The 66,133-nt window shown below is 34.7% G+C and overlaps 1 protein-coding gene and 1 long non-coding RNA gene across 3 annotated transcripts; both read right to left on the reverse strand.

The window, feature by feature from the left end:
- Positions 1–1,794: 1,794 nt before the first annotated feature.
- On the reverse strand, positions 1,795–36,327 carry LOC118190475 (uncharacterized). 2 transcript variants are annotated; one of them, XM_035361186.2, is made up of 4 exons: positions 36,221–36,327; positions 16,263–16,932; positions 3,488–3,636; positions 1,795–2,265 (listed from the first exon to the last, which is right to left on the reverse strand). In XM_035361186.2, exons 2-4 carry the CDS (start codon positions 16,907–16,909, stop codon positions 2,120–2,122), a joined length of 942 nt encoding a protein of 313 aa, XP_035217077.1. In that variant the 5' UTR covers positions 16,910–16,932; positions 36,221–36,327; the 3' UTR covers positions 1,795–2,119. The 2 variants fall into 2 exon arrangements, with proteins under 2 accessions (XP_035217077.1, XP_035217078.1); XM_035361187.2 differs by lacking the exon at positions 36,221–36,327 and adding an exon at positions 24,383–24,530.
- A 16,856-nt stretch (positions 36,328–53,183) lies between these two features.
- On the reverse strand, positions 53,184–57,872 carry LOC146992878 (uncharacterized). Its single transcript, XR_015039003.1, has 3 exons — positions 57,786–57,872; positions 54,348–54,439; positions 53,184–53,474 (listed from the first exon to the last, which is right to left on the reverse strand). It is a non-coding gene; the product is annotated as an uncharacterized LOC146992878 (long non-coding RNA).
- Positions 57,873–66,133: the final 8,261 nt, after the last annotated feature.

The raw sequence follows: 66,133 nt of genomic DNA on the forward strand, positions 1-66,133 counted from the left end.
GTCTGAGCCGTCCGAAAAAGCGGTGACCAAGCAAACGAGGTTCTCTCAACCGTGCTCCGCCATGCATACGGATCCAACTGAGCATGGCCATACTCTGCAGCCGCAACTACAGCTCATCAATACGCCAAGCTCACAACCACGACCACAAAGCGGGCTTAACCAAAACGACCAATCGTATTTCTCCATATCAGATCAGAAGTGTTTGGGAAGGGAGTGTATAGCGATCTCGAGAGACACTCAACATTCGCAAATTTGGAAGGGTGAGAATTCTTGAACCTAGCGCAAGGAAGCGCTTTTGCGCTAGTTGTAGAGAATTCCAGTCACTCTGGGATTGAATCTCAAGGTCATTATGATCATCGGGATAAGAAATGCTTCTTTGATCAATGCAACTGTCATCAAACAACTGATTGAAAAAGAAAGCCATAATTATTTTTAATAATTTACTCGTTATAATTATTTACTCGTCAGATTAGGCAATTGCGGACTGGTTTCTGTTACATAAAGTTAAAATCTATATTTAAAGGTTGCGTATTGCGGGAATTTCAGAATCTTAAAAAAGAGCAATTGAATGGAAAAAATTCCAAGAGCTAATTTTTTCGAATAAGCCGAGAAATGTAATGAACATTTCGAGTTATACAGAATAGCATACGAAGTAATGTATCTAAGGAAGATTAAGCGATGATAAAAATGCTTTCTTTAGATCTCTATTTCTTATGAATTCCGGCTAGTAAGCTCACTGTGTCCATAATTTTCCAGTGGCCCAGCCTGATTTCAGATCATCTATACTAAAAGGGCATGCTTCTTAAATTAGTAGGTTTGCTAAACTTAAACTAATATTTTCATAAAAATATTATTTCATCGAATAAATTGAGTATTTTATGTTACTTAAAATTTAAATAATATTTTTTTGCTATTTATAAAACAATTTATACAAATTTAAAAGTAAACACAGAATCTTTTTTCCCTTATTTTTAAATGTTACATTGGCATGTTCTTCTTTCAGTTCAAATGTTCATAAAGATTTGGATATTTCTATCGCGTGATAGATTACATTTAGCTTTTGCTTTTTGACAAAGAACCGTAAGAAATAACATAATAAACATGGTGGTCATATAAAAGTAATTAATTTTACAAAAAGAAAAATTTAATCCAGTATTTACATTACTTTCCTTTTGGTAAAATATTTTAATGTTTCCAAAAATATCTTTGTTTTAGAGAAGTAAATTCTACTAAGCATTTATGCCAGAGCTTCCTGACTGTAGTTGTTTAGCACACGATTCCTGTGTGGATAAATTTGTAAAGGAAACTCTTTTGTACATTTTCCACGCAGATAAGATAAATTTCTCCATCCATAAATAGTATAATAAAGCATTGTTCTCTTGTTTTGCTACTGACAGAAGAGATGAACACAACAAGCACGAACTTAAAAACAGGCGATGTAGGAGATTAAATTATACAATATTTAACATTAACTTGGCGTTTATTTTAGAGAAAAGCTTTCTGCTTTTTTGAAAAAAATTCGTCCCAGATGCCTCTTCATCACAGGGCGTAATTGTTTCACTTCTTGATGAAGAAAGGCCTGTGTGGGGTTTTTTCGAAAAAGTAAATAGCTTTTATTTAAAAGTAAATTTAAATTGGTTAAAGACTTACTAAATGAATAAAAAAATCGAACCTTAACTAATTCTTAAAAATGATTTTAAACAGACGATGCTTTAAGAATATTTAGATCATTAAAGTGATCATTCTTTAGATGACGTATTTTCCTACAGCAATGCACTAATTTTCTCTACGTAATATTCTTTAATATCAGTGAATGGCTTTATTTATTTTAAATTATTTCAGTTTCTTTAAAAATAATCATTACTATAACATAAACTTGATTTCTCATTCAATCAATTGTGTTCCATGATTGATTGATATGCAACGATGACTACGGTGATCTACATCCTGACCTACGTTACGTGTACTCCTGCAAAGAAATGTCGTACTCTCATTTTATTAGCATCAGGTGAGATGGAGACGTTAGGACAAATATTAATCCTCCAGGTTCCTCTATTAATGATTCAAATGACTTCTACCCTCCTTTTCTCTTAATATTTATGACCATATTATTCTTTGATCATTCTGAACTTAGAGTATATGGACAACTTTCAAGATAAAAGCCGAAAGGTATAGGTTTGTCCTGGAATTTGCATTTGAAGTAACGAGACCAAGGCTCATCTAAATTTCCTTCCCAACATAAAGGACTGCATATTGCGTTGATACCTGAAGAAAGAAAAAATAATACATAGTATTGTACATAGTCATACTACCCTTAAATTTAAAGAAAAATATCAGACATATTGCAAAAATGATTTCAAGTTATAAGGTTATTATTGAAGTTAACCAGTTATTTATAATTTCATTCTTTAGTATAATTTCTCCTTTCCGTTTCCTTACCAGAATATAAATGAGGTTAGTTAGTATTTAATCTGAAGTTTCTGGGTTTCAAGACAGAACATGTTTCTGGCCTGCGCGTGCACGTTACGTTTAGTTCCTGCCTGTTCTTATAAGTTGTGAAAATGTATTGCTTTTATTCAAAATAGTGTAAAAACATGGTTGGATTTAAAATTAATCAATTGCTACTAACATTTTTGAAGCCCTTTCCAGAGCTAAGCATGAGTGTGAATAACGGCAGTAAAAAAGGCATTGGGATATTAAGACCCGACAAAAGTAGTAGCTTATTTAACCATGTAAAAAATAGAAACACTATTTTGTGCAGATATGAGTTTAATTACAAGAATCTGCAGCATAAATAGCATTTTCATGATGATGAAATATCTTGAAATTCTTCTAATGAAATGAACCCTCAGATTCAAAATTTCGAACAACATTTTCAAATACGAAATGGAGAATTCCTGTTTATAAGGTGTTCTAACTCGTGTAATACTAAATTAAAAGTTATTTAGAACCTACTAGACCACTGAGCGAGTTATTACTCCGTCTGTAAAAATACGACGAAGTTCTATGAAGACTTTAAATACACCATTTAAACTTGAATTTAACAAAAGACACAACTTGTTCGTACCATGAAATTTCGTCACTTGCATATGTTAAGTAACATAGTATTCGTAAACCGAAACTACATAAAATTTTCCTAAGTGTTGACTCAAAGCTTATAACTGACCTGATTAACTTCGGCTAGTGAAATATGTAATATAGGAAGACTGACTTTCAGTGTTGAGGAAGACAAAGTTGCAAGTGTCGCTTCCAAAAGTTCTATCTCTAAAACATTAAAAAAATCTCGTTTTAAATAGTCCTTACTCATTTGCGTCCTGGTGAGGGATAACAAAAAGAAGTACAGATCCTAATCATAAAAATGTGTTAATTAGCATAAAATATCTTATAAGTATATCATTTTCTAAAATAATAAATAAAGCTGCTAAACTAGTTATAAGGAAAGATTTAAAAAAAGTGATACAATGCAAAAGAAAATAATCATCCTTACCGTCTAACCATAAGTTATTTAACGTGTTCCATACAGGAATGAAAAGGGATACAGAGACATCTTTAAAGTGATTATTGTCTAATTTGAGTTCACGAAGAGAAAACATTGAGTTGAACAAATCTTCTGGAAGCCAGTTTAACCTATTGTAACTAAAATAAAACAGTTATTATCAAATAAAATTATTTTAACTGTTACGAACGATAAAAGTATCAAAAAAGACATGCAATACTTTTGCAAAATAATATGAAACACTTTTTCCTACATTCAGATATAAAGCTAGAATAAACATAACTTTAATAGTAATTTAAATACAGATCAGCAAGAACTAATATATAAATGTGTAATCCAACTTAATAGTACACCAGCCTGACCAAACTAAATATGTAATAGATTCAGAAGTGCAAGAATTTTTTTCCAGATTTGCAAACACTAATCAAAATTTTTTTCAGATATTCAGCGTGGTTTATTTCATATTGAAGACGACAACAAAATAGCTTCTATGAAGGATTTCAAGCTGGAGGAAAAGAATAGAGTGAAGAATGTGGCCGACGCGTTCACAATGTTGCCCCTAGTATCATATATCCTTTATCAGAAACGTTCCAGGACAAAGGTCGTAAAAATAAAAAATTGCATTTACTAAGTAATGATCCTAGCTGCTATCAAAGTAGTCCCCTCGGCTATCTATACACAGCTGCCAACGTTCTGGAGGTCTTGGAAGCAAGCAGAGAAATCCTTCAACTGCGATGAAATCAACTGAGAGAAATCCTTCAAGCTCATTCATCACAGCCCGTTGGATGTCTACAATAATCTTGATGAAGATTTCCTTTCAGTTACCTTTTCACTCACAGAAACAAGAAAAATCGCAATAATCTTTGATACAAATGTGGGACGTGTCAAAGATTATTCTAGTTTTCAATAGATTAGCAGAAATTCTTCGTTTTTCCTCTTTCCGTTCATCTGTTAGTGAATGAGTTACGATTCTTGCATTCAGAACCCGTTTCCATAAATCTTAGCGTAAAATCTTATGACAGACATCACGATTCAAATTCAATTCTTCTAATATTATACCCACAGTTACATGACGTACTTCTTGCAATAACTGCCTTACACGTTCCACGTTTGCATCGGCATGTGCTATAGACGTACGACCAGCTCTGGGATTGTTTTGCACTGAATCGCTGTACCTTCACGAAACCTTTCGTACCACTCGAAAATAGTCCTTCGCCTGCTTATTCTTGTTTAATCATGTTCCGCGTTTCACTAGGGGTTTTCCCGACGCAGAACTTAATGTTCATTCCTGCTCACATCCATTGTGCGACCTTAACGAATGCGACAACAATTTGAACAGTGTGTTGCTAAGCACAACTCTACCACCTAGTAAGTTTGCGTGGAAACATGGCCAAGGTCACTTCAAGTAAGAATATATACCAGGTAACATAAAAACAACATTTGTTACATTCTAGTACTGCAAACTCAGAAATTTAAAAAAAAAACTCTCCTGGAACTTTTCAGACAAAGGATGTATTTGTGCGGGTGGACGGCTTTTAGAACTATATGTTTGAGTTCGAAAGATTGGGGTTTGGTCGCCCGTGAAGAACAACACTCAACGATGATCGCTTTATAATCTTATAAGCGAAGAAAGATCGGTATCAAACAGAGGAATCCATTTCAAATTAACTTCAGAGAAACACTGGGCGGTGAGCTGGCGAATAATACTCTGCGTCCATTTAAAAATTTTCCTTTAGTATCACAGCTTACGTTCGTGAAAAGAACACAAAAACCGGACAAAGCGCTAGAGGGTCTAATATATTGTTTACTGAGAAGAATAAATTCAGCTTCACAGTTATTCTGAATAGCAACGATTTTGGAATCTAATAAGTTAGTACACGACATCACCTCACGAACATTAATAAAATTAATCGATTTACCAGGAGACTTGTTGTCGTTTGTGTTCACCTTATGCAGAATAGACATATAGAGCTGCAAATATTAGCAAACAGTTCATATAAATGATGAATGCTATTACTGTGAGATAATCTTGCTCCATATGCGTCTGTTGCTATAGGCGCCAAGGCCTGGCTTATGTTGAAGGAAAATAACGGCATTTCGACTGCTTATATGCTGCTAGAAAGTGATGGCATTTGTAAAGTTTACTCACACTCCAAAATTAAATATCATTGAACACGCCGATAATCCGCTGGGCAGAGGCCTTGCGGTACTTCTGCATTCACCAGCAACTCTGCAACAACTGAAAATGGGACCTTGTAAGATCTGTCTTTTGTATTCCACATTAACTAACTAGATCCTGCAATAAACCTGGCGAATTCTCGCATAGGCGTAAATTAATTACCAGCACAGAAAAAGGGTGAAAATAACCTTTTTTTTTTTTTTTAATTCAAATGAGAAAGGCACGGTCTTCGTGCTTTACAAAAACACCGTCAACTAGCCGTGAAACTTAAACGTAGAATATAAATCAATATAAATCTAAAACAGAATAGTGCTGGATTAGCATGTTAAGTTATCGTCTAACAGGTTGACTTAACAAAAACCTAACAGGCGTGACAATAATCCGAAATGGCAAAGAGGCTTACTAGCGTAACAACGAGATAGCAACGAAACGAGCTCTGGCTAGCGAAAACATGCTCTGAATAAACTCAGAGATTCACCTGTTTAAATACTCACTTCACTTAACTTTAAAATTTATATCCTGACGAGAAAATGCGAGGGAAAGTTGAGGAGTTCAAGAAAGGTATCAAACTTAAAATAAATGTATTATGCAAAATAAGGGAAAGCCTACAACCTACAGTAATGGAAACTGCTGCATGAAGAAATTAACAACTATATCATTCGAGATATTCCCATTTAGTACAGACGTCTTGTTTTTATTTAGACCTGTGTGCCAGTAACTGATGCACCACGGCAGATTTTCTCGTATTTTAAGCTTTCTCGTGCGCAGTTATTGGTGAAAACCTGATTATTTAATTCTATCTACCTAATGCTTTTTTTTTTTTTTTTTTTTGTCCTACATATAAATATGCTAATTTTTTATTTTACGGTTTTGTCCTATATTATGGAAATATAACAATATTTTAATAGTTTTGTTTAGTTGTTTACTCTTAAACCAAACAACTGACTTCTGTTTTATAATGCTGAAAAGTTGTTTAAGCACTGGAGAAGATCGAAGAGATTAAAAAAAAAAAAAAAAAATAAGAAGATATGCTTTCTGCGGAAGGTATATTTGAATTGCAGGCATTCATAGATTCGCTTCGTAGAAAATTGGAATGCTGATTGATCCATTTATCTATATTTATTTTATCTTCAACTATTATCATAATTAATTCCTTTTTTTGAAATGCATTTAAACAAAAGCAGAATATTTTGTGCAAAATAAAAAATAGGAAATTATTTACTTTTTCATTGAAATACGAAGGTACAAGTGAACAAAATACCCTAAATATAATATAAAAATACACTTCGAAGATCTACAGTTATTTTCATAAACAAGTACAACAACAATCAAGAAATAATCTTCTAAATGAAAATGAGACTCAAAGTTGATTGATAGGTGTTATTTACAGATGATATGTATTATTTATTTTAAATGTATTACATCGAAAGAATGTAATCTGTTACTACAGTTATTTATGAGTACCTTTAAATTAAATATACTGAAAATTCAGTCATCACTTTCAGGGCATCATGCTTCTTCATCTTGTTTATATCGGTTCCAGTAAATTAAAAGCAGTGATCTCTAGTAGTTTTTCCCAGCGAGTAATAGACTGATTTAGGGTTTGAGTGTTTCCCCTTGTATATTGTGAACCCTAACCTGTTTCCCTTAGACATCCACGATCTTTCAAATATTTTGCTGTGCTAAAAGTAATTAAAATGATGCTGATGCCTTGCTATCAAATTTTAACCTATATAACATCCGATTTTGCACAATAATCCTTTTATTATATTTATGATAAGCAGAGATATGAGAAATATCATTTAATATTTTTGTCATATTTATCGGCAATATCATTGCAAATCTCTACAAAATAATGCAGTGTATCATCGTAAAATAGACCACTGAAATCTCTTCTACCCTTAATATCTATAGGCACTAAACATCATATCTATTTACTTCTCATATCTATGAATCTATGCCTTCTAAAACATTTTGTTCATATTCTTGAATTCCTGCTTTACAAATGTTTTATTCTTTGTTAGCATTTTCGTCATTTTTAACGCTTCATATAAATTCTTCAAATTGAGGCTAATAAATACATTTTCTGAAAATTTCTAGCCGTAAGTCTTAGAATTTGGCAGCATAAATTTATTAGCATTTTGCCCAGATCTTAGCCATCGCTTTTGATAGTAACGAGACGCACTTGTTCCTTACAGTTTTTCAACGTTGATTACTACTCGCATGATAATTTTACTCGTAAAACAGTAGGCTGAACAACACATTTGCACCCTTATTACTATAGTAAAGAATTTTTTAATCGCCTGCACTTGCGTTCATACAATTTGTAGCTACTATAGCTGAGTATAGTTTGGAACCAAACGAATTAAACTTACGCCATGCATAACGACCAGAAGACGTACAGAAAACATATTTTTCATAATTTTAATTTTGAAATCTCACATATAGTAATTATTAAAATATTAATAACAATACCGGTGTTTTAATAAATAGCATAGGAGAATAATATATACAATAATTAGTGTTAAACTTCAGAAAAAGTTATTTTAAAAGAACAAAAACCCTATCAGGTTCAATGTTCCTTCTAACCTTCTTCGGGAACATACAAGGACCTGACTCGGAACAGAGAGCTTACTAAAGCTATGTTCACTAATTGTGGTAAGTAGACAGGATACAGACGAAGGGTATACAAAACCCTTTATTTTTCTCTATATACAATAACTTCCGTACTTCGGAATACACTGACCCGCCACTTGGGGTCTAACGTAAAAGTATAAAAATAAAACTAAGCTCTAATTTAACTTTAGAATAATACAAGTGGAAGACTGGCCTTATAATAACAGGAAGCGTATGTAGCACAGAGACTGTGAACACTACAATACGTTTAATTTATCAAGAGGATTAAAACCTCTGGCCTGGAAGGCAAACAGCAACTGCGTAACTTCTAAGGTAAGCGGCCTGCGTTGACTCACTGCTTCCTCTCTCTCGCTTGGCAAAAGGCCACAACTTAAATACTTGGCGTTCGCAAGACAAACTTTGCATAAAAACCTTAACGCTTATAATTCTGGCCGGAAGTAGAAAATAAGAAGTGATAGTAAAGATTTAAAATAAAATAAACGTTAGTAAAACTTAAGATCCTTACATACTTCCCGCCAGAGTTAATTAGTTTGAAACTGAGGTCTAAAACGACCTTGTTGAAAACTTTTAGCTCTAGAATCTAACGCGAGGCCAATCTTTTACAAACCTACTTCGCTAGAAACTAGAAATTTAAAAGAAAGAAATTTGTTACAATAGCAGCTCCCAGGATATACAACATAAATTTTTTTTCATCTGTACTGCATCTAAACAGGAGCTTTTATTCAATTCTGGTTCCTTCCAGAGATCTGGAAGGAAAACTAGTTTAATGAAATGTTACACAATGAAATGGCAAGTAACATATACAATTATACTGCTCTTAACATTCTTATTTCATTCATGACTATTTTAATTATCTCTCCCCGTGCTCTCTGACATGTGTTGTAAAAGAACACCAAACACGAATGTGTTTCTGTCTACGTGTGCCACACTTCCTCCTACAATCAAAACACTAACGTGTTAAAATTCAACATAACGAGACCTCTTAACACACCCTAATTTCAACTCTAAACCCTGAGGTACTATTCTAAAAGTGGCTAACTCTAAAGTGTAGCGTCAGAGAGCCTAACTACATCATTCAACCTTTACCACATATTCGCCATGATTTAGTCTTTACAGTCACACGAATAACAAATTTTTAACATTACTTTCACTTTTACCATATCACGGTATTTCTTAACATTTAAAATAACAGTTCACATTGTATATAAGAACATATCAACATGCCGTTAATTTTACACATTTGAAAACATACATTAGTAGTACCTTGTTAACTTCTATTCTTTTCAAAGCAAGTGCCAATTCTTCCTACATTGAAATAATACATTTCAAAAAGTCTTTCAGACTAAAACTTCTTTCTTGCTAGAATGTTTTAAATAAAATTTATACAATAACTTTTTACAGTATTTAAGTCTTTACACAACGCTATTATACATCAACTTTAGTTTTACGCGCGAGTAATTGAAAAACATAATAAGAAAATCGGTCACAACTCATTCCTCGCCCTTTTGGCGATAAAGGTAGACCTCGCATGAGGTAAAACTTCTTGAAATCTGCCACTTGCAGTAAGAATGAAAGATTAACTTAAGTTTGCAAAGTAACATAAAATGTTACTTATCTTTGTAATATTCGGACATCCTTTTCTGGGCCCAGTCTTTAAAGGTACTGCAGATAGTAGTTTGATTTATCCTCCTTCTTGTACGGGCTCGCCCTTCAGTGCTTTCCTCTGGAAGTTTCCGTTTTTCACCAGTACGGCCACCCTTGAACACCTTCCTTTTCTCCTCTGCTTGTGGTCTTGGCCGTTTGATGGCAGCTGGTCTTGGCCGTTTGATGGCAGCTGGTCTTGGCGGAACCGGGAAACTTCTGTCGTGTTCCTGCTTGGACCTCGTTGTTGGCCGTTCAAATTTTCCTTGTAACTTTTCCTCCGCCGCTGATGGCCCTTCCGCAGTTCGGCGACTTTTGCTGCGGAGAGTTCTGTCGGATGAGTAGATCTTCCGTTTTAAAGCCGGGTTATAGTTGCCGTCATTTCTCCTGGTTCTCTTCACATACGTCGTCCTTCTCCCTTCTTCATTCTGGGGGTGTTCGTGAACTCTCTTTTCTGGACGGTGGAACGACTTCTTTTTCTTGTTACCTTTAATTTTTCCGCGGGGAAATTTTCTTTTCACTTGCTCCTGCCTTTTATTGGCTTGCCCTTGTACTTGTCGTTTTTACACCTCTGGAGCTTGTTCCCGCGGTGTCTGCCGTGCCGGATCCTGCAAAAGATCTGAAAAGATTTGCATTTTATTACGATCGAAGTAGGGCTTGATTTGATCAATGTTTGCGGAACAGGTTTCACCATTTCTGGCTTTTAACACTACAACAGCGTGAGTTATTTTTTCTATAACATATGGTCCTTCAAATCGTGGAAAAAATTTGGGAGTTTTATCTTCTGGTGCTGAAGAAAGTGAATGCTTAATTTTTAAAACTTCATCCCCTACTTTATAAGTTACTCCCCGTCGTTTCAAATCATAATATAGCTTCTGTTTTCTTTGTGCTACTTCCGTATTCTTTTTTGCTTCTTTTATTAGTTTTTCTATATCTCCCATTTTAAATTCTGGGGCTCTTTGTTGCACATAAAATAATTTATCTAACGGTGTTATAATCTTTCTGCCTAGAAATAACTCAACAGGAGTTTTGCCCGTTGTATCATGTTTTGCGGTCCTAAGGGCGAAAGCAAATTCATTGACATGGTTATCCCAGCTTTTATGAAAATTTTTAACATAACTACGGATAATTTTCAATATATTTCTATTGACCCGTTCCGCTATATTTGATTGCGGCCGATACGGGACCATTTTTAAATGACGTATGCCCAGTTTTTGGCACATGTCTTCAAATATATTACTTACAAATTGAGGACCATTATCCGATATAACTTTTAGGGGCGCCCCGTATTTTAAAATATATTTATTTAAAATAGAATCAGTAACTAATTTCGCGGAGGCTCGTTTTAAGGGAACAATTTCGGTCCATTTACTAAAATGATCAACCATAACAAGGAGATAGCGACTTTTATTTAACTGACTTTTTGGGAAAGGGCCCAATAAATCGATGCCAATTATTTCATTTGGAAATTCGGATTTAATACTATTTAGAGACCCGGCCGGGCGGAAATTAATATAATTAACTGCTTGACATGTTGGGCAGGACTGGACATACGCCCTTGTTAACTTTTGCAGTTCAGGAAAGTAGACTGCCTCGCGTACGCGTTGGATAGTTTTTCGAATACCAGCATGAGAAGCTAAAGGGCTGTCATGGAGCTCCTGCAGGATATTTAATCTAAGACTAGCTGGGATAACAGGTCGAAATTCGTTGTTGGAATTCGTAGTTTTTGCATAAAATAATAGACCATCTATTAGTTCGTAATGGGCCGCCCTATTTTTTATCGCCACAATATCTTGGTGGCTAAAATTTTCAGGATCCTTCAAATACTCATAAATGCTTCCAAACTCAGGATCCTTACCCAGTTCGGTTATTACAGTTTCTCGAGAATTTATTGTACATGCTGTAAGCATTGCCACTTTTGAGGTATTACCTTGTTCGTCTATTTTAATTCTTGATAAGGCATCTGCTACGATATTTTCCTTTCCGGGGGTATGCTTGATTACCAGATTATATTCTTGCAGCTTGAGTGCCCATCTTATTAACCTTGGGGATAAATTTTTTCTAGAGTACAATCTAGTTACCGCCGCATGATCAGAGTACACTGTTATCGGCGCCTTTCCAAAATAGACTCGGAACTTTTGCTCTGCTAACAGAACTGCAAGTGCCTCTTTCTCGGTCGCGGAATAGTTTCTTTGTGTTTGATTTAAAGTTCGGCTAAAAAATGCCACGGGCTGCTGATTTTGCGAAAGTACCGCTCCTACCGCATAATCCGAAGCATCCGCTGAAATTTCTAAATTCTCATCCTTTTCAGGAAATTTCAACACAGGGGCTTGCGTTAATGCTTGTTTTAATTTTTCGAAAGCACTATTCGCTTCGGCCGTCCACGAGAATCTTGCCTTTTTCCTTTTTAATTTTAACAATGGCTCAGCGATAGCCGCAAAATCTTTTATAAAGGACCTATAATATGAACAAAGTCCTAGAAAAGAAGAGAGCTTCTTTGCCGTGTTTGGAGTCGGATACTTTTGTACAGCGATTATTTTTGATTCATCTGTCTCGATCCCTTTTTGAGATATTTTGTAACCTAAATATTTTAATTCAAATTTGCACTTTTTGACATTAACTTTTAGACCGGCCTCATTTAATAAAGAAAACACCTGTCTTAAATCCTGTACATGTTGGTCGAGATTATCACTAGTAATAATGATATCGTCTAAATAGATAAATGTGGACTTTCCAAGAACAGGTCTTAATACAATGTCCATGCATCGCTGAAATGTTGCCGGGCCCCCTGAAAGGCCAAACGGCATACGCAAAAATGCATAAGTGCCAGACTTGGTTATAAAAGCAGTCTTAGGCACGTCCTCAGGTCTAAGCCCTATTTGAAAATAACCAGTCGTTAAGTCTAAAGTCGTCATAAATTTGGTTGATTTTATGTTCCTTAAAATTTCTTCTATGATCGGTAACGGATATACCGGATATTTCGTTATGGAATTTAGTTTACGGTAATCAATAGCGAATCTCCACCTTTTTGGATGCTCCAAAGGATAGTCATTATTTTTCTTACATAAAACCACCGGGCTAGCATAACTACTTGAGATGGGTGTTATGATCTTTTTACGTAGCATATCGGTAATATGCCATTCTATAATTTTTTCCTTATTCTTATCATACCGGTATGGTTTTTGGCGAACTGGCATTGCATCTCCGGTGTCAATACTATGGTTAGTAACCTGAGTAAATCCTGGAATATCACTAAATAACGAAGCAAATTCACTTACCACTTGTCGGATTCTATCTTGCTCGTCATTAGGCAGGTGGTCAAGTTTTAACATCGGCGGTTCAGCGTTTTCAGTACGAACTGGTTTCATTGTCAGCTTAAGGGACGCTTCATTAAAATCCAGTGTAGCTTGGGCTTCTGAAAGAAAATCTATTCCTAAAATTAAATGTGCTTGCAGATTCTTTACTATAAAAAACATCACCTTTACTTGTTCGTCCTTGATACGGATATACAAAGGTACTTTACCTACGCACTTACATTTTTCTCCTTGCGCCGCTAACACTGTATTATTATCCGCATTATATATGCGGTATTTGCGAAAATACTTCCTAAAAAACTCTTCTGCCACACAGGGACACTGCGCGCCGGTATCCAGGAGTGCGGTGGCTGGGATATTATTCACCAAGAGTTCAATCTTCGGAAGAGTCAAATTTTTCACCATTACTGTATTTAACTTGTAGGAAGAGGGGTTTTCGTGGCCTTCGGATTTCCGCACCCTCTCATCAGCAGAAATCCGTTTTAGTTTAAATTATTTTTCCTTTCCGTGCTTTCCTTCTTTCTCCACTGGCCTTGAGACTTTTTTCCTGGGTTGCTATTGAACTGTCGACGTTCGCCGGCTGTTTTTGAATGCTCGGGTTTCCTTGCCCACTGATTCGCTTTTTCTCCGTAGCCATGTGCTTGAGTTTGCTGTAGTCTTGGCGTACCAAATTGGTTTCGCTGTTGATACTGGCGTCTTCTTTCGACGTCCGCCGTTCTTCTACTTTCAAACTGGATTGCTAGCTCAAATAACTTTTCCAGTGTAGTCGGGTTTCTTAATTCAATAAAGTCTTGCACTTGGGGTAGTAACCTCGGCAAAATCACTTGAATTATTTCAGGATCCGGACGGTTTCCATACAAGAGTTTGAAAACGTGAATTTTTCTTAAAATAAAGCTCGAGAGGTTTTCGATTCTTTGTTGATATATACTGAAAAGTTCCGTTTCTAATTTCGCACGATCCCTTACAACAGGGAAGGCTTTTAGTAGGGCAGTCTTGAAATTTTCGTAAGTATAGGTGGGACTTCCTGCTTGACCCAAGAAACTTCTGCCTATACATTTGAACCAGTTAAGCGCTTGGCCCCTCAAAGCGCTGGTAGCTAAGGTAACTTTTTGAAACTCGTGCACGGGGTAGAGCATGAAGTGGTCATCCAATTTTTCCAAAAAACTGGTTACCGGTGAGTTTCCATTAAACGTTGCTTCTGGTTTCATCGAAGCGCGCATGGTCTGGACGATGTAACCGAATCCTTCCAGGGTGGCAGCTGGCATTTCTGGATTCTGAGCCGTTTCTGCAGGCAGCACAGGTTCTTCTTGAAACTCGGCCATGGTTATTCTTCTTCGTTGGGCGCCACTATCAGGTTCAATGTTCCTTCTAACCTTCTTCGGGAACATACAAGGATCTGACTCGGAACAGAGAGCTTACTAAAGCTATGTTCACTAATTGTGGTAAGTAGACAGGATACAGACGAAGGGTATAGAAAACCCTTTATTTTTCTCTATATACAATAACTTCCGTACTTCGGAATACACTGACTCGCCACTTGGGGTCTAACGTAAAAGTATAAAAATAAAACTAAACTCTAATTTAAATTTAGAATAATACAAGTGGAAGATTGGCCTTATAATAACAGGAAGCGTATGTAGCACAGAGTCTGTGAACACTACAATACGTTTAATTTATCAAGAGGATTAAAACCTCTGGCCTGGAAGGCAAACAGCAACTGCGTAACTTCTAAGGTAAGCGGCCTGCGTTGACTCACTGCTTCCTCTCTCTCGCTTGGCAAAAGGCCACAACTTAAATACTTGGTGTTCGCCAGACAAACTTTGCATAAAAACCTTAACGCTTATAATTCTGGCCGGAAGTAGAAAATAAGAAGTGATAGTAAAGATTTAAAATAAAATAAACGTTAGTAAAACTTAAGATCCTTGCAACCCTACATGCCAATATTTCGAAATTGATGAATGACTTACATAAATGCTATTATATGCGTTATATTGTGTAGAATAATTTTAATATATTAAAAATTCTGGAAAATCTCTTTCACACAAATATGATTTTTTGCATCTTCTAATCACCTTAACTTTATTACAAAATATACTGTATAGAGTTCTTCACTTTTATTCTGTCAAATTAAGCGTCGAGGAGCCTAGTGAACTGCTATGCGAATAATCACTTAAGTCCAAGAACAGAAACGTAAACTCAAGAAGAGTTAATTACCTTTCATTCATTCAAAATAAGATTAACAGTCGGCCCTGCAAAGCCTCCACTTGGGCTCAAACTCAAAATGTAAGAAATAAGAACTAACTAATGACTAACTAAGAGATTTAGACGAAACTAACACGATTCTAAAGTAGTTGGCCCGTAATATTAAATTAGCAAGCAAACTATCAAAAGGGACGTGATACGGCCGAGCGTAAGAATAGCTTAAAGAGACGTAACTAGACTTGAGTTACGTTTCTCTAAGCTATTGTATAGGAGTAGCATAGTATTTAAGACAGACCTGACTTAAATACTATGCTACTCCTCATTTGAATTTAACGCGATTCTAAAAACTCATTCTAGTAGAGAGTTGTAAGCTGAAGCTAGAGAAGCTAGGAAAGATGCATTAAATTAAAATAACTGTTATGAAATTAAAGCATACCTTACAACTGTAACTAATCTGTTGTTCATTTTTACATTAAGAGCTTCATCTTTTACTACATTTTCTTAGTTTAATGATCAGTTTTGCTAAGATATGTATTAGAGCTTAATTTGCATGATGATAAAATATAATTCATAAAAAATTCTGAGCATTTGTCAGAACGCTTTTGATTACGTCATGTTCAAATTATGTTTTCCTCTATGTTTGTCATTTAACAGGTTTCTCACAAAGTCATAGAACCTCATGTTTTGTGGTTAAATAAATTTATTTTAATTTTAATGCAAACCTTTGTACGTATTATCTTTACCTATATTTTAAAGTATATTAATTGTTTAAAATCAAATAAACATAACTCACCTCAAATCTAAGCTCCATAGATAGTACGCAGGTTGAGGAAACATTGAACTTAATACTTTTGTAATTAAGTTATTGGCTAAAGACAAAACTGCCAATTTCATATTTCTTTTGAATGCTTTTATGTGAAGCCAACGTATGCTACAGTTGATAAGTTGAATAAATGTTAGGTTCGGCCAAAAATCAAATTCTTGTGAAAGAGAAATAACTTCTGAATTCTCAATGATGAATGTTTCCAAGTTTTGCATTGAAGAAAGCAACGTCACATTCCATGCAAAAACGGATGCGCTATCGTAAATTTCGAATTTGTGTAAAGTATGTTCGATTTGTTTAAATGGATCATATCCTGGAACACTTAACAAATCAAGGGACACATGATCAAAAATTAATGTTGCCATAGCTTCAGCTTCAATGTTACCGAACAGGTCATCTGGCAATGCTTCTAATGCAACACTGTTAAGTTCAAATGTGCTTATAGGCTCTGTTATTAAGCTTAAATTAGTTTTTAAACTTTCACTTGTAATAAAATTACCATAACATTTCACATAAGCACTCAAGTTTTCATTCAGCTGGTATAATTCACATGTTGCCTTATTTGCTGCAGATGTTTCCCAAAAGAAGTGTAATACCAGAATAAAATGTAAAAGCATTGCAATAATTTATTTATGATACCCTGCAAAGAGAAAAATAATACATTTTAAATTAATAAATAACAAACATATTTATAGATTAAAATATTTTTATGTATTAACCAGGACCGTGCATAGGTATTTTTTCACCTGATGCAAATAGGTAAATGAGCGCCGCTATATGCAATCAACTTAAACGGATTTATATATGTCCATATTCAACAAACGTAATGATATAAAACAATACCGTAAATCTTATAGTATTTTTAATCATAACTTTATACATTCAGAAAGGTAATGAAAATAATAATTTATAATTTTTAAAAGAAAATGTTAAAAAGTACTTTTTGATAAAACAGCAAATAACACAGAAATAATAAAAATAGTACTGCAGAAAATTATTACATTAGTATTCCAACTTTTATTTAAAGCTCGATTCGGCAGAGAGGATCCCCTCATAGACGTATATGTGAGAGAATTGTTGAGCTTAATTTTGAATAATTCATTGAACAGAAACAAAGCAACACGACTTGCAAAGCTGTACGATAAAATTGAAACTCATTTGAGAGGAGCACTCGAGACATTAAACGTCACGTCTGACAAATAGGCATGCACGTCTCGTTGAATCTTGTTTGCCAAAAGATGTTATTAGAGTATGGGAAAGAAGCTTAGGTTTACGTAAAACTAGTAAATTATCAAATAAACTTACTTCTTTTAATGAACTTTGTAAATTCCTAAGTAGTGGGTGAAGAGAGAATATCGCTGGCATAGCAAGATTTCGGTTTAGAAAAGTTAAATAAAACATTCTACCCTCCCCCCCCCCATCTGCTAGTGAAACGCAAAACATTCCTACTGCCGTTGGTCGTTTCGAAGCTACAGACACTGCGAAAAGTAAACAAACTGTTTGCTTTTTTTCCGAAAGGGCCATGATTTACGAGCATGTAAAGCTGCATTAAAAATACAACTAGATAGATGATAAGACAAAATTATTATCGAAGAAATCATGTTGTTTTTTATGTTGCAGAACAGGGCAGAGGGCGCAAGATTGCAGGTCTAAAATTATTTGCGAAAACTGCCGCGGCAAGCATTGCAGAGTTAACGTGGAATGAAGAAAAATTGAAGGAATGTAAATCTTCGGAAGTGAAACAAAATGTAATTAGTGATACAGCGTTAAGTAATAGAGTATGTACGCGTAAAGTCCTTTTACAGACGTTGTATGTGAAATTACGGGCTACAAATTCAACACAAATAATTCGTGCACTCATCGATACAGGCTCCCAACGATCTAACTTAAATAAGCATGTCATAAGGGAAATGCAGTACCAGAAAATTAAGGAGGAAACGTTATTCATAATTTATCTGGTGGGAAAGAACATTCTGAGAAGCATTTTCGATATCGGGTATACATAAGCTGTGTAAATGAGGATTACCACTGGAATTTTGAAGTCCTTGACCAACAAGAAATTTGTTGAGAAATTCCTATTCCGAGACTAGAACCATTTGCTGAAGAACTTTTTGATAACAGTATTGTTATGACAGATGAATTAACCCTTGGGAAAGATAAATCATTAGAAATTGATCTGTTAATAGGGGCTGACGTAGCGGGTAAACACTTTAATGGTAAAGTAATACATTTGTCTTGCGGAGTGGTGGCTATTGGAACACTGTTAGATCGGACTTTAATGGAAAAGATACCTTTGCTTATAGATACTGATGCTGATTCTGCCATGATAGTGACAAATCTGCTTGTTAATTATGCCACGCTCTCAGAACTGTTTAAATTTGATGTTATTGGAGTAACTTGATGTTATTGGAGTCCGGTTACAAAGAAGACGAGAGAAGAAAGGGATTTGCAAGCAAAATTGCAGTTCCAAAATTCTGTACCCCTAAACAAAGAGGGGCGTTATGAAGTCGCACTTCCGTGAGCGGAGAATCATGTACAACTCCCCACCCATAAGGATTCAGCTTTGAAGCGTTTACAGTCTACCACCCAGAAACTTCTATCAAAAAATTTATTTTCTTCACACAATGCAGTTTTTAACGACTATTGTAATTTAGAGGTCGTTAGGATTTTTGATGCTGGAGAGACGTGAAAAATGAGCATTGCCCTCGCCAGGACTCGAACCACGGGCATCTCGAATACGCGCCGAGTTTGCTCACCACTACACCACGAAGGCATGCTAAGAAAGCGGGAGAAATACCTTATAAACTCCCCCTTTTGAAGGGCGATTGTGGATTAGGGGACCCAATCGCCAAATCCTGATGGTGGAGAATCATCATCCACCACCTTTTTTAGTTCGGGCGCCAATGTACAGACATTGTATATAGGATATTCTCCCGCCTTCTTCGTATGCCTTCGTGGCGCAGTGGTCAGCACATTCAGCGTGTATTCGAGAGGTCTGTGGTTCGAGCCCCGGCGAGGGCATTGCTCATTAATCCCGTCTTCCTGCTTCCAAATAACATAATGTCTCTACAATGGCGCCTGAACTAAAAAATGTGGTGGATGATGATTATTCACCACTAGGATTTGGCGACTGGATCCCCTAAAACCCCAGTCGCCTTTTAAAAGGGGGAGTATATAAGGCATTTCTCCCGCCTTCTTGCCTTCGTGGTGTAATGGTCGGCACGTATTCGAGAAGTCCGTGGTTCCAGTCCCGGCTAGGGCATTACTAATTTTTCATTTACTCCTATATATATATACATATAAGATCCGTTCTTAAATTTCGTATATATTATGCACATATTTATCGTAAAATTGAAGCATTTAGCAGATTTTCCTACAGAATTTTACTCACAGAAATGCAATCTTGCATTCTGCTGAATGTCTTTCTCCTACGATACTGAGAAATGTTTGGCCTCTATTTCTAAAAACAGATCAAGTGTTTTCAAATTGGGTGCACGTTGAAAAGATGCGGTAAATGTAAAACGAATAGAAGAAAGAAACACCTTTGACGTAAAAGACTTCTTTTCCGCTGTCCAAGAATAAGGACTCCTTGGACATAAATAACTATTATCTGTTTTCTGTTAGTTTACTAGCCTCATTTTAGAACTTTAGAACTTTGCGAAAGTAAATTGTAAACTTTAGAACAATGCGAAAGAAAATTCGAAAGTGCAATTTACATTAAAATTTTCCAATACCGATATTACCTGCTAATTGCATTAAAATTAGCTAACAACAGAGTACAAGAAATATAGTAAGACTAGAATTCTCTTATTGCAGGTGTCGAGTTTACTACTGTATGCGACAAAAATTTTTGAATTGGTTTCGTCTAGTTGAACCTTGCTAATAGCCGAATAGTAAAATATTTGCTGAATACTAATAGTTTCATTTAGGTTCGAACATAGGTGAATGGGCTGACTGCATCATTGGTGTTTAGTGCAGTCAGCCCATTCACCTATGTTCCTAAGTCAGTTTCTCTTAGAAAGCCTTTCACGACGGCAGCCCTCATATGTTTGCAATAAATAAGCTCTCTTATGCTCTGCAATATCCGAATAGTCTAAACCCTTTTTAGTTGAAAATGACTAAATTACGCGTTTTGTTTTGAAAAAAAAAAAAAAGTATCTTATTGAATTTTAGTTTCTTAGAGGAAAGAAAGAAAAAAAGATTATATATTTATTTTTAACTGAGCCAGCCAGTTATATGAACGAAATTTAATTTTGCTTCCTTTAGGTGAAATAGAAATACAATGAAACCTCGTTACAACAATATTTTAGGGACCAAATAAATATATTGTTGTAGAGAGGCATATTGTTATATCGAGGGCCCACATATTTTGAGCATTTAATAAGAGTTTTTTTTATTATTATTATTAGTTTAAGGTGCATAACATACTACTTTTAAGTCTATATTTAGAAGAAATTAATTTGTAAAATACTAATAGTGGTTTAAATACTAAAAAAATAAATAAATAAGATAAATTCAGAAAATAAGCACAGAAATATTCACATACCTGAAAACACTTTTTATTGAAAATAATCCAATATTTTTGTTTGTTTATTGATTTTTTTAACTGTTAAGTTCACCATGTAGGGTTTATATTTATTTTAACTAACATTTATTTTAAGTTTAAACTATCTTTCCTGTCAAGCCTTACTTTCCCCTGGAACTGCCAATGCCAGAGTATGTAAATTTTAGTAGAACGCGCAAGGATTCAAATTATTAGCTGAAGTATTCTGAGTTAAATAGAAAGGAAACGAGTTTGAGATGTGCTGTTCTTACTTGACGCGTTTCGGCCTGTGTGCTTGTCTCGGCCAATTGTTAATCGTTCAACGTGATATTCAAAGTTTGCTGAATTAGCAGCGGTATTGTAAAACGCGGTGAGGTTAGTTTCGTTTAGAGAGCCTCGTAGTTAGTCTCTTGTTATTATTTCTTTTCAGGTTCTTATTTTTTATTTTAACCGCCGGGTAGGCGTAGTTTGTGAGCGTCAAGAGCACGCATTTGTAATTTCTAAAGTTGAATAAAAAGGGACTTAAACCCTTCGCAGGACTCTGTCTAATTTCCAGTTTCAGCTGTCACCACTTGGTTGCGTGCAGGTTGGAGGCGCGCAACTGTACAACCAGTACTGTATGCATTGAGTCTAGTACACGAAAATGTTCTTCATTTGTCGACGGAAGGCTTGAAAAAAATGTCCGTAGAGAATTCACAGATTGAAGAGCTTCCTGGGATGACAATAAGGACTGCGATGGACCTGTATTATCATCATCATCAATATCATCATCATCAATATCATCATCATCTTCATCATTGTTTCCTATCTCATCAGTAATTTCAGAGAGAATATCTTCATCAGTAACTCCTGGGAAAACCATGAGATCATCATCTACTGTTAAATAGTCTTCTATACTAATTCCAAACTTTTTACCGCTTGTTTCCTCAAGTTGGGATACGGATTTTTTGATGTGCAAAACACATTCTTGATCATCATTGTCTATGGAATTTTCATCATTATCAGATTTCTTATCTTCCATAACACAAAGACCGGCCTTTTTCCAGCAATTCCGAATGGTTTTTTCTGTTACTTCCCACCAACTTCCAGCAATATTGTCACACGCTTCCTTGACATTTACAGCTTTGAAAGGGTCTTCTACTTTATTTTCAAAGTTTACAAGTATGGAGTCCACCAACCGTTTTCTATAATATCCTTTGAAGCACTTAATTATGCCCATATCAAGAGGCTGTAAAATTGAAGTGCAATTGGCAGGGAAAAAAGCGATTTCGATATTTTGTAGCTTTGGAAAACGTCATCCAAGCCTTCTTATTTGCTTTATACTCCACGGGAAGACTTTTCACGTTCTTAAAGCACCTTGGCTTCAATGATTTACCAATGACGAGAGGTTGTATTCTATGCGTTCCTGTGCTATTTGTACACAGAAGAACAGTCAGTCTCTGCTTTGATTTCTTCCCTCCATAACACTTTTCACCCTTGAATGCCAATGTTCGATCGGGTAGGAGTTGGAAAAACAGCCCAGCTTCATCTGCATTATAAATGTCTTCTGGAGCATACTTTTCTAAGATTTCTTTCATCTTGTTTTGCTGCCATTCATTTGCGTCGTTTATCGGGGCTGACTTTTTCTCTCCGTGAACTTCTTGGAAAGTTATTCCATGACGATCTCGAAAACGCATTAACCAACCATTGCTAGCTTTGAAAGTTTCGTTCCCTAGCATTGCTGCAAATTTCCGTGCTTTTGCACATTATAAAGGTCCATTTATTGGGACATTTGTTGCTCTCATCTCTTGAAACCATTTTAAAACAGCAGCATCAATGTTTTCATTTGTCGCAACTTTCAGTCGTTTTCGCTCTGGGTTAATTTCATTTGAAGTTACAGCATCTTCGATTTGCTTTCTCTTCTTTAGGGTGTGTGTGTGTGTGTGTGTGATTACGGCAAAGCCTCGGGGGCTATCTGCCTAAGAGGAGGGGTGCCTTCGTGGAGGACTTTCTAAGGGAAACTGGCTCGTATACACGTTACACATGGGGAAAACCACGAAAACACCCATGCAGCCAGCCCGTTCGCGGGATTCGAACCTGGGACCGAACTACCAGTGTTCAGCGACTTTACCGCTCGGCCGCTGGTGGGCCTTCTCTTCTTTAGGAACGTTGCAACTGTAGATTGCGATAATCCATGTTTCTTAGCCGCATCAATCTGCTTCATTCCCTCATCAATATCATTGATAACGTTCAGTTTATCTCGAAAAGATAGTTGCTTTCTCCCTGCCATCTTAGGGAACAATATCGCGTGAAAGAAAGAAAAGTTTAAACCAAATGTTTCGCGTAGAACTCAAAATCGTTAAAGACTATAAAACAACCTTTGAACTCACTTTTCAGTACGTCACTTAACAACACACCGCCTCCATCTCCCCCTGTTCCTCTAACAAAGGGCACTTGTTCTGTGACAAGGTGACCAGACAGGTCTAGATGTCCTTAAACCTTATCAGAATTCCAAAGCTTACTGGGAAATGAGACTAGGCATACATTTACACTTCACCCCCCCTCACCCACTTCAATTCCCAAAAGGGTGGTCTTCATCTGTTTTGAAATCTGAACAATAGCTTTTATTCAGGGATAAGTTGAATATCCACAATGAGTCTTAATAGACGGAAAAAATAACAAAAGAAAACGAAAAAAAAAAAAAAAAAAAGCATTTGAAAATCAAAATATTATTATAAAGGGAGAAAATAATACTGAAATCTAGATTGAAAAAATCGTTTTACAGAGGTTTATTGTTCTAGAGAATATAGCAATATTGAGGGGAGATTAACATTAGTTTATATGCAAAATCACCGGGACCACAAAACATTATTGTAGTAGAGTGCATTATTGTTGTATCGGGTATCGTTGTAGCGAGAGTTTACTGTATATCGTGCGTTTTGGTGAATAAAAAGGGTTTTACACTTCAGTTTTGCCGTAGAATGACTATTTTGTATTTTATTTTACGGAAATTAAAATCTTAAATTTTTTTGTTGCAAACCCTAGGTGGGGAAAAAGCTTTTTATATTAAAAAATAGCAGTCTCACATGTGCATAATAATAAATTAATATAAGCCTATAGGAAAGAAACCTGTTGCCCAGATATTCTTGGATATTCAGGTAGATTGTGATTATATTATCCCGGGTATTCGTTGAAATTAGTTGAATTTCTATTGAAAAGCTTACTTCTTCTTCAACGCATGTTTGATATAATTTCTAATATTCGCATTTTTGAGCATGTATATTAACACACAAATATTCTTGAGAAAAACTAACTGAAGGAAGGTGAATCTAATCATGATCAGTTCTACAGAATTTTATTTTAAATTTCGTTATGATTTGCATTTTTTGAGTGCAAAAATAATTTTTTTTCTTTTCATGTTTCGAAACTTTCACTATTTACACCCTTTAAAAATAGCTGCATATTATTATACTGAAAAATAAAATTTAAGAATGTAGTAAATTCTCGGAAATAATCTTAATTCAAAGTATCGAAAACCAAATTATAAATATAAATATTAAAAACTTACGTTTCTGTATTAAGTAGTTACCTTGAAAGTAATATTGATAGAAAATGTTTAGTAAAACTATGCATTACCTCTATTTAACTATAACATTTTGAAAAAATATTTTCAATTTTATGAATGCACATACAAGAACTCATGTTGCATAGAACTCATCAAGAGCGTTGGCCGATTAGGCGGACTATACTTCGCGACAAGCTAACCTGAGAACACATACAAGGCTAGAACGACCTTTTCACAGCTTCTCACCCTGTTCTTCAAGTTATTCATACGCAGTAAACTGCTCGCGGATATTCAGTTCCTCCAATTCGCTACACATTTGGAGACTTCTTATCAAATCCAGCGTATTTAAATAATCTTTTTATGCAGTCAAGCTGCAGTTGAAATTGATAATTTACTGCAGTGTAAAATGTAGGGCAAGTTATTCATTGTCTTAATTTATATGACATATTTCACTATTATTTAAATGTGACGTATACGAATTTGATGACATTTAAAACCCGAATCGTTACTTAAAACTTGAAAAAGAAGAGCTAACAATGTATTACTTGCAGTTTGGGTCAAATTTTTTTCCCAAGACCGTTTGCTTCGTTAAAAATAAAATATATAAATTTTGAAAAATCTGGTATTATTTTCTCTTAAATTTTAAGAGTTCACGCAGCTTGTTGCTACCAAAACAGTGAACGAGGGGAAAATTTTCGATTATTTTTTAAAGACGTTAATTTGATTTTAATTTGCGATTGTTTAAAAAAACTCCGACAATATTTTATAGCAGACATTTTAAAAATTATATCCTGTCTCCTAAGACACATACACTTCCCAGTCAGACCCAGATAATCACCCTCCTACAGTATGTTTTTATCCTATCTTTCTGATTACTGTTTAAAATCTAAAATAAAATGAAGAAAAAGACTGGAAACTGAGATCTTCAGATTGCAGTCTAACGACTAAAGAGTTTACCATTAAAAATTTCAAGGTATTAGAAAAATATTAAAACTTTAAAATTGTGAAACAAACATAAAAGTTAAGAAACAAATGATCTTATACCAACTAATTAATCGTATACCATTTAATTCCACTAATCAATTACAATTATAACATTAGAAATGTCTAATATTAGTTACAACTAAAAAAGTATAAAAAAAAAAAAGAAAATCTGAAAGGTTAAGTGCATTTACTACTTTTAAGACATTTACCGTATTAAACAACAGTTTGCTTGTATTTTAAAAATAAATTAGTTTTTATGCTTTGAAGAATGAAATGTCTATGCGCGATGTGGCGTGAAAGGTGCGTCTTTTGTTTCGCGAAGGGGAATACATTGCTTTTACATCTCTCAATTTATAAAAAGCAGACTGATTCAGCTCTCTGAGAAACTGCGAATTATACTTTGTCGTGTAGGGCTGTACAAGATAGGTAAAAACCATACATTTCCTTCGAGGTATAAAAACAACAAGCATATCGTATGGAAAAATCTGGCTATTCCTTTCCTTAGATGGAATCATCTGCAAATCAAGCGTATTAATGATAGAGTAGCTTAAGCCGTGAAACACTGGTAATATGCAACGAGTTCGTTTGTAATGACTGTAAGCTCTGAACTGCATAGGAGTTCCTCAGCATATTATATAAAAGAAGTCCTTTACCCTTATAATGTCCCCACGAAGCCATCTCTTCCTTTAGACAGAAACCCTTGTTTCTTCTACCATAGTTAACTTAATTGATCAATACTTCCGTATTGGTTAGGTTAAGTGATTTGAATATAGCAAAGCACACAAGAGCTATTCGACTAAGGGATGAGATGCATTCGTGCAGGACTTTCTAAAGGAAGCGAGCTCGTATTCACGTTACACATGGGAAAAAGACCAAAACCGACCATGAATACAGCCCGTTCGCTTGAGTTCAAACGATGTCAAACTACCAGTATTCAGCGATTTAACCACTCGGCTACCGGTGGGACACGTTCATATTATATTTTTTAAGGCATTTGTTATCTTTTAATTAAAAAATTATTTAGAACTGTTTTTAGTTCTGCCTTTTCTAAAATTTTATTTTTGGCCTTGAAACGGCCCTTTTATTTTTAATTTGTGGCCCGGAAAAAGGCCTTTTTTTTAACTGAGGTATTCAGTCCCGCTAAGATTATAACAAGTAACAATATCGTTATCGCATTTATTAGGAAAATGCTCCCGTAATTTGATAAAAGCATTCATTACGATAATCTTAGCGGTACTGTTTTTTCAGGTTTATGAAGTTTTCCAGCTTCATGAGGTTGAAAATTATACACATATGTCGAAGATGAAGCAGATACCATAACAATTGCTTTTTTCTCCTCCCGGTCAGTGAATGAATGCTTTAATTGCTTTTCTCGTTAAGAGTGGGTGAGGTCGGGGTTGCTGGAATTTCCAGTTTCGCCAATAATGCCCCAAAAAAAGGGGATGCCTTCCTGCTGCTCATTGAATGATTGACACGATTTAGCAAATTTTTAAACAAGAAGCTGGACGCAACGTAATCTATCGTTTCACACATTTTTCCTTCCGTTCTCTTTGTTCAACAGCATTTATATTTCACAGCATAATTTTTACAATATTACTTCTCGAAATGGTAGAACTATATTCTACGGCGGACGCATACACTCCCTACTATACCCAGTGTTCTCAAGTTAGGTTGACCTGAAGTATAGCAATAAATTCTCTGAACACTGGTAATTCGGCACAGGACTCGAGTCCCACGAACAAGCTCACTGCGTAGGCGTTTTCTTTGTTTTCCCTACGTGCAACGTGTATACGAGACAGCTTCCCTCATAAATTCCTCCACGAAGACATCCCTATCATTAGGCAAATAACCTTTGAGTGTTTTACTATAATCAAATTAAATAAAATTTAAAAAATAAATAAGTAACAAGAGCATTAGATTAGTGTCTCTGTTTAATTCTTTCTTATATAGAGAGAAAATAAATTAAAGGTATGGAGACTAATAAAACCATAAGATTCAATCAAAATCCGATTCAATCATTCATCGAAATCCGATTTCTTATAATTTTTCAGCACGCAGATTTCTAAGGAAAACTGTTTATTTGCTCTTAGCCCCCCCCCAAACAATGAGTAGTGGAATGGTAAAATATACTGATATTTTCTTAGATTTTAAAGAAAAAATATCATTAGGTACAATTAATAAATTCGCGGCATTCCATACTTATTGCTGTACACAAAAGCGGAAAATTGCATGACAGAAATTTAGATGTCTGTGATTATGATTAGAAAATAAACAAGTTTTTTACTTCATGTTCAATTAATTAGTTCTGTCATTATATCAAATAAGTTGTGAAATATTATTTATATCCGTAGCTTCAAATAAACTCTGGATGAAAAATATCCAAAGCTACAAATAAAATAAGAAATTTTCTAAGTTAAGATATTTTACTGTTTACTTTATTAAAAAAATAAGGAAAACATATCGAAAATCATATTGTTTCAGTGAGAAAATATTGCTTCTATCCTAGGCAAGCAATCATATATAAGAAGTAAATTAAGTAATTAAAGTGAAGTTACTAGAAACACAAAAATATTTTGATATTATGCCTGTATGCATATAGATTGCTCATAAAGAGTTAAATAAATAAATATATATATAAACACGTGCACACACATATACATGCAGGTTTATGAACGAAAAAAAATTAAAAATTTATAATTCTTTTCTTTTAATGTCTTGATTTGCAGTTTTTCACAAAATTTAGATTTGGTAACATAAACCTCGACTTACTGTTACAAGTCGGATCACAAACGCTAACATATACCTTCTTGGAAACCACCAAAGGGCAAAGTTTTGACAGTGATTGATATTTTTACAACCGACACTAATCTTGATCACTTGATGATTCTCCGCAGGTGTGGGGGGATAAAAAAACTAATTAACGCTTTTGGTGCATTTTGTGAAAGAAAGGTTCTGCGCTTTTCAAACGTTTTTCTTGACAAAGCTGGTAAAGCTTTAGAAAACAATACCTTATCTTTCTCAAAACCTCCAGAGGGTTAAAAGAAATCTCCCTCTTACGTTGGATACATCCCAGCAAGGACAGTAGGAAGTTCTGCAGCATTCAGACTTTCTGTGATGCCATGAGTATGCTGCTCCAGTTTTCTTGAGAACTGAGACGAATTCTGGAGTTGAAATTCATCTGTTGGCATCGAAGCCTAGAGTAGTTCCCGTGAAGTTCATCACGATTCCCCTTCTGGAATTGATAGCTGCCACAATAGCAGCCAGACTGCGCTCTTTCGTTTTAAATGGTTTACAATGGAAAAATGTGGAAATGCATTTTGAGATGGATTCTACAACAGTTTTGAAGTGGATTCAAAAAGAAGAGATCGTCTGGGCTGCCTTTGTGAAGAACAGAGTCAGGGAGATTAGGAAACTGACGGATGCAAATGCGTGGAAACATATTTCTAGAACAAAAACCCAGCTGACCTTCCATCAAGAGGATGCACTGCCAAACAACTTTTGGTAGTTAGATGGTGGAAGGTCATCGATTGGCTGAAGAAAAATCAGGAAGAATGGCCAAAATCAAGATTGGTCTATAATCAAGAAGATATAACTCATGAAATGAGAAAAAGAGTAACGGAAACTCATTTAAGCATAGAAACTGAAGTAAGCTTCCATAAAATTTCATCATACAAAAAAACTCATTAGAGTAGTCGCTTGGAATTTCAGATTTTACTTTAATTTAAGATATAAAGCGTCGTCATGCTCTGGTGAACTAGCTGTAAAAGAAATCAGCGAAGCGAAACTTATCGTTTTTTTTTTTTTTTTTTTAAGTGTCCAACAAGAATTTCCTGATCGAATAAATGACCAGCGAATAAAACCTCTTCGTCCAGTACTTGACGAAGAAGGATTAATAAGAGAACGAACACAGATCTCCAGCAGAAAAGATAAGAGAAATTTTCGGTTTCTAATAATACTACCATCGAAGCATAGAATTGTGCATATGCTTATCGAATATAAACATAAGGAGCTTGGGCATCCAGGGGTGCAAATATTAATCAATCACCTTCAAGAAAATTATTAGATTCTGCAAAGTCTCGATACGATTCGACAAGTTATCTTTAAATGTGTTCGATGTAGGCGATGCACCGTGACTCATCCAGAACCAAAAGCCACTTTCTTGCCTGAAGATCGAGTGAAGGACGCTGCTATATTTGAAGCCACAGATGTGGATCTTGCAGGGCCATTGTATTTCAGGGATAAAACAAAGGCCTGGATAGTTCTATTCACGTGTGCTGTGCATCGGGCAGTGCATATGGAGCTAATAACATCTTTAACAGCGGAAGCCTTCCTGCTCTAATTAAGAAGATTTATATCACTGTAAGTTTCTAACAGTTAATTTTTAGCTAAAACGACTTTCCTATCCATTCTTAATTTCAACTTATAATTTCCTTCAAAAGCGTGTTTACAGAACCGCGGTTAAATGCAAATGAAGGAAGTGCAAGTATTTAAAGTTGAAGTTCTACTGACTTCGTTAGAGAGCCAGAGATTCTGAGCAGCGCGTGTTCGCCTTTTGGCTATACTCTCTCTTCAGCTATTTTTACGCTCGGCCGTACTTTAGGCCCTTGATAACTTCGCCGTTAGTCAGCGTTAAGGGGCCAACTGTTGTAGAATATTGATAGCTCCGGCTATATCTTTTTAGTTATGTTTAGTTAAGTTTTATTCCTAGTATTGAGTTCAAGCCCAAGTGGAGGCTTAACTTTTAACTCCAAGAAGGAATCAACTGTTAAATTTATTTTGAATAATAAAGGGTAATTAACCCTTCGTACGTTTACGTTTCTATCTTTATGAACTAAGCGATTATTCGCTTACTAGTTCTTAAGGTTCCACACATTAAGATGTACATTCAAAGTTGGAACATTACAGCACGCAGAGGTAGACCGACTGTTTTTTATTCCGATAATACTGAAATGATTAATATTGCTTAAAATGAAATTCTTTACAAGTCTTTTGCTTGGGAATATGATTAAATGCCGTTAATGCATAATAAATCATTCTTAATTATAACAATATATCTTTTAGAAATAATTTTTTCAAAAATCTGCAGTAGTTTGCATAAGATTTATGTAGTAGAGTTCCAAATATCTGGACTACAGCCTAACCGTATCATCGAAATATCCCTATAATTTTATAGTCGTAAAAAAGGACAACAAATGTAAAATCAGGGAAAATCACTAGATATTTTGAATTTATAAATTTTATTTTCAGTCTTTTAGAATTCGTAAAATATTCGTAAAAGTGACGAAGGAAAAATATCATGAAGCCAACAATTTTTTGGTACATTTGTTTTTGTATAATTTTTGTTAAAAATAACGTATGGAAAATTCGACAAAACATTGACAGTATCTTCAAATTTTGTTCGTTCATGTAATTTTCGCAAAAATAACGTATAAAGTACCATACCCTTACTTCACCAAAATTATACATATACTCGTATTTTTGGAGGCATGCTGCCTGGGTTACTGGTACACCTTATTTTTATATGCATTGCAATACTAATCGCTTTTATGTCCTGTCAAAATGTATGCATGATATAAATTTCAAGCATATTGGATGTTTTCCTTTAAGGTGTTTCACTTTCGTGGGCAACAGTAAAAAATTAGAAGCAAATGCTTGTCTCATATTTTCCTAAAAATAAACCCTTTCTGTAAACAAACAATACCTTGAAAAAATAATCCTTGAAGGAGACTGGAATGAACTATTGAAAGAAATCAGATTTGTTGGAAAAGAAAGCATCCATCAAGGTGATAAATGATAAATAAGAAGCAGAGGATAAATGATAAATGAGAAGCCAAGATTTCAAAATGTTCACTGTATCTCTGAGTTTAGAAAAGCTGAAGTATTGTGATTTTATCACTTTTTTATTAAAGTGATGAAAATAAATTAGAGCGACTGGACCGACTGGTAGAATAACAGTGTGAAAAGTTGATAGAAAAATTACGATTTAAATTAAAGGACCCTAACAGAGCTGGATTAAGAGGCTTCTTTGGAGTACTTAAATCATAGCTCTCCTCAGGACGTATTAGTAGGGTTATTGCATTATTTCTCGGGAAAGCCTGTAGCCCTTAGAGGGATCGTCCCCAGGGTGACGGATAGGGAAGTGCCTCCTTCGGGTGGTAGAAGGGGAATGAAATACCTTCCGCGCACCAACGGGCAGAAGTCCAACCTCTTGTGGCAATGGCAACGATTTTTCCATGAGAGGTCATTTTAAGGATTTAGATCAAGCTACCGCGTTCGGGGTAGCCGACGCGTCTAGTTCTGCAGTCCGGGAAAAAGATGGGTATATGCTAAGCGGACAGTCAACATCTTATAATTGAACATTCATGGAACATTTAAAAACAGACATAAGCTACAATGTCTACTAAGTGAAAAAGATATACACATTGCCTGTCTACAGGAAACATGGCTAAATGACAAGATTACACAAACGATTAGAAGAGATAGATTGGATCCTAATATGCCGTAATAGGGGAAGGCAGATTTTGCGAAAATTGCTACTCAACAAATTACTGTGTGCGATTGATGAAGGGAAAGCTAACTTAGTGAAGGCAGCCATCAAACTTTGCTTTTGCAACGATGAAGTATTCGACCGTATCTGCGGCTATTGTGTAAAGAAATTGTCAACCAGCTCCCCAAGCCCCACTGACTGATGTGCATCGCCAACCTTGAGTGTATTTTCAGTTATTGTTTGTTGCTATGCGGTTTTGTTAATTAAGTGCATTACCTACCGCTTTAAAAGTTCTTTTATATCCTATTTTGCAATCAATAATATTCATGAGTAACTATTAAAAAATTTAATAATTTTAAGGTGGTTTTTATTAGGAATTTGGTAGGATTTAAAAAATAATCAATATGGTAGGGTGCATTATTAAAAATTAAGGCAGAATATTGGTCATCATTCAGAATGTCAAATGTAAAATTTTAAGTAATTTTAAAATAATGTTCATGTAGGGGGTAACCTGGCCAGCTTACTTAACATATATTAATTATTGATTAATAAAAGTGTTTTAGTTGTAAATTTTGCTTATGTTCATTTTAGTGGTCTATTCATGTCCCCATGTGATCTTTTGGAGAAAACATGGATTCTTCCAAAACAAACCTAGGTAAAGTTTTTGATGGAGTGCATTAAGGAAATTAATTTTGTGTCGGATTTTATGATCGGATTAATTATTTTATTTTGAACTGGTAACTGAATTCTTACTTGTGTGGTTAATCCTTTCCTGATGTTTTGAGGTGCATGTATTTGTATTAAAAGATAAAAGATTTTGTGGCTGTCTCTTGAGTTTAGGAATTATTTTACTGAGATTTGCGTGATTCAGGATAGTATAGCATTATTTTCATAAGAGACAGCATTTGTAGAATTTGATAGTGAATAGCTTTTCGTATTTTTTTATAAATAATCCTTGATTTATACCAAATCACTACGGAGGATATTGCTTCTTAAGTATTGAATAACAGAGTTTGAGTTTCAAGTAACATAATTTATTTTATTAAGTTGATAATTTATGTGATTTAACATTGCTCCCTTCCCAAGGATTGATTCACTAGTCTCTAGATTTCAGACTAGCATGTGAGCTTGTTTTAATTTAGCTGTCCAGCACCAGTTGTTCTCAGTGCTCTTCAAAGTAATTGGATTTTAAGGTTCAAATTAAATATATTCACTACTTTTTTACTTTCTTTTTGTACGTAACACCTCTACCACGAACTGCTGATGGCAACAAATACATCCTGGTTGTCACTGATTACTTCATGAAGTGGCCCAAAGCGTATTCTATTCCTGATCAAGAAGCTGTCACGGTAGCAGAGGTAATGATACAGCATTGGATTTCTAGGTTCGGATTGCCTTTCCAGTTACATTCCGAGCGAAGAAGAAATTTTGCATCGGCTATAATTAAGGAGGTCTGCAAGCTACTCGGCTTCCACAAAATCCAAACGACGCCTTTACATCCCCAGTCAGACGGTATGGTAGAGAAGTTTAATCGAAGCATCCTTAATAACCTCTTACTTGTGGCTCCGAGAAGCCATCAGGGCTGGGACAAGAAGTAATCTTTGTTTTTGCTGGCCTATCGCAGTGCTATCCACGAGACTACCGGCTATTCTCCATCACAGATGCTCTTCGGTTGTGATCTTCGCCTGCCTTGGGATCTTTTTTTGGAAGGGGGGTCAGCCAGCGGATATGTCTTCATCGCCTGAGGACTACATCAAATATCTTCAGGCACGGTTTGAAGTGATGCACAATTCTGCACTAAAGCGAATCAACTTCGTGACAAAAATGGAGACTTGATACGACACGAGAGCTACAGGACATCGATTCGACGAAGGTGACAAGGTGTGGTTATGGAATCCGATTCGACAGAAAGGACACTCTCTTAAACTACAAGCACCTTGAGATGATCGTTACATAGTCCTAAACAGGCTGGTTTGGTTTGATTTATTAGATTACGGCAAAGCACTCGAGGGCTATCTGCCTTAAGGGAGGGATGCCTTCGTGGAGGACTTTTTAAGGGAAACTGGCTCGTATACACGTTACACATGAGGAAAATCACGAAAACACCCATGCAGCCAGCCCGTTCGCGGGATTCGAACCTCGGACCGAACCCTAAACAGGCTGAACGGCGTCGTTGTTCGGATCCGTAAGTCATCGAATTCTAAGCCTAAGAGTTGTTTATTACGACAACTGGGCGGAATGGAAACGAAATGGAAAAGGGACAAAGAGGCATACTTTTAATATTATTGTGGACGCATTAATTACACAATTTTTCTCTTTATGTTCTGTTTGCATGAATATGTGTCCCCTCTCGTCTAAGGACCTAAGGACATTACATTGAAAATGCGGTTAAAAAAGCTTTCATCGGCTTTCTTAAACGGATATCTTAGCAACAATTGAATTAATTAATAAATTAAACACTAAGAATATTTTGATAAACCTTGTTCATAGCAGTTAGGACTATTTAATAACTATGCACATTAAAACAGAGTCAACAGTTATAAGGTATATCTCCCGCCTTCTTAGCATGCCTTCGTAGTGTAGTGTTTAACACGCTCGGCGCGTATTCGAGAGGTCCGTGGTTCGATTCCCGGGGAGGGCATAGCTCATTTTTCATCTTTCCTGCTTTCAGGGAAAAAAAAGCCTAATGACTCTACACAGTTTACTAACTGGGCAATTTATGGTGCAAGGTTGGTATGCAAAGCTAGATTTGTGTTTACAGAACCCTCCTGCTGCCAGTACAAAAACCGTTTTCATAAAATTATCTATCTTACTTTAAGAAATTTTGCAGTTGAAAGTACATGTCTAGATTCAGTTTTCAAAGAAATAAAATTTGCAGCCATTTTTTGCAAGCGCTTTGTATACATGTAGGTAAAAAATAAATTTTAAAAAAGAAACAATGATAATAATAATAAAATAATAAAGGGGAAAAACGATAATGTATTGAAATTCCTTTTAAAGGAAGGCCTTTCCAATAAAACACTGTTTTTTTACATAAAATAGATAAAAATATAAAGCAACTTCCAAAAAGGCAATCTGAAAATGCGCTTAATTTATGAATGGATGAAATATTAAAAATTTTAAAAAGTATAGTTAGTTGATTTCTCATGAGCAGGAAAGATTATTTCTCTTTTACAAAGAATGAGTGGGTATATGAGCAATTTTAATTTTTTCCCCCTACAAAACACGTTTACATTTGTTCTTCGTTTCCTTGCAGGACACCGATCTGTGAACATATAATAAATTATTCACGCTTTTTTCTCATTTTCTTTTTAATTTTAACTAACATTTTACAATGAAAAATCTATCCGCGCATTTAGTACGCTCTCTCTTATTTTGCTACTTTCTGAATATTTATATATATATATATATATATATATATAATGTTGTATGATCTTAAATCCAATACATACATATATATACGCGCGCGCACACACACACACACATATATATTTGTACACATATACATACACACACATATATGAAAGGCAAAAAATTTTTAATTTTAATTATATGCATAAATATTTTGAGTTTTATATAACATCATGAAATAAAAGATAGATTTTACATCCGTGGTTGAACTCAGAAAGGGCAGTTTGTTCTTCCACCTTACGAAAGAAATATCTTTAGAAGCTTAAATTCCAGTTAATCACAAAAGAGATATATAGAGCGATTGAATAAATCAAATGAAAACTGAACCCAAGAAAATATAAAAAATGGTACATAAGAGGATTAGAGGGGGAAAAAGGCTTTATATAACTTTTGTTATTAACTTTATATCCGATATTTTTTATTTTATTAATTTGTTACCGCTCCTTCCATACTCATAAATTAAAAAATAAAAAGAAAGAAAGGAAAAGAAAACATTTATATTTTCTTTAAATATAGGAGGTAACTGTGGCCGCCTAAAAAAAAAAAAAAAAAAAAAAAAAAATTCTTTAAATAGAAATTTTAATTCTTGGTACGTATTCATTCTTTTAGAGCAGTTTTAGCCGCAAGAAATCACAAGGAGAACTCATAAGTCTCGGTTGTTTACAAATCGAATCACAAGACGAAATTAAAATACAGTCTACAGTCTAATGTCAATAAGCTGAAATTGAAGAGATATAAAAAAATTTCGAATAATCGAAAATTAAAGAATAAGGTTAAGCATTCATTTTAACATATCTCGTACATGAAAAATCTTTTTATAAAAAAATTTTAATTAAATTTCTGTATATATTCCAGTTTAGACTATGCGAATATGTAATGTTAATTACTATAAAAGCATTGACATTAAAAACAGCGTCTGGAGACTTTTCTACATGAAAATATAAAAATGACAATCTTACCAAATTCTCAAATAAGAAATTCCAAAAAGGATTTCGGTTCAATATTAGGATTAGAACACTTTCTTCAAACAGAATGGAATTCCTTACCTTCCTTGGCATTATCTTATGTTGCTATGGAGATTCAGATAATTCCTATCTAAATGTCTACATAGGGATCTTTGGTGTGAATAATGTAAAACGTTGTTCATCTTTGATGCAGTACACTTTAAACTTAGTTTAGAAATAGTTTCTCAGATCGTATCTCTTAATGTACAATAACTTTGCAGCACCGATAAATCTAATCTTAGCCAATTATCAGATGTTACTCAAATTGATTTAGAACTATCACATCTATCTTATTATATGCAATATTTTAAGAAATGAAAATCTATGGAAAGGAAATAAAACACATTACTTAAGCAAAACACGTTCATTAAGATATTCTTGCGGACTTATAAAATCAAATAAAAGAGACAGAAAGACTTATTTCATATTAGCGGAGCAGAGTTCAACGAGGAATATTTTTCTCAAATATTTATATAGAAAAAAGTCATTTTAAATTAAAATTGTTCAAAGGTATATTATTATTGTGTCATGCTAGTGTTATATATTATTATATATAATTCAAAATATTCCTTCTCTCAAATTTTGACTTAAGATAAATTATGTTAAGTATCACAGCAAATAAAATAACTTGACATTTTTGACAAAAGTTGTAGTATTTATTAAGCATATAAGGATTTATTTTATTCTAATCAATTATTTTTAGTTTGGTTTTCCTTTCCCTGCTGATTTCAATGTCCTGCCGGAATGTAAATTTGTTATGGCGTGGATGCAAATCTAAACGTGTTTCATAAGCAGTATTTAAGCTGCGCTTAAAGAGTTCGAATAGAGTAATAGCGGACTTAAATCCGAGTTTATATACTGCGTGTTTGATATTAGCTCTCTAGACGTGTTAGACACCTTTCAATTTATACTGATATCTCTCGGCTCGACTCGTATGCTGTGTGCAGCCTATTTAGCGTTAATTAAGTTAAGGAGCCAGTCGTTAGATGTCTTAACTTTTTAGTGATTTCTTACATTCTTATTTTCTGTTAAATTTACGTTAGCCACAAATGGTGGTGAATTGTGAGCACGAAGTGAGTGCATGTGTTTTAATTTAGTTTGAATAAAAAGGTTATTTAGAACCTTTCTCCTACAGTATTTATTCTTCAAGACATAGCAAGACTTCGCTACTTCATCTTCTACATAGAGTGTAAGTTGTGTGCTACCAAAAAGAACAATGTTTTGCACAGGCACTACACTATAATTCAATAAACTCAGGAACAATGGACTGTATTATATCTCACCTTTATTCTCATTAATTTACATCGTTCATGGCCCCTCCAAGGCACGAATTCTCTCACACACCCGTAGCTCACAATCTCACGTCACAACTCCAAAAGCTCAAGGCGCATGCGCCGACGCTAGTAATGAAATGCGTGCGCAGGCTCAACATACCGCCCGCCTTGACATGATGTAATCATTCAAATTAAATCTTACAATAAAAACATTACACAGAGTAACAATACGAAATACAGGTAAATAATTATAAAAATCAAATAATAACATCAACAAAATCAAACTAATATAATAGGAAATACAATAATTTATTACAAACATCCTTTTTGTTTAACTTGGCATAGGTAAATGACAAATTTTATTAAGTGATCTTTTAAAAATACCTCTTTTCGTTTTCACTGAAACTACTCTAACCTTATTGTCTTTACCTAAGAATATCTCTACGATTCTGCCAAGAGGACAGTTACATACAAGAACATTATCAGTCTTTAAAATTACCATAGTTCCAACCTTGACATTGTCTTTTTCAAAGAACCATTTAGTTCTTCCTTGCATTGCACTCAAATAGTTATTTCTCCAATACTTCCAAATTGTTTGTACTATTTTAGTCAATTTTTGCCAGCTCTTTAATCTATTATCGTTAACGTTTAAAATATTAGGTTCTGCAATAGCCGTGATAGGTCTGCCTATCAGGAAGTGGCCTGGTGTCAATATATCAAAATCCTCTGATTCAGATGATAAAGGATGCAAGGGCCTAGAATTCAAAATGCCTTCAATTTGAGCAATTACTGTAAGAAACTCCTCATAGGTTAGTTTTAAATTGCCTACTACGCGTATCAGGTTCTGTGTTCCGCCTTACTTGCTTTGGGAACATTCAAGAACCTGACTCGGAACAGGGAGCTTACTAAAGCTATGTTCAATAAATGTGGGAAGTAGACAAGATACACAGGAAGGGTATACGAAACCCTTTATTTTTCACTCTTTACAATAATTTCCGGACTTCGGAATACAGAGACCAACCACTTGTGGTCTGAACGTAAGAATATAAAAATATTAACTTAACTTTGGAATAATAAACAAGGGCCTACGGGGAAGATTGGCGGTATATTAACAGGAAGCCGTATGTAGTACAGAGAACTGTTAACACTACAATACGTTTAAAATTATTAAGAGGATTAAACCTCTGGCCTGGAAGGCAACCAGCAACCGAGTAAAACTGCTAAGGCAAGCGGCCTGCTTCTACTAACTCCTTCCTCTCTCTTGCTTGGCAAAAAGCTACAACTTAAGTACTTGGCGTTCGCCAGACAAATTTGCATAAATAAGCTTTTAATTCTGCCCGGAAGTAGAAAATAAGAAGTGATAGTAAAGATTTAAAATAAAATAAACGTTAGTAAAACTTAAGATCCTTACACGCGTTTCAAATAAAACTTAACGGATTTGACACCTGCCTCTCAAAGACCTTCATGATTGGGAACTCTAGGGGGAATGAACGACCAATCAATACTCTCACTCGATAAATAATTACCTAATTCATCATCTGGTTTGATGACTATCCTATTCAATTTCTTTGATTCTGCGTTACTACCAACAAAATTGGTTGCATTATCTGAAAATATGCGTGCACACTTTCTTCTCCTGCTGAAAAAAACGCTTTAAGGTTGCAATAAATGCTTGACTAGACAGGTCCGTTACCAACTCAAGATGGCAAGCTTTGGTAACAAAACAAACGAAAATGCACACATACACCTTGTTAAGGCAACCTTTTCTCTGATGTGGGTATTTTATAAAATAAGGACCAAAAAAATCAACTCCAACACAATTGAATGGAAAATTCGGGCTGACTCTTTCTTGAGGGAGTTGACCCATAAGTTGTTGACAGGGCACTGGTTTTGCTTTGAAACATACGACACACTCATGTACTATTTTTCTACAAGTGTTGCGCCCGTTTAAGGGCCAAAACCCTTGCCTAACAATAGACAGTAAGCCTTGTGGACCAATATGCATGTATTTCTTATGAAACATCTATAACGTTGCGCGCCTCTAACTAGCACGCAACCAAGAGGTGACTGTGAAAGCTTGTATAAACCACAGAGTCTTATAAAGGGTTTAAGTCCCTTTTAATTCAACGTACTAAATTACAATTGCGTCCTCTTGACGCTTACAAACTGTGCCAACTAGGCAGTCAAATAAAAATAAAAACCTGAAAAGAAAGTAAAGACAATATTCTAACTACGAGGCTCTCTAAAATAACTAACTCACCGCGTTTTACAAATACCGCAGCTAATTCAGCAGACTTGAAGCTCACTGGAACAATTGCAACTACTTCCCGCCAAGCACATAGGCCGCAACGCGGGGTTCTTTAATTCTCGATTTCTACCTCCGCGCTCGCGAAGTAAGAATAACTCTCTCTCACCGAACTTGTTTCCTTCTATTTAAATCATACTACTTCCGCTGATAATTTGAATGCTTGCGCGTTCTACTCAAATTTACATATTCTGGCATTGGCAGTTCCAGGGGAAAGTAAGGCTTGACAGGAAAGATAGTTTAAACTTAAAATAAATGTTAGTTAAAATAAATATAAACCCTACATTTGCCGCTGCCAGAATTTGGAAAACTTGGAAGCAGGTCCTACAAACGACCTGTTGTAAGTTTATCTAATTCTGAACTAACTGGCGAAAGCCTCGTTTACACAAAAAAAATCTTATGTAACAATTAAAATTCTGTTAGTCGTTACAAAGGTTTCTTCTTACAGCAACTTTTCCTGCACTTCATCAATCAATCTTGGTCTTTCCTTCCAGCATCTGGAAGGAATAAGTATCAGTATCTTTCTACATACATCATAATTTACACTTTCTTGACACAATAAATTTTTGTTTTTAACGTTTCGTTTTTCTTAGTTATTGCTTACTTCACATTCATTCAATTTTTCAAGCATTAATTTAACTTTACCCTGGCTCTCCACCATGTGTGGTGTCAAACGGGAATATTCGTGTTTTAGTCTTACAACACTTCCCCTAACCACCATGATTTGTTAGAATTCAACAACCAAATAGACACACCTTACTCGACATTCTACAACTCAATGAGCTACTTTAATAGTCTTAAAAATTCAAATGTAGGTGGAGAACCCTACAAAACACATTCATTCTAACTTCCCCCTCATTCATCTTTAAACATGCAGGCTTTCGCTCTAAAGCATGACTTTACAGTTTAATACTTAAATTTTGACTTCATTGCTTTTAAGCATTCACTTTTAGCATCTACAATTTTATGCTTCTAGACTAAATTCTACTTTTACATAACATGCAAGTATTTACATACATTTACAAAAGTTTAATACATATGCTTTTTACAATTTACCATAAAATGAATAAGAGAAAATAAATTTTTACTTTACTCATTCTTCGCCAAGCTGGCGGTACTGGAACTAAAATTCTTATTAGTACAAGAATACGAAGTTATTTTTATCTCCGGCCAAATTTTGGCTTTAACATAACAGAATTAGTCTTTCGACCAACAGAAAATGCTTGTTTTTAGCTTTTACACTTAAAGAAAATAATACTTTTGCCTTAGCTAAATAAAGTAAAACAAAACTAAGTCTCAACCGAGACATATTGACTTTCGTCAAAACATAGAACTTCGTACTTATGCATAACATTTCGGAACAAAAGAGAAAAAAAAAATTATAGAAGGTTTTAACTTATCTTTGAGTTTTCGATGCTTGAAACTCCGTCATCCGTTTTTGACAAAATTGATCCCAAGTTAGAGGTGTCATGGATGTCAATCTTCTCCTTGTTGATCTCCGCGTGTCGTCCCCGTTGATCTTTCTTTTGCGTCCTCTACATGCTGGCCTCTTGACGGAGTAATCGTCTGGTTGTTGGCTTTTGCGTTTCTGCCTGGGACGGCTGGTCTTGACGTCCTCCGGTCTGGAGTCCTTGAATTTCTTCTGTTCCTCGTACTTCTGTGCCTCCTGTTGGCGTTTCAGTTTCCGGAACGGCGGCCTTGCTGGCACCTGACTCTGTGGCCGTGTGCGCGTTCTCCTTGATGTGTAATTTCTCCTGCCATCTTTTGTAGGTGGTGTTTTCGTCTTTACCACGGTTTCTTTACCCGGTTCATCTGTATTTTTGTTTTTCTTAAACGCCGGAGTTTGAAACTCATTTTTTCTTTTTGATACCGACGTCCGGGTTGTAGAAGTGCTAGGTCTCTCTTCAGTTCTCCGTTTCTTGGGTGGTGGAATAGTTGTTGCAGTCTCTGGCCCTTCTATTTCGTTTAGACTTGAGTCCTGCAAGAAACTTTTAAGGATTTCAAAATCATTTGGATTATAGTATTTTTTCACCTGGTCGGGACTTGCTTTACAGATTTCCCTTCTCTCGTTTTTAAGATATAAGACTACTCCTTTGATTTCCTGAATTACATAGGGGCCTTCAAACTTTGGAGCTAGCTTTGCCATAAAATTGTCTGGGGCACTTGATAAAGAAAATTTCCGTTTCAATACTTTATCCCCAACTTTAAAATCTGCTTCACGGCGTTTTCTATCGTAATATAACTTTTGTCTATTTCTTGCCGTATCCGAAGTTTTAAGCGCCTGATCAATTAGTTTTTGCACGTCCTTTTGTCTAAATTCCTGCTCTCTTTGTTGCACAAAGAATAATTTATCTAAAGGCGTAATTAACTTTCTGCCTAAAAATAATTCTGCTGGAGTTTTTCCCGTAGTATCATGATGTGCCGTTCTTAAAGCATAAGCTAATTCATTTATGTAGCCATCCCAGCGCTTGTGATGTGTGCTAACGTAACTGCGAATTATTTTTACAATGTTTTTATTAACTCTTTCTGCTATGTTAGCCTGTGGTCTATACGGAACCATTTTGATATGGCGTATATCAAGTCCATTGCATATGTTTTCAAATATTTGACTAATGAATTGTTTTCCGTTATCGCTAATGACTTTTATCGGTGCTCCGTATTTTAAAATGTATCTGTGTAAGAATGCATCTGCGACTGTTTTGGCTGATGCGCGTTTAAGTGGAACAATTTCTATCCATTTTGAAAAATGATCTACTATTACTAAAAGAAAACGATTTTTATTTAACTCGCTCTGGGGGAAGGGACCAAGAAGATCTATGCCTAAAATTTCATTCGGAAATGTAGCGCGAATGCTATTTAAGTACCCGGCCGGGCTGTAATTAATATCATTTATTAACTGACATTGATTGCAGGACCTGACATACGCCGTTACTATTTTGTATAATTGCGGGAAATATACCGCCTCGCGTACCCTTTTTAAAGTCTTTCTGACCCCCAGGTGGCCCGCTGTTTTTTTTTCGTGCAACTCCTTCAAAATGCTTAATCGAAGCGAGGCTGGGATGACTGGCTTATACTCAAGATTTTCGTTCGTTGTTTTCGTATAGAATAATAAATTATCTATTATTTCATAGTTTTTTGCTCTATTTCTTATCGCATCGATATCTGTATGCTCAAAGCTTTCGGGGTCTTTCAAATAAGCATAGATATTTCCAAATTCAGGATCAGCTTTCAGTTCAGTAATAACCGTATCACTAGAATCTAAAATTTTTGAAGTCAACACAGCGCATTTAAGTTCATTACCTTCCTCGTCCAGTTTTATACGAGAAAGTGCGTCAGCTACATTGTTTTCCTTACCCGGTTTATATTTTATTGTGATATTATATTCTTGGAGTTTTAAAGCCCATCTTATTAACCTGGGCGTTAGGTTTTTTCCCGAGTAAAGTCTACCAACAGCCGCATGATCCGAAAAGACTGTTACTGGCGATTTGCCGAAATAAACTCGAAATTTGTGTACAGCCATTAATACGGCTAATGTTTCTCTTTCTGTAGCTGTATAATTCCTTTGTGTTTGATTCAATGTTTTACTAAAAAATGCCAGCGGATGGTTATTTTGCATAAGAACCGCACCCACCGCATAGTCTGATGCATCTGCCGCAATTTCCAGGTTTTCGTCCCCCTCAGGGAATTTTAAAACAGGGGCATTAATAAGCGCTTCTTTTAATCTTTCAAAAGCTGTGTTCGCTTCCGCTGTCCACGTAAATTTACTCTTTTTTCTTTTGATTACTAAGAGTGGTTCACCAATATTAGCGAAATCTTTTATGAAAGATCGATAGTAAGAACATAGTCCAAGGAAAGACGAAAGTTTCTTGGCGGTGTTGGGCGGTAGGAAATTCTTAATAGCTTTTATTTTTGAATCTTGCGTTTCTATACCCTTTTGCGAAATTTTATAACCGAGATATTTAAGTTCCTTAGTTGCGAACTTGCATTTTGAGGCGTTAATTGTAAGACCGGCCTCTTTTAATAATTTAAAAACTTGTTCGAGGTCATTAACGTGTTGTTCCAACGTACTACTCGTTATAATTATATCATCTAGATAAATTAAAGTTGATTTTCCTAGGACAGGCTTTAGAACAATGTCCATAGCTCTCTGGAATGTTGATGGGGCCCCACACAACCCAAAAGGCATGCGTAAAAATGCATAAGTGCCCGATTTCGTTATAAACGCGGTTTTATGTATATCTTCGGGTCTCATAGCTATTTGATAGTAGCCAGACGTTAAGTCCAAAGTAGACATATATCTTGTCGATTTGATCTGTCTAATGATCTCGTCTATAACCGGCAAAGGGTAAACTGGGAATTTAGTTATGCTATTTAGTTTTCTATAATCGATAGCAAACCTCCAAGCCCTTTTATCCGAAGGAGGAAACTCGTTCTTTTTCCTACATAGTACGACTGGACTCGCGTATTCACTATTTATGGGCGTTATTATTTTATTCTTTAACATCTCCTGAATATGTTCTTCGATGATTACGTCTTTTTGTTTGTCATAGCGGTAAGGTTTAGTCCTACAAGGTTTTTCGGCATTTAATTGAATCTTGTGAGTCACGATCTGACAGTTTCCCGGTTTTTCTGAAAACAAATGAGAAAAATTACTCACCACTTGCTGTATTGCTTTACTTTCCTGGTCATTCAAATGGCTAAGGTCCAATTCAGGTGTCTCCACCGGTTCCACCACCCTCTGGTCCATCTCCAGCACCACGGAACTATCTTGAAAATTTAATTTGGCCCTCGCGGCCCTTAAAAAGTCCATACCTAAAATAAGAGAGTGTTGGAGGTGTTTCACCACAAAAATTAATACTTTGAGATTTTCCTCTTTTACCTGTATGTTTAATGATACTTTCCCGATGCAGTGACATGTTTTTCCTTGCGCCGCTATAATTTCCGTATTTCTGGTTTTAAAGAGGCGTATCCTATAAAAATTCTTTTTGAAGAACTTTTCACTCATGAAATTTCCTTCTGCTCCTGTATCGATGAGGGCTTCTACTGGTACATCGCCAACCAGGACTTGTATAATTGGTAGCTGTGAGTTTTTTACGATGACTGTATTTAAATGTCTATTTGAGGGTTTTTGTAAAACTTCCGGGGTCTGGACCCTCCCTTTCACAGGCCCCTCTAGTCGTTTAAAGCTTTCCTTTCAATCTGTGTCTTCTGGGTATGCGGATGCTTATTTTCAAATTTTCTTTTTGGGCCTTGCCCTTCAAGTTTCGATGCGTTAGCTTGATAGTTCTTTCCCCCATATGAGCGATTTCCATTTCTTGTTTCCTCCTTCCTTCTGGTACTTTGAGAATATGTTTCCCCTCTCGCTCTTTCCGCGATTCTGCGATTTTGAAACTTCACCGCCAATTCGAAAAGTTCCTGCAATGTGGTTGGGTTTCTAATTTCAAAGTAGTCTTGGACAGCGGGTAACAATCTTGGTAATATTATTTCAATAATCTCCGCATCGGGTTTTTTCCCATACAACATATCCGTTAGTTTGATTTTTCGTAAAATAAAGTCCGTCAATTGTGCTGTATCCCGTTGATAGAAACTATATAGCTCGGCTTCCAGCCGTGCGCGATCTTTCACTATGGGGAAGGCCTTTACTAACGATTTTTTGAAATTTTCAAATGTATACGTCGGGCTTCCAAATTCACCTAGTAGAAATTTTCCTATATTTTTCCACCATAGCGCGGCCTGTCCTCTTAGTGCTGATGTGGCAATAGCAACTTTTTGTCTTTCAGGCACAGGATAGAGCTGAAAGTGATTTTCTATACCTTCTAAAAATACGGACACCGAATTTTTTCCGTCGAAATAGACGTTTGGCTTGATTGATGCTCTCAAAGTCTGGACCAGGTATCCAATACCTTCTAACTGCGTTGTCATTTCTTGGTGTTGTCCAGCGGCTTCCATCCAGTTTTCGGCCATTTCAGTTCGGTAACTGTTCGGGCGCCAATATAACGTTGCGCGCCTCTAACTAGCACGCAACCAAGAGGTGACTGTGAAAGCTTGTATAAACCACAGAGTCTTATAAAGGGTTTAAGTCCCTTTTTATTCAACGTACTAAATTACAATTGCGTCCTCTTGACGCTTACAAACTGTGCCAACTAGGCAGTCAAATAAAAATAAAAACCTGAAAAGAAAGTAAAGACAATATTCTAACTACGAGGCTCTCTAAAATAACTAACTCACCGCGTTTTACAAATACCGCAGCTAATTCAGCAGACTTGAAGCTCACTGGAACAATTGCAACTACTTCCCGCCAAGCACATAGGCCGCAACGCGGGGTTCTTTAATTCTCGATTTCTACCTCCGCGCTCGCGAAGTAAGAATAACTCTCTCTCACCGAACTTGTTTCCTTCTATATAAATCATACTACTTCCGCTGATAATTTGAATGCTTGCGCGTTCTACTCAAATTTACATATTCTGGCATTGGCAGTTCCAGGGGAAAGTAAGGCTTGACAGGAAAGATAGTTTAAACTTAAAATAAATGTTAGTTAAAATAAATATAAACCCTACACATCACAATAATTAGATTAGTCAGCTTATGATTCTTTGGTAAGATTATAGGAAATTTTCTATCAAAATTCAACTTATAGTTCAACTCGGATTCAAAATTCAACTCGGAATAGCTAATCTGCCTCCAACTCGTAAAATTCCATATTGATCTAAAAATGGAAAAACACTTCTTACCTTGCTATCTGGAGGTACCTTACCCTCCTTTTCAAGTCTTAAGATTTCTTTTTTAAATTCACTATCTTGAATTAGCTTAATCAGTTTAAGTTCAGCTAATTTTAATTCTGAGCTCTGAAGAGGACCTGAAACCTTGTCCTTCCCCTTGCAGTTGTTTACAAACTTAAAAATAAAACTTAAAACACGAATAATTTTAGTGTAATTGTTACTTAAATTTAAGAAATTCTCAATGAAAGGGTTAGCTTTCACATTAAGAATAATATTAGAGTCACTAAGGATTTTAAGTTCGTCTGGAAAGTCCTTCACAATGACTTCCACCGGAATCTCTCTATTTGGGTAGTCGTCGTATCTCAGAAACAGAGGGCCTTTCCACCACATATCATTTTGTTGAAGTTTACTGGGATCCAAACCTCGGGATATAAGATCACTTGGATTCTCCTTTGATGACACATGACGCCATTGATGACCCTTAGTCAACTCTTGAATTGTTGCCACTCGATTTGCAACAAATGTCTTCAACTGGTAAGGCTCCTTTTGTATCCATGAAAGCACGATCATGGAGTCACTCCACAGATAAACTTTGTTCACAGGAATCTCTAATGCAGATATTACTTTAACCATCAACCTTGCAAGTAGGACTGCCGCACAAAGCTCCAGTCTCGGAATAGTAACTCGTTTAATAGGCGAGACTCTGGATTTACTCGTCACTAGTCTTGTCTTCACTTCTCCATCTCTCGAACGGCATTTACAATATATGGTTGCTCCGTAAGCTACCTCAGAGGCATCTGCAAATCCATGAAGTTCCACATAGTCTATTTCTGCAATAAGAATAAACCTTTCAATTTCTATTTTACTTAAAACTTCCAGTTCAGTAGAGAACTTCTTCCATTCATCAGCTTCCTTTTTTGGTAGTGGTTCATCCCAATTCAGCTTTAACAACCACAACCGTTGGAGGAATATTTTGGCTTTACTTATGATTGGCCCTAGTAAACCAATCGGGTCAAACAATCTTGCAATTGTGGACAATATTTGTCGTTTGGTAACAACTATGTCATTATCGAGTTTCACTCTAAAACAGAAACAGTCTCTTCTAGACCTCCAAGACACTCCAAGTGTTGTAGATTCTGCTTCATTAGGAAAGGAATAGGAGTGATCTTCTTCCGCAAGTTCAGCATGATTACTGCACCATTTGTGCAGTGTCATTCCTGCACTCTTCAGTATTGCAGTTAACTGAGATTTAAGCTCCTTAGCTGTACTCAAAGATTCCGCTCCACTAAGCACATCATCCATATAAAAATTTTTAAGTAAGACTGGCGCAGCTAATGGAAATTTTGGACCTTCATCAATCAACAATTGTTTAAGAGTTCTCATAGCTAAGTATGGAGCACTAACTGTACCGTAAGTCACAGTATTAAGCTCGTAGATTTTCACAGGTGCATCATTTTCTTTTTTCCACAGGATTCGCTGCAAGCATCTCTGTTCAGGGTTAATTTCAATCATTCTATACATTCTTCTAATATACGCCGTAAATGCGAATGGGTAATTTCTAAACCTAAGCATGATTGAAAAGAGATCATCTTGAATAACCCCTTCATTAAGTTGCAAGGAATTTAGCGAAATTCCATTTGATGTTAAACACGATGCATTAAACACTGTTCTCAATTTAGTTGTTGTTTTTTGAGGTCGGTATATCCCATAATGTGGCATATAGTACATTACCCTAGGCTCATTTTTCTCTTTAACCTCAGTCATATGCCCTAGCTCTTCATACTCCTTTAAAAAATCCTGATACAGACTCAAATATTCAGGGTCTTTAACTAATCTTTTCCATAGGGAATTTAATCTCTCAAGGGCAAAATCTTTTGAATTTCCTAAGCAAATAGGATCTTCCTTTAGTGGCATTGTTACAATGTATCTCCCTTCTTCATTCCGCTTATGAATTTGCACATAATGTTCTTCACATATTGATGTTTCTTTATTTTTTGGAATGGCTATTTCAACATTCTCTATTTCCCAAAATTTTCTCATTGTTTGTTCTAAGTCATTAGAGGTTTTCATTAACCCACAATGTACGCGGCTCTGTTCTTCTGATGTAACGCTTCCCGACACTATAAACCCGAACACGCTGTTTTGTAAAATAAGACTCGAGTTTCCATATCGAATTTGTTCAGATTTTAATATCTCAAAGAAAACCTCAGCTCCTAAAAGCATCTCTATACGTTTTGGAACATTAAAATTCTCATCAGCTAATTTTATGTTACAAAAATCCTGCATTTTAATATCAATTTTCCTTGAAGGAATCAAATCTTGCGTGATTTTTGGTACTACTAATAAGTCTAAATGTCTCATGTAACTTTTATCTTTATTGCTAATGCATGCCGAAACTCTTTTCCGAATTGTAAACAAGAAATCATTTAATCCGGAAATCGCAATGTTTACCTTCTCAGAATCAAAGTTGAATTTATTCGCACAGTCTCTGCTTATAAACGATGAAGTACTGCCGCCATCAAGTAATGTTTTGACTGGAAGTAGCTTACCCATACCATCACAAATAAAGCAAATAGCCGTGCTCAGAAGAACACTTTTTTGAATCTGTTTACACTAGTCGCTGTAAGCAGAGTATTACCGTTGTTAGGCAGAAAGTCTGGCGCTAGGGGGGAAAGCACACTCGAACTACTCGCTGTTTCGTTTTTATTTTTTCCTTCTCTTTCGATGATTTACTTTCTACTGGAAAATGCAGTGTCATGTGATGTCTTTTCTCACAAACGGAACACGAAAACTTTGATTTGCAGTTTTTGACAGAATGATTTAAGGCTAGACAATTAAAGCATAATTTATGACTTTTGATGATTTCAACCCGATCATTCACCGGTTGTTTCAAGAAATTTGGGCATTTTGCCAAAAATGATTTTCCTCACAAAGAACACACTTTAAACCTTTTACATCGGCAAGGAATACCTTTGAAACATTTTTCGACGTTTTGTAATTGTTGCGAGATTTTTGAAAACTGTCCACACTTGCGGCAAGGGACTTTCCGCGAGATGTGAAAAATAAATCTGCTTCCTTAGCCATTTGTTGAGGCGGAAACCAACTTTCAGCTTACCTTACAGAAATATGGGCTGACGTTTCTCGATCTAATGTCTCAAACAATTTGTCTAATATTACTAACTGCTTCAGAGTTTCAAATTCAAACACTTTCCTCAATTTTAAGTAATATTCGAAATTTGTGGTTAATCGCGACACGAACTGCACATGGGACTCATTTAGGCGTTGAGCCTTTTTAAAATTTTCTAAAACAATTTGTGGTGTAGGTTCGAATTCTTTTAGAATAATAGCTTTTACATTTTCATAGTCACTTAGCTCCTCATCTCTAATATACACAATAATGTTCGAAGCCCGTTTCCCTAACAAGTTTAACAATATTTCCGCTTTAGATTTCTCAGGCACATTTTTTGGTCGCGAAAGCTCTTTCTAAAGACGAGAAAAAATAACTCCAGTTTTCAGGTTTATTCGGAACCTTCAATGTTAGTGTTCTTACACTCTAAATTCGAAAGAGTCCTATCCGACTCTAAAGGAGTGATATCCCACCTCCCTCTAATGCCAAAATGGCACCAACCTCGAAGGAGCGATATTTCACTCTAGTAAAAAGCGGTTCCTTTTCACGCAAAAACAGGAGTGACTCTTTCTTTGTTCGCTCTTTTTCGATAGTCAGATATCGCCCGATATTCGGGTGAAACCACACACATTACAAAGAGTTATAATAATAGTCTGCTCACTCCTTGATGGTGCGATTTTTATATAATTATTTTATAGGCAAACTGAAAATTGGTATTTGCTATGTAAACTTTATAGTTGATGTATTGTTTTAGATATCTGGTTAATATTATCTCTTGAAAAGAATATTTTACACTACTTTTTAACATGCTATTGTGATTTTAATTATCTGATATATACATCTGTTTTAGATTTGCTACCTATGTACTTACTTAAACATTTATTGGTGATGAGATTTCTTTCCAGATCTAACGAAATATACATATAAAAAAATTACATCCATATTAAAATATTGGAAATTCGGTGTAGTTAACATTCTGAAATACTTAACACTATAACTTTCTCACAGAATATATTTTATTTTACAGAAACATGGCTTTTGCCTTTATGTGTAGTAAGCAATAAAAATAAGAACGTCAATGCAACTTATATATAAAAACTGGATTATGAATCAAAGTAGACCATCACTGAAATAAAAAAAACACAGTTTAAAGACATTTATATCTTCATTGTTTAGACATATAGTTTTTCTTTCCAAATCTAACGAAATATACATATAAAATAATTACATCCATATTAAAATATTGGAAATTCGGTGTAGTTAACATTCTGAAATACTTAACACTATCACTTCCTCACAGTACTTCTGATGTGAAATTACTTTGAACTCACAGAATATATTTTATTTTACAGAAACATGGCTTTTACCTTTATGTGTAGTAAGCAATAAAAATAAGAACGTCAATGCAACTTATATATAAAAACTGGAATAGCAAGATATTCGCAATGAAAAACTTAGTTTTTGAATAAAAAATAAGGTTTTTCAGGTACTTAAAACTTTGAATAAATATTTCAGATATTTTCAAAATTTGATTTGAGAAATCAAAAAATGCTTAGTTTCATAAAAGAAATTAAAAAAAATCATTTTAGATGAATCATATATATATATATATAGTGATATACATTCTAAATTTTGTATACATATTTTAATTTAAAAAAGCAAATTATGCTTATTCACAAGATTTGGGCACGTAATCATGTAAATTGTAAGCTAAATTTTCCGTTAAATAATCATACTAGTTGGAAAAGTAATTTATTAAAAATAGTTCTTGACAAATTTTATAATGAAAATTTGAATGTGTTAGAACAGCTGATCATATATATATGTGTCAGCAAACCTGTATCATAATCTGCTAGATTTAACTTCTTAAAATGCTACTTATAAGTGAATATATTAATACAATTTGTGAATTGATGTTACTAGTAGTTTGTCTACTTGAGTATAATATGCATAAAAATCTAATAATAAATTTTAATATACATTGAAGTAAGAAACAAATGCGAATTTAATTTCCCTTACATGAAAACTATTCAGCTTTATTTTCAATGTATGAGATTCAGAAAATAAGTAACCATAAAATACTCTCATGCTATTGTTTTTAGCTTCATATATTGCACAAAATATTGCAAAAGAAATGTTTCTATTTCTTATTACATAATTATGAAGAGCTTAAAATTAATTATTACCCCAAATTATGAATAAAGTCTAAAATCTTCAGTTAGCTTGTTACGCTTTCTATTTTTGAGAAGTTATATGCATACAAATTCCTATACATTAATCATTACAGGTGAATAAATGCTTACATATTGTGAGAACATTGTGGCTACATCGATTCTTGTATCGTTATCACGCGCGAGCACGTGCGTCGAAAGGTATAAAAACTGGAAGGACTGGTTTGTCTCTCTCTTTTTCCTTTTTCCCCTCTTGCTGCCTGACGTCGTGTTAACGAGTGTGTGGGCCTTCCACACTCAGCAGTCGCAATTTTGTTCCTGTCTAGTTTTGCAGAGAAAGAAGCAGAATGAAGAAATCCAGTACTTAAAGTAGAGTGTTTGATTTGAGACTCACTAAGTCCGGCTGACGTGATTAACATAAAATAAACGCGCAAGCAGAATATAAGTAACTGTTCGACTTCAAGATGTGCTTGACCAGCAATGTGTCACCACGTGATGTTACGTGTGTAAAAATAATATGAATGTAAAAAGAAAAAAAAGAAGAGCTTATAAGTGTGTAACCAGACAGCGCGATAATACGAAGATAAATATGACCACGTTTCAACCGCAAAATTATTCGATGGGACAGGATTGCGCGAATAGTCACGCTTCGGCACTCCACGGACATTCCATTTGAGTTATCGCATTGCGTGTATCTAAGTTATGATATTTTAGTATTTATATGTGTGTGATAAATGTGTCTTATTTAATCCAGAAAGTATGTGCGAAAAAATAAATATGAGATTGGAAAAAGAAAATATTCGGCTCATGCATGCATCAGTGGGTAAGTCTTGTTAATCTATTTAGTAATGATTATGCAATGTACTAAACACCAAATTTTAGTTTAAGTATTTACGCAAAATTAATTTGTACTTGATATTCTTAGTATCGACACTTTTGGCGATCACGCCCGTAACACCACACATATACTTTTAGACTATAACTTATTTTTATATATGCTAATTCCAAGTCTCATTTGGGAAAAATAAAGTAAATTTTAAAGTGAAGTAATATGGATTATAGCTCACATGTGTAAGCTAAAAATTCATTTTTAGCTGAAAATTATGTATTTCATTTATTGATTAAATCCGAATAGGAATCATTACCATAACTGCAGAATTATAATAATTTCAATGAACGAAGTATTTTAAATATAAGTGAAAACAAGCAATGCATGAAAAACTCTTTATTAAGAAATATATGTACATATATAAAAATGGAAAATATGACACTAAAATATGACAATAAAATGACATTAACAACATGAAATGTAATGCATGTACAAAATGCAATAAATTCACACTCAAACATGTATTTAAAGAGTCCACACAAGCTCTAGGAGTGCTGACATTATACAAAAGGCTTGCCACAAAATTATAAAAATTTGTTGATGTATGTGCATATTGAACGCTAAATACAAAATTAGTTTTAAATAGAATGTCAAATGCCTTCATGGCATGATTTGGGCATGCTATTAAGTGATTTACTGCTTTAATATAGAATGAACTTGTAATACACACTATAATGAGCTGTTTATTCTGAGCTGGTCCAAGAGATTCCATGTCTTCTATTCCCTGAAAATAAATTTCTTTATTAAGAATACATCCATTACCTATCTATTAGGACAAGTCAAATACCAATGAGCCATACTAGAAAGTTTATCTTTCCAATTAAAAAATATCGAGAGAAAATTTTTTCTTCTTTCAAAAATAAGTAATTCCTAGTAATTTTATTCACATAGAGGTCTTTTGCTTTTAGTTTCTGTAAAAATGCAGTATAAATACATATAGGAATATGTAAATATTATATTGATGCAAATATAGAATAGGATAGTCTATTTGTGCGTTGCTTCTTAATGAAAAATGTAATAAATAATGTACATAAAAATGTAAAAAGAACAAACTATATGGAGAATTAGTCTGTCTTTTCCTTATGAAAACAAGTATTATCCCTTCATAATAAACTATTGTTGTTCATAATAAACTATTGTTATTGTAAAGATGTTTGTTCTTGATTTCATGATCGCTATAGTCTGGCTGGAAGTGTATCTTTTGAATTTCACCTTGAAGCAATTTTTCCATCACTTTACAAGTTTTAAAAAAAAAAAAATCTATGTTCACTGTATATACATGCATACATATGATTAGTGTCATGCTTTAGATTTAGATCATATAAAGGCATCACACATATTACAAACCATCTTATTCTCTCGAAATATTTGCTAGTATGTAGGTGACATTCAAATCAATGCAATTCCAATTCTACAGAAATTAGCTAAATGACCATGCATCATCTGTGGGTACAATAGTCGAAAGCAGCCTGAGAAGATGAATTTTAGCCACATGAGGCCAAATACATTCACTGTTGTAAAATGGCTCATTTTAATATAATCTGCCCTCTTAAAATGAAAGTTAGTGCAAAGCATATCAAAATTCCTCAATACTTACATTTAGCAAATATTAGAAGTGCAGAATATGGATTTTTTTTTTTTTTTTTTCAAATAACAGCCTGATGCTAAAATACTTGCTTTGCCTTTACCCTACAAAAATAAAAATAAAAGTATATATAAAAGACATATACTGGATAAAAATTGCATGTGAAATGTAATAATTAATTGAAACTATATAAATATCACACATGAACCTTTCAAGATAGAATATGTAGCAAATTTCAAAGGATATGCAGCTCAGCTCACTTACATATAGTATCAATAGCTTATTTACATATACATACACTGCAAACTAAAAATATTATCCTATGAAAAGAATTTTATAGCTAAGCATATAAAATTATTTTTTATGCATAGACTTATGCCAAATATTTACTCATTAATAATGAATAAAACCTTTTCCCCTCTTTCTTTCCAATAATTTTAGCTGAGCAAAAGTTCTGTGAGCAAAACTAATGCTTTTAGGTCATCTATCTATATATATATATAAATACACACGTTTATTACATAATGATTACAAAAATATCATTAAAAAGGCTTTTGGCACTAGAGGCACATGCATTTACAGCTTACCTTTACGAGCCAGAAGAAGAAAACTATAAGCCATTTAAGAATAAAGACCAATGTGAGTAATAGATGCAAAATTACTTTACTCTAGGTAATTAAAAAGTAAACAAAGAAAAGTTTTAAAGTATTCTATCATTTATAATCCTAATTAAATTCTATCATTTATAATCCTAATTAAATTCTATCATTTATAATCCTAGTTAAATTTTTAAAGATTTTTACCACTGAAATCAGCAATACTTGGTACCAGAAGATCAGAGCGTTTTGTTTCCACATATTTTAAAATTCTTGAGACATAAAAAGATGAAAATTGTTTTTTAAATGTCTATCATTAGAAATTGTTTCAGTTTCGATATAATTTCTTACATGGCTATTAGACAAAACCATTTCAATTGTTTTTATGACTGAAACATACTGAAATGTTTCTTTTACAATTTTGGTTTCAAATTGACCTGTTTTTGTATTCAGAGCTTGATCCAATCTACTGCCAAGCATAATTTCGACAGGTTCGATAAAATTCTGACAGCTTTTCAAAGCCTTTATTTGTCCTTTAGTTGCTGACATGCCATCAAAAATCTGCCTAATGGGAAGAATGCTTCCGTGGAGGTCTTTGTAAGGCAAACTGGTTCGTATACACGTTACACATGGAGAGAACCACAAAAAAGTCCATGCAGCCAGCTCCTTCATGCGATTCAAACTCTGGACCGAACTACCAGTGCTCATCGACTTTGCCGCTGGTGGGTAATATTTAGGGAATGTGCATTAATGTTCGGAGAAAAAGCATGATATTAAGCATTTGTAAGTAAACAACCTGTTAAACATGGTATTTAGGGCATATAAATTAAAATGAGCGCAGGGGCGTAGCTAGAGGGGGGCAAGGGGCATCTGTCCCCGGGCGCAGGATCCAAGGTGCGCCAAACTGATGTTACGGCATTTTAGAATTAAATGTTTTCCATCCTTGGCAAGCAGTAGGGGGCGCGAAATCTTCAGTTGTCCCTGGGCGCTGAAAACCCTAGCTACGACTCTGAATGAGCAGCAAGAAATATAATATTAAGCATACGTAAGTAAAATTTACATAAAGTAAATATTAGTTACTGAAATCAATTTGGCCTTCCCCCATTTTCTCAAAATTGTCACAAAAACTGTTCCGTTAAGAAAATTTTCGGCAACATATTATCTTAGAAGGAAACATTCTTTAAACGCAATTTAATATTTCCTTGACTGTATCTCAACCATTATGCTTAATTTCATGCCGAGACAAGTACTCGAGTATGCAGTTTTGTAAATTTTCTTTGTAAACACTTTAAAATCACTTTTAGAAAACATAGCACGGAAATCAGACAAAATAATAATAAATTGAAAAAAAATGACACATGCAAATAAATTTTGAACAGCAGCGAAAGAAAGCGAGGAGGCCGCAAGAGAATTCTACCAGCTTTGTGCTTTTGCAGAGTTTACATTTACTGGATTCTTTGCGGTAGTGTTTTCGAAGGCAGGTGGAAGGATGGTAACTTTGAACTTCTGCATTTCAGAATGCAGTTCCAAATACTGATATACATCTGTAAATTTTTTTCATGACTGTTGCGAGAAGAATTTTGCAAAGTACAAATGGATTAAAAAAACACCTAAAGACTGAGAAATTGTACCATACTGTCTACAAATCAGCTGATAGAGTAGTAAATCAAACTTTTAGAATACTATTAATGATTTTGTGTGTAAGGAAAACAAACAAAATAGTACTTTACGGTATTAGAATTAATGTTTTATTTCAAAAATAAACCCAGATATTTTGTTTTTATATATATCATTTTGACATTTTATAGACTTTTTATTGTGCACTGAGCGAGGCAGCAAGAACTCTGGCTACACCTCTAACAGTGTTCACATAACTTAGTTATTGAAAATGTAAACAAGCTGTGTTACCTGGGTCTTTAAATCCTATCTAAACCAGAAAATGAATTCATATGAGTTTATTAAAATCAGGTTACTTACATTTCTTTCCTACTTTAAAGGACTGTGCATAAGAAAAGGTTTATAAGACTTGTTTGATACAACAACAGCTTTTGCTAATGTAAGCAATTATATTATTTTGAACATTACTTCATCAGATCCTCTCACTCATTTTAATATCACTAGGAGAAGATATAATAACTAATTGAAATGAAAAGGCAATAATCTTGAAAAGTAATAAGTAAATGTCATTAGTTTAACTTTCTAACTATTGAGTTGATGTATATGAATTAATCTATGAATCATTTTAGAATTATCATGTTTAAATTAGTATATATTTCGACAATTTTGAAAGTATGCCTGACAAGTTTTCTTAGGGGGGAAATAAATAAATAAAAATAACCCGTCGAATTAGGTTTTCTCCCGCAATAGAAGGGAGGGGAAGCTGTTTTTTAATTGTGCATTTTATTATCTGTTAATAAAATAAGTTAATTTTTTAAATATGATAGGCGCTGCCACAAATATAAGGCAATATTGCTTAATTTTCATATTATAAAATAAAAATGCATCAAACATTTAGGTTTTATGGCTTACATATAAAAAAGTCGTTTGGTTTCAGTTGAAATAAAAATGTTTAGACATGTACGAATTTTACTATTTAACTAAGTTTGAAAAAAACATGCCTTACATTTTTTAAAAATAAATACTTTTTTTAAAATTTTCTTATTTGCATTAAAAGAAATAAACATTTGGTGTACATATTATATATTGGCATATACGTATATTTGTCAGTAAATACATATTTAGCATAAAATAAATACATGTATATAGCATATAAAGTCAACTGAATATCTGGAATTTTCAAAAATCCGGACTAGGTATAGTTTTTAATTTAAAACAGAGTAGAAAATAAAATTACCTTTTAGGACATTAACAGCATCTTCGGGAATTTCTTGCAGTTATAAAAATCTGATAATTTTGAACTATCATGTAATCCTTCCTGAAAAAAAAAAAGTATTTTATTGTGCTACAGTTTAAAAAAAAGATAAGGGGCAGATAAATTTGACAATTTGCTGTGGCACAAGTATTAGGAATATAGAACCTATGTAGAATGGACAAGGTACTAAAATTTTACGCTTGGTCTTTGACTGAAAATGAATTCTCATTAAATAGTTATCTGCATGAATTACCTGGAATATTTAATAATACAATAGTTTTCATTTTGTCATCAGAAAATCAAAACTTACTATTTTTTTTTTTTAAATAGCTGAGTTTTTTTTTTTTTTTTTTTTTTTTTTTTTTTTTTTAAGTCCAAAGGGGCAATTCTCCCAGAAGGACTGTTAATTTCGTTTTGGCAGTTTGCATCGATTCCCGATATGTTTCATTTCAAATTGCTGCCACCAAACATTATGTTTAAAGAAATTAAATAATGAAGAATCTGCAGGAATGTATGTATGTTTCTCGCATTGTAATAAAACAACGGTACCTAGAGCCAACAAAATTTGAATAAGGTAATCTTCCATAGAATATGGGCATGTGGAAGCCCTAATTTGAATTTGAAATTGGTTTTATTATTTGCTTTATTATTTAATATTTTGTAATACGTCAACGAATTTTTGATTAACAAAGTAAACGATTTCAAAGCGAGCAATAGCAATACTGTACGAGTAAAATATATATATATATATATATATATATATATATATATATATCCAGCTCGAGAGACTCTGTATTGGAAATTCTAAAGATATGTTCATTTTAAAATTATTTTGCGATATTGCTGTTGAATGTTTTTATGGTTTAAGTGCGAAGAACATGATATTTAATAAATAAAGGTAACACACAAAATGTTAAAAAAACGCCCCTTTTGACGTAATTTAAAATCTGAAGCTTTCAGTCATTTTAAAGAATGCAAGATTTTTTTTTTAAATCGTAAACGGAAAGCCGTCTTAGCAGCTTTATTGGCCTCCCGGACTTTTGAATTTTCAAGAGGCCTTAGCTACACCTACACTCTCGAGAATAACAACATGTTTGCAAAAATAGAAGTTTTAGAATGCTGATATGACCCAGGTAGGGCTAGTATTTATATTTTGGAAAAATTCAGCTTTGCAACAGTAAGTGAATTTTATTGTCACAAACTATAAGCAGAATTTATAAAAAATGAAAGTTAAAAATCTATTAAAAACTACTAGAAGCTGAAAACGATATGACTTCAATAGGAAATTCAGTAAATTATACGGTTTTTATTTCTTCCAATACTACCAAATAATTTACACACTTGTGTTATAAAAAAATCAAAACTTTAGTATGCATTTTTTTTTCCACCGCTGTTCTTCCTATTTGAAATAGGAATGCATGAAAAACTAAATTTAAATAATTAAATTCGAAAGCTTTGTGTAAATTGTTCAAAAATAAAAATAATGTTAAGAATTATTTACAAAAAGTACCATCCATACGTACAGCTTTCATTGTGTTAGCAATACATAATAAATAAAACTACGTTACAGCATTACACTCTTAAAGCAAATTTACAGACACCTAAAAAAAAAGAGCAAACTAAAACTACTTTTTATTACATACTTAAATTTTGACACATAAATCTAACTATAATTTATAATAATTAAGATATTTATATTAAGAAATAATTGTATATATATTTTAAAAGCGAACTTACTTTTGGCAAAGGAGCTGTATCCATTGTTACGACTGTCCTCGCTTGAAATGGCGCTTAGCCAAAGAACGTTCTTTGGCTTAGCAAACTTGTTCGGTCAGTCTGGGTGGACAATTGCAAGACAGTGGAAGAATTGGGTCGTCCTGCTCCTTCAATTCACTCCCTTCCTCAAGGTTATTATTGCAAGTGGGAAACATGTTCTGCTACCAAGACAGTAAATTTGCGTTGTTTGACACGAAACGGAGCGAAAACTGCTGTCACCCTCCAAATCCCACTCTGCGAGATTTAGAGTGACTTTTAATAAGAGAATCTAAGGAATCGGAACTTTCTCCTTTAGTTTCGTTTTGATCGTTATTAACACTTTTGGTTTCAGCTCGCAATCGAGCAATTTCCAGTTCTGTTTTACATCTCTCTAATTTAATTTGTTCTAACTGTAATACTTTAGCTTCTTCAGATTTACAATGCTCTACTATGGAATTATGCAACTCTATTACCGAATTTGGATCGGATTTAAAAGCTTCACTACTTTTAATCGCTAAATTTAAATCTGTAACAGTTATCTTTTCACTTAATTCTATATTCAGTTCTAAAGCCAATAGCTTTTTTAAATCCTCTTTAAGTGCACCTTTTATCAACATTGTACTCAATAATGAAATCAACATTGTACTCAACACTGTACTCAATAATGAAATAACACAAGATAATATGTAATTCTTCTCAATTACTTAAACACAGTAACATAGTATATAAATTTTCTCAAAACTCTTACACAGTATCTCAAAATAACAAATGACACTTTATTCTTAAATCGAAACTGCTGACTTACTTGTTACTTGTAAATAACTCATAATCCATAGATCTCTGGCCCATGACGGACCACGATGTTTTGCACAGGCACTACACTATAATTCAATAAACTCAGGAACAATGGACTGTATTATATCTCACCTTTATTCTCATTAATTTACATCCTTCATGGCCACTCGAAGCCACGAATTCTCTCACACGCCCTTAGCTCACAATCTCACGTCACAAACTCCAAGAGCTCAAGGCGCATGCGCCGACGCTAGTAATGAAATGCGCGCGCAGGCTCAACAAACAAGGAGACTATAAGCAAAGAACTTGAACGTTATCTACCTTAGATGAAATGCTTTGTGGAGAAAAATAAGTCATTATATTTCACAAGAAGAAAATCATAAAAGTCCTGTGCATCCAGAATGTTTGCAGAGAGTGGTATTCAGCAGTGTTACCCACTCACCCTCAACATAAGCATATTTCATTTTAACTTTTGAAACCCGTCTTCAAATTTTTAATAATTTTTCTTAAGAAACACAATGAATATTTCAAGTAGATACTTATTTTTAAGAGCATTATCAGAAAGTCTCACACAAAATCCGGGCCCACCAGCGGCCGAGCGGTAAAGTCGCTGAACACTGGTAATTCGGTCCGAGGTTCGAATCCCGCGAAGGAACTGGCTGCATGGGCGTTTTCGTGGTTTTCCCCATGTGTAACGTGAATACGAGTCAGTTTCCCTTAGAAAGTCCTCCACGAAGGCATCCCTCCCCTTAGGCAGATAGCCCTAGTGTGCTTTGCCATAATTAAATAAACCAAACCAAACCTCACACAAAATCCATTACTTACCCACCCTTGAAAAAAACTATGTGACTATAAAGCAATGCCATAACTCATTTTTTATTCCTAGCTGGGTTTTTTTAGATCTACATAGGACTTTAAAAAAGTAGGAAGAACAGAATGATAGACATTTAAATGTCTTTTTATGAAATTTGAGGAATTTAATTATTTATTGCTTAAAACAATCAGTTAGAGGAGTAGTCTCAAACTCAGCTTGTATGTAGGCCTGCACAATCTAAAAGCTGTTGACGGGCCTCAATTTTTTTTTTTTTTTTTTTTTTTCAAAATAATAATTTTTTATAGTAAAATCAAAACTGTTTTTTAAACAAAATAGAACTTTTTGGTAAAAGTTTACAATTGGGTATAGAGGGATTAATATAGAGGGATTTTGCTTCAATGGGGGTGACAAAATCCTCTTCTCGGACACCATAATTAGTTTAAACTCTTTTGTTTTTCTGCCCCTTGTTTGTCCTGTTGCTTATTCTGGTGATCGCCGAAAGATTTTCTCTTTTGTCTCTCCTTTTTACTACCGCCTTTTGCGGTCGCATCTGATTGCCGATAGGGAAACTGCCTGTTCTATGGTTTCTCCTGGGGCGAAAATCTTGAATACTGACTAGAACACCTTTGGCCAAAACTTGACTTGCGCATTTTCTCCGATGCTTGCCGACTTTCGAATTTCACGTCCAGTTAAAATTAGCTTTCGAGCGTGTTTGGATTTCTGACATTTAAAAGGTCCTGTATCTGGGAAAGCAAATGCCGTAAAATTACTTCTATAATTTCGGCGTCTGCCACTTTCCGTACAATAAATTAAACATATCAATTTTTCGCAAAATGAAATCCGTCAACGCTTCTACCTTGGTCTGGTATTTGCTGAAAAGCTTCGTATCCATAGTGGCGCGCTCTTTTACTACTGGGAACGCTTTCAGCAGACCGTTTTTATGTTTTCCAGTTGTATGCTTCAGTTCCTAGCTCCCCTAACAGGAACTTGCCAATCCCCTTATCGCAACTTGATGCTTGGTCCTTTAAATTTGCAGTGGCAATAGTGACTCTCTGCATTTCTGGAAGAGAATGCAACGTAAAATGTAATTCCAACTGCTCCAGGAAGGACACCACGAAACCTTTTCAGTCAAAGGCAGCAGCCGGTTTCATCGCCGCCCGAATGGTCTCAATTGTAAACCCAACCCTGGATTGACTGGTGCCCATGGAAGCGGTTAAACTGAACTTTCGGGTCGGCATGCTTCGATGGTCCTTGTACAGGCACCAATGTATATCCTAGCTGAACTAGACTTCCCTGTAAGCTAGAATAATAAAGAACTATATAGCGAATGTACGAAAACGGTGTACAGACATGCTATCAGAAAAAACATTTCATTCACGAAATTCACAAATGTTTATTTAAAGACGGTCACGAACGAGATTCATTTACATTTTCTCAAACGAATATATAACATTTCCAGAAATGTTCATAAAATCACATTCTTCTCTAGATAAGTCTGTGCATCTCAAGAAGTACTATAAAAATAAAGCTCTCTTGCTCTCGATAAATGTTAGTCACACAACTCCTAACCAATCTATGCAGTCTCCGGAACTTCATAAAGTTAGTATAAAAATACTTCCTTTTTAAACTGATAAGCCTGAAATATGGTTTTTCAAGTTGAAGCGCAGTTCAAAATCAGTAATATTGTTTCAGCAAAAACGAAATTTTATTATTTAGTTTCCCACCTTAAACCTAAGTTCGCCGAAAATATTTGGTATATTGTAACGAAAAAAAGAGCCACAAAATATTCGGATGCTAAAACTAGATTATTACATTTATTTAAAGTGAAAATGTACGAATTAAACGTTTGATTACAGGTATTGAGCTTGGAGGCATGAAATCAAGACAGTGTTTGCAGAAATTGAGATCAGTTGCTACTAAGATGAGTCTGAAAATTTAATCAAAACATTATGGCTTGAGAAGCTACCTGAATAAAAAATATATTAATTAGTTAGTAATGAAGATGTAACCAACTTAGCGTCTATGACAGGTAAAATTAGTGATATGAATTTAGCGTCTATGACAGGTAAAATTAGTGCTAATGCCTCTTCCGTTCCTTTAAATGATTTGTTGCAAAAAAAATTGCCTCTCTTGGATAAAATATCGATCAAATAACCATTCGATCAAGACACAGAGACTTGGTTTCACTCAATTCCCGTTCACTATCTCGAAGCCGATCTCGTAAATGACATGATCTAACTGACAAATTTTATTTCTATCACTTTCGATTTGGAGCAAAATGCATTCCAGAGAAATGACGGTCACTGTGTGCTTGGATAAACAACAATTTCAAAAACCAGGAAACTTCGAATCTGCAGTACATTCATCGGCAAACGTTTTTGAAGAAAATATGTATTGTCGCGAATTTCGTTTATTCTTTCGAGGCCCACCAGCGGCCGAGCGGTAAAGTCGCTGAACACTGGTAGTTCGGTTCGAGATTCGAATCCCGCGAACGGGCTGGCTGCATGGGCGTTTTCGTGGTTTTCGCTGTGTGTAACGTGTATACGAGCCAGTATTTCTTTAGAAAGTCCTCCATGAAAGGCATCCCTTCCCTTAGGCAGATAGCCCTAGTGTGCTTTGCCGTAATTAAATAAACCAAAACCAAAACCGTTTATTCTTTCGCGACCGAAGATCAGATTTGCACTTGTCGACAGCGGAGCTGATGTAAGCATAATTCCAGCTACTTTCCAGAATAAATGTAAAACTAAACACAAACTATATGCAGCTAATGGCACAGATATCTCCACCAAAGGCATAAAAACGCTAACTCTTGATTTGGGATTTCGTCGTGATTTTCAGTTTTCATTCATAACTGCTGATGTCACAAAAGGTATTTTAGGAGCTGATTTTCTTCACAAATGGAACTTGCTGTTTAATAAAAAAAAATTAACTGATGGTGTAACAACATAGTGTTCAATGTGATGTCGCTGCTATTTCAAGTGATAACTAAGTAACCACATTCAATAAATCCATAAAATTTTTTATTTACTGTAGAAATACCCCGAAATTTTTAAATGTAATCTTTTTCCTACATAAATTAAACATGGTGCTACACATTTTATTATAACTGATGGTCAACCCGTTTATTCAAAGGCACGACAGCTGGATCCAAAGCGCTTAACGATAGCTAAAGAGGAATTTAAAATCTTTGCTTGACAATAGAATAATTCGTCTATCAAACTCCCAGTGATCAATCTTCTTGCACCTTGCTACGAAAAAGGATGGTTCATATCGGCCTTTCGGGGACTACCGTCGATTGAATGCACAGACTATGCCTGACCGATACCCAATTCTTCGGACTGAAGATTTTCATCATATTTTAAAAGGCACAGATATTTTCTCTAAAACTTATTTATTCGAAGCTTATTTTCAAATTATCATTGCAGAAGAAGACAAATGTAAAACGGTTATCATCATTCCTTTCGGTTTGTACGAAATTAATGTAACGAATTTCGGTTTAAAAAATGCTCCTGCAACTTTCCAACAATTTATTCACTTTAGAGGATTAGAATTCGTTTTTTCCTATTTAGACGATATACTCATTGCATCCAGTACCCATGAAGAACACGAAAATCACCTTAAATTAGTTTTCGAAAGATTAAATACATTTGGGTTAAGAATTAATATTTCAAAATCTGTATTTGCTGTTCGACAAATCGAGTTTCTAGGCTACCTAATTACACCTAAGGGTTCCCGTCCTTTGCCAGAAAGAGTTCAAGCTATTACCAACTACAAAAGACCAGAAACAATTCATGAACTTAGAACTTTTCTTCGAATACTTAACTTTTATCATCGTTACATAAAAGATGCAGCTAAGAATCAAGCATTGTTACATGAGTATCTTAAGGGAGCTAAAAAGAAGGACAAACGTAAAATTCAATTGAGTGAAGAAGCTGTAAAACAGTTTGAAAAATGCAAGAATGACACTGCACTCTTGTTTTTTCCCCAATTCTGAACTACCTCTGGCGTTATTTACAGATGTTTCGGACACGGTAATTGGCTCAGTATTACAACAGTACGAAAACTTATCTTGGAAACCAATAGCATTTTTTTTCTAAAAACGTTAAGCAATACTCAGCAAAAATATAGCACCTAGGATAGAGCATATATCTTTCAAGCATATATCTTTTAAGCATATATCTTTCAGTTAGAAATTCAAGCATTATCTGGAAGGAAGAGTATTTACAATTTATACAGACCGCAACACCTTAAATATTCGCCTTTCCTCAGAAACTTAACAAAGCAGCACCTAGACAAGCTCGCCAACTTCATTATATTTCGCAGCTTCCGACTGATATCAAGCATGTAAAAGGTGAGAATAAAATTGTAGCCGATATATTATGTAGAGTTAATGAAATTTCATCAATAGATTATGATAAAATAGCTGATAAACAGACTCAAGATGAAGAATTGAAGCGTTTTCCTACTAGTCCCTTAAATTTAAAGCAATTCTTCGGCAACGTTCTCTACCCTCGGGGAAATTTTTGTGGATGATGCATCAACTAAAAATATTCGTCCGTATATTCCTCAAGCTTTCAGAAAACAAGTCTTTCAACAAATTCACGGTTTATCACATCCAGGAATAAAACCGATTATAAAGCTGATGACATCAAACTTCATTTGGCCTAACATAAAAAAAGATGTACAATTGTGAACGCGAAACTACATTCCTTGCCAAGCAGCTAAAATCATCCGGCATACCAAAACAAAATTAGGTGAGTTTCAAGTACCACCAGGAAGATTTTCTGTAATCCATATCGATCTCATAGGACCACTTCCCCCATCCAAAGAGAATATTTACTATCATACTTACATCGACAGATTTTCGTATTGGATGGAAGCAATTCGTTTAGATAATATTTCAGCTAATAATGTCCCATGAGTTTTTTACGGCAAATGGATAGCGCGTTTCGTAAAGCCAAGCAAA

This window comes from Stegodyphus dumicola, chromosome X2 (genome assembly GCF_044657685.1).
Source record: "Stegodyphus dumicola isolate Sdum_Otavi_A_Nest chromosome X2, ASM4465768v1".
Lineage (NCBI taxonomy): Eukaryota > Metazoa > Arthropoda > Arachnida > Araneae > Eresidae > Stegodyphus > Stegodyphus dumicola.

Bases quoted from the DNA above. Each gene is read 5' to 3' on its own strand.
- LOC118190475 (XM_035361186.2), bottom strand. From the start codon at position 16,909: ATGCTTTTACATTTTATTCTGGTATTACACTTCTTTTGGGAAACATCT. The intron at 3,637-16,262 runs GTGAGTTATGTT...GTTTTATTTTAG, and splicing joins CTATGGAGCTTAGATTTGAG to TTACAATAGGTTAAACTGGC. The intron at 2,266-3,487 runs GTAAGGATGATT...TTCTTTCTTCAG, and splicing joins AAATAACTTATGGTTAGACG to GTATCAACGCAATATGCAGT.